General features: G+C 41.5%; 6 protein-coding genes across 9 annotated transcripts; 4 read left to right on the top strand and 2 right to left on the bottom strand.

The window, feature by feature from the left end:
• Nucleotides 1-12,455: 12,455 nt before the first annotated feature.
• On the top strand, nt 12,456-16,179 carry LOC133009491 (receptor-interacting serine/threonine-protein kinase 3-like). Its single transcript, XM_061077005.1, has 12 exons — nt 12,456-12,514; nt 12,989-13,163; nt 13,269-13,611; nt 13,697-13,845; nt 13,920-13,969; nt 14,200-14,355; nt 14,586-14,668; nt 14,821-14,887; nt 14,977-15,032; nt 15,168-15,213; nt 15,362-15,604; nt 15,689-16,179. The coding sequence occupies exons 2-12, from the start codon at nt 13,009-13,011 to the stop codon at nt 15,700-15,702; spliced, it is 1,362 nt and encodes a 453-aa protein (XP_060932988.1). The 5' UTR covers nt 12,456-12,514; nt 12,989-13,008; the 3' UTR covers nt 15,703-16,179.
• Nucleotides 16,180-17,721: 1,542 nt separating this feature from the next.
• Nucleotides 17,722-24,188, top strand: impdh1a (IMP (inosine 5'-monophosphate) dehydrogenase 1a). Its single transcript, XM_061076806.1, has 15 exons — nt 17,722-17,957; nt 18,612-18,710; nt 19,389-19,437; nt 20,166-20,267; nt 20,430-20,504; nt 20,722-20,928; nt 21,029-21,116; nt 21,226-21,425; nt 21,554-21,644; nt 21,755-21,850; nt 22,268-22,411; nt 22,917-23,058; nt 23,161-23,304; nt 23,644-23,727; nt 24,167-24,188. The coding sequence occupies exons 1-15, from the start codon at nt 17,722-17,724 to the stop codon at nt 24,186-24,188; spliced, it is 1,779 nt and encodes a 592-aa protein (XP_060932789.1).
• Nucleotides 24,189-26,312: 2,124 nt separating this feature from the next.
• Nucleotides 26,313-30,739, bottom strand: prrt4a (proline rich transmembrane protein 4a). The gene is made up of 2 exons (XM_061076546.1): nt 29,989-30,739; nt 26,313-28,381 (listed from the first exon to the last, which is right to left on the bottom strand). The coding sequence occupies exons 1-2, from the start codon at nt 30,737-30,739 to the stop codon at nt 26,313-26,315; spliced, it is 2,820 nt and encodes a 939-aa protein (XP_060932529.1).
• A 3,076-nt stretch (nt 30,740-33,815) lies between these two features.
• si:dkey-5i3.5 (uncharacterized protein LOC565091 homolog) lies at nt 33,816-39,229 on the top strand. 3 transcript variants are annotated; one of them, XM_061077158.1, is made up of 4 exons: nt 33,816-34,008; nt 36,449-36,732; nt 36,941-37,187; nt 37,321-39,229. In XM_061077158.1, exons 2-4 carry the CDS (start codon nt 36,496-36,498, stop codon nt 37,680-37,682), a joined length of 846 nt encoding a protein of 281 aa, XP_060933141.1. In that variant the 5' UTR covers nt 33,816-34,008; nt 36,449-36,495; the 3' UTR covers nt 37,683-39,229. The 3 variants fall into 3 exon arrangements, with proteins under 3 accessions (XP_060933141.1, XP_060933142.1, XP_060933140.1); XM_061077159.1 differs by lacking the exon at nt 33,816-34,008 and adding an exon at nt 34,015-34,359; XM_061077157.1 differs by lacking the exon at nt 33,816-34,008 and having other exon boundaries at nt 34,371-36,732.
• A 946-nt stretch (nt 39,230-40,175) lies between these two features.
• On the top strand, nt 40,176-46,654 carry rbm28 (RNA binding motif protein 28). 2 transcript variants are annotated; one of them, XM_061076055.1, is made up of 20 exons: nt 40,176-40,512; nt 40,702-40,848; nt 40,938-41,251; nt 41,376-41,451; nt 41,541-41,633; nt 41,717-41,791; nt 41,923-42,046; nt 42,158-42,447; nt 42,547-42,613; nt 42,760-42,869; nt 42,961-43,034; nt 43,156-43,291; nt 43,608-43,672; nt 43,786-43,944; nt 44,132-44,281; nt 44,391-44,465; nt 44,554-44,674; nt 44,920-45,058; nt 45,487-45,613; nt 46,146-46,654. In XM_061076055.1, the coding sequence occupies exons 1-20, from the start codon at nt 40,392-40,394 to the stop codon at nt 46,278-46,280; spliced, it is 2,598 nt and encodes an 865-aa protein (XP_060932038.1). In that variant the 5' UTR covers nt 40,176-40,391; the 3' UTR covers nt 46,281-46,654. The 2 variants fall into 2 exon arrangements, with proteins under 2 accessions (XP_060932038.1, XP_060932037.1); XM_061076054.1 differs by having other exon boundaries at nt 44,551-44,674.
• Nucleotides 46,655-46,858: 204 nt separating this feature from the next.
• Nucleotides 46,859-48,822, bottom strand: LOC133009233 (leptin-like). Its single transcript, XM_061076669.1, has 3 exons — nt 48,763-48,822; nt 48,057-48,259; nt 46,859-47,751 (listed from the first exon to the last, which is right to left on the bottom strand). Exons 2-3 carry the CDS (start codon nt 48,204-48,206, stop codon nt 47,431-47,433), a joined length of 471 nt encoding a protein of 156 aa, XP_060932652.1. The 5' UTR covers nt 48,207-48,259; nt 48,763-48,822; the 3' UTR covers nt 46,859-47,430.
• Nucleotides 48,823-70,816: the final 21,994 nt, after the last annotated feature.

The raw sequence follows: 70,816 nt of genomic DNA, 5'->3' as shown, positions 1-70,816 counted from the left end.
GTTTGCCAGAAACAAATAAGAAATGTCCTGTTTTTTTCACAATATGTTCTGACTTCCTGTGTATTACATCAGAAAGTAAAAGACATATTAAATGCTGTAAATTCATACGGTGTGCCCTGGTTCTTCCTCTTTTCCAATCTGTGTGCACACTGCTCACTCAGAAAAGAGGAATCAGTAGAACCCGCTCAGTGTTATAAATATGCACATAGTCATGTCACAGGTTTGAGTGCACTGAACGTGAGCTGAATGTCCTTTTGCCTGAGTGCAGCTGCGACATTTGAAATTTTAACAAGCAATTGTTCGTGACTCTCTGCTAATCCTGATGGACAGTAAAATCCCAGAGGGAGAAGTGAAAGGTGGATTAGAGCAAAGCCGTTCTCTGTATTTGAAATCAGGTGATGGATCTAACTCCAAACATCTCACCGATGAACCTGCATCATGTGGTTCATGTGCAGCGTGACTCCCCCGTCACATTGACACTCTCTGTTTATGCTGCTAACAAGACAGCTCTTCATTATGACCAGGACCTGCTCTCTGTTAACTCACTCCATATGGAAGACAATCAGCCCCACTGGGACCTGTGTCAACCAGAGTGTGAAACGTCAGGAGAAGAGTGCACACACACACCGCAGTGCACGCACGGAAATATACACACACACACACAAGCAATTACATTCACAGCAACGGACAGACACACAAAGGGAGAGAAAGTGAACTTGGAGGAAAATAGAGAGCGGTCTTCCCACTCAGACATCTGTTCGGTCCCAGAGACAGATGGCGAGCCAATCAGACCGCCTGGTGCCTCTGTTACCCCCCCGCCCCCCTTCCATGCCACCCGGCAGCCCCTCCCAAAAACCTGCATCCTGGCACATATGACAAGTGGCGCCTTGCGAATGTGTCACCGCTATTGTCCTGGAATATAAATTACGTATTCATTACATTAAGACTTGAATGCAGCAGATAAAAAAAACATGAACCCGACCCAAATGTATTCACCGACAGTTCACACAGATCAAGGTTGGACATGACAATAACAAAAAAGAGAAGACAAACACTTATTGACCTCCTCCTCTGCTGATAAAAGCAGAGCATCTACCACATAGCCAGAGGCCCGTCTCAGATTCTACCATGATTGATTAAACTGGAATACACAAAGCTTATTGTGTTCTGATGCTGCCACACCGAGCAGAAAACCCTCATTTATCTACCCTGAAAAATGCATTTCCACGGCAGCTTGACCTTCTAAGGGGACAGCCGTCAGATAAATGTCTTTCACAGGTTTTTGCTCTGGGCAAGATCCTGGAAGACGACTGCAAACAGGGAAAAAGAATCGCTTCAAGCTGCTGCAAGAATTTTATCTCAACATGTTGTTTGTTCTGAAAGCATTGATTCACTGCAGCATAGTGCAGGTCATGTGGGTACAAGTTGTGTGCAAATGTGGGAGTGTGTGTGTGTGTGTGTGTGTGTGTGTGTGTGTGTGTGTGTGTGTGTGTGTGTGTGTGTGTGTGTGTGTGTGTGTGTGTGTGTGTGTGTGTGTGTGTGTGTGTGTGTGTGTGTGTGTGTGTGTGTGTGTGTGTGTGTGTGTGTGTGTGTGTGTGGGATGTAAGAAAAGAAAGCTGCAGTTCTTCCTCATGCTGCCGTTCAATCAATGAAAAGGCCGGTACCTTACAGTGAATGCAAATGCTCCTCTCAGCCCATGTTCATGCACGGATTCATGAGCTGCATCGACCCGAGAATCTCACAATTAGCGAGCCACGTTTCATCTGAGCAATATTCATGGAACGTCTGTGCACCTGAGCAGATCCTGGGAGCTGTGGTAAACATCAGGATGGAGGCAGAGAGAGCAGGAGCACAGGGAAGCTCGGGCAGACTTTGATGAGCGTCTGCCGGGGGGAACGCTGCTCGTTAAAGGCTTTTTCATTAACCCCTTCCTCACATCAGCTACATGAGCTAGGCCGAGCTGAAAGTGGCTCAAAGCCGGGCGGCCATTAGACACACAACGGCCCATGTCACACTCCACTGCAAAGCCTGCCACGCATTAACATGCAGGAGGGGATGCACAATACACACACACACACACACACTGCAAACACATATTCACACCTGAGACCTTCTAACAAATGACCACAGCTGAGGGAGCAGATACTGCGGTGAAGTCAATTAGAATTGGGGCTCCCTCACCTCTGCAGCTCATCAATAGTCCTTAAACAGTATGCAGTGTAAACAGCTCAGATGATTTATTAGTATGCGGTTGTCTGTCACACTCACGCACACACACACACACACACACACACACACACGCACACACACACACACACACACACACACACACACACACACACACACACACACACACAGGGATATACATATACGTTCCCATGTAGGCTTTCTGGACGGTGTTTGGAGTATTGGCAACTGAAAACTAACCAGTTAGCCAGCCTATGCAAGTGCTAATAAGGTTAATAAAGTACAACCAACAGCTGCAATCAAGTAACAGCGTATTTTCAGAACTAACCTGATTGTCCAACGGTTCTGTTGACCTTTCTCCAACTCGACTCTGTTCTCTTTGTTCTGTCTGTACAGAAAATCCAGCCCACACACCGTGACATGAAGTTTATCTTCCGTTTGTGATTCTTGGTTCATCAAGAGAATCTCAATGCTGATTGGAACACATGAAAACTTACATTCGCTTTCCTGGAGCTGCGAGATACAACTGTCCAGAACGAAAAAGAATGGGCTTGGAGAAAAGTCAATGAAACAGTACGACTACCAGGTAAGTTCGGAAAATCGATATGATTCCAGTTACGACTATCTTAGTTAGCACAAGCAATAGCTTTCTTCAGTTAGTCGGTTCCTAAGTTATTTTTAAAAAAGTGCACTGACCAATCTTTAAAATGCTCTCCACCACCATTTATTCATGTGGTGACAGGTGAGAACCATTTCTCCTGCTAGAACTTCCTCTGTGTAAATAGTATTTGCCCTCATTTATTCACTGTATCATCTATTCATTCTGAAGGTTTAAAACAGGCACAAAATAACATCTGTAATTGTATTTCTTGACAATGCACGTTTGATCTGAGACCGGCCGATCAATACTGTGATCATTGACAATTCCCAAAGCCACAGGATCAAAGCTCCAATCGAGCTGTGCCAGTGACTCTGAGGACTCAGCAATAAGATTTTACATTCAACCTTGAAGAGGCTGATTAGGCAATAACATCTAGATAACAACTTTAGCTTATCTAATATATGTAACGTAGCATAGGAGTAAATGAGACACACTCAGTTACACCCTGAGCAATGAAAGAAACCAACATCCATTACAACACACATTTTTACACACGTTTTGATGTGTACTGAAATTACTGAGATGGGGATAATGTTATGTTTACTGTCGGGAGCTTGTGACATGTGTCACACAAGGATCATCTGTTAACTACTGAACACAAATCAGGATTGTTGGAAAAAAAACAAGAATGTCTATGAATTACGTAAAAAACATTGAATGCACGTTTACGTATGTATTTTTCAATATCCCTAAATTGTGATGGATTGGTAACCTTAGCTGGGTATGTGCCTAAAATTACTATTAATTCCATTGTCAATAGTATACTGAGCACAACTGACATAGTGAGGTGTGTTTTCCTGCTGTGCTTCTTTCTCTCTGCAGCAACTCCGCAGCTTCAGTTTGCCGACATCAGCAGAACCAGCTTCTAACATCAGTCAAGCATGACTGTTCTGCAGTCAGGCTGCAGTATTAGGGAAATTATGAAGTGTTAAATTAATTTATATTGTTATTATAGGGAAACTGGCAGTGTATAGATAAGCAACAAATGAAGTAGTGAGGAAGAGGAATTGCAACATTACTAGAACAAGAGGATTGTGTGACAATAGTAAAATATAGGAGTGATGAAATGCCTGTTCCTCTAATTCATTATACTCACAGGTAGAAATCTGCGTAACTGGTCCAGAGGGAGAAATTTGAAATGACAGTTTGTTGAACGAAACCTGTTGTGTTTGTGTTGTATTTTCATATATTGGATTGGATTATTGAGTTATTGAAAAGTAATGATATGTGAATTGCGGCTGGTTGATTTCCACTGCTGCATCAAGGTATACCAGATGTAGAAAAACACAAACACACACACACACACAGAGGGTTATCGGCCTCTCCCCGTGCGCCATTGCTACTGGACATTAATCAATTATCTCAGTATGATGTCATCCTGCTAACCCTCCCCCACAGTGTTTAGCTATCCTCCATTTGTAAACTGGCTGCTCCATTGTGGTGTGCATCAGATCACGGACTAAGATAGAACTAATATTCTATAAATCCAGTGAAAAAATCTCGAACATTGATAATTCCGATTTTTCTTGTTTTACAGGGACAAGCAAAAGGCAATGCACATCGCAATTAAGACACATGCACGTGGACAACATCCAGTGCATCACGTCATAGAAGCGGTGATTTGATTAGCGTTGAATGAAACCTCTGTTTTGCTCACACTGAGTCATCTGGTCTCCGTCCCTCGCTGCCATGATAATTGAATGAGGGACAATGAAGACACATGGACGCCAACATGAAGGGCAACGCGAGGTCTTTGTCTCGGGAGTTTCTGTGCAGTTATGGGTTTGTTGTTGGACGCTTGCCCGAGTATAAACAACACTTCAATCATGAGGTTATCACCACGTCTACACACGCGCGGCAAAGTGCAAGCAACACACTTACGGCTTTACAGACACCATGATTGGAATGTTATAGGTGTGGGATGATGTCATCTACAGAGAAAAGACCTTGAACGTGGGCCGCACTGAGGAACACGACATTAGCGAGCCACTGTTCTCTCACTGTTTTCCGAGCAGAACCCTCCAGCAATTTAAAGATAATCCACTTAGCTTGTGTGTGTGTGTGTGTCGAGATACCAACTTGCCCTGCTTTCCCTCAGCTGTATTTTCAGAGCCAAGTGTAACAGATAGCGAAATGCATGTTGATCAGCTTCCCCCAAACCACAGCTCTGTCAGAATAGTGAGATAAACTGCGTTCCCGTTTTTGACAGCCTCATTCCCTTCCTTAATGGTAATTCCATGAGACGTTTTATCAGCGTGTGTACAATTTATAATGAAATTTGGATAAGCTGCGTCAAAAAGCTAAACCATCTGACTGGAGCCTGTGAAATTTAAACTGTAATTATTGCGGTTATTTACCTTCTACAGCTAAAAAATCACAGCCGCTCTTTATACAAACCCAGAGGTAATTTTCTTTTGTTGGTATTGGATTCTGCACTTCAAATACCACACACACCAAATATCCATGTTGGAGAAAGCTGCTCTTCTCTGAGCTCTAATCAGGTCATCATGTACGTGGTGGCAAGAGAGAGCGGCTCCAGTTCTAAAAAACCCTGCAATCGAGGGCACACACATTAGTTTAAACCATTAAAAAAAAAAAAAAATTTAATGGAATAACACAAGTCCAGGATGGATGCTTAATTCCAGTTCCGGTGAAGGAAGAAGGTCAGAGATCTCAGCGGCAGAACCAATGAAATAGCTCCATGGAAGTAAAATGATAACATCTAGTTTGTGATCTGTTCCAATGTCAGATGACATCCTGTGTCTGTGTGTCTAAGCTGGTTCTCGAGACTTGTTATTGATCTGTGCATCCGTCTCCATCAGACCAGGCAGTGAGAGAAAGGCTCGTCCATGTGGATTCCATTGGCGTAAAATTCTAACATGTATAAAATCTGCCTGTATTAAATGAATCAAAGAAAATGAAATGCTTCTAAAACACAACTGGGATTCCCCTGAGACTCATTTATCAGTTTCTCCTCCCAGTTACACCATTCATGACAATATGAGGAAACAGGCCATAATTCTCATAAAATAGTCTCAGCAGTCCCACTTGACCCAGAGTCTGTGACAGTCATGAGACCAGTCAATAGCATTAAGATAGAGTAAGTCTCAGCCAATCACATTAGCTCCAGACCAGCGGAGCCCGGAGGAGAAATAAAACACAATTTACTGCTTTCATTTACTTAACATCAGGAGAAAACAAGACAGAAAACTAGAAAAAAGAAAATCAATCTTTCTGTCATCCATCCATCCTTTCATCCATCCATCCATCTATCTATGCATAGATAGATGATGATTATTTGTTTTGCTGTTAGAGTAAACTGAAGCAGCTACCGTAATTACTGCAGGCGATAATCACTTATACACCTGAAATATTAATACACACAGAGGCAGGAGGCATGATCAATATTAATCTTGGCTCACACGCATACACATGTGCAAACACACTCACACGCACAAAACACACATGCACCTGTGCTTCACAAATTCCCATTAATAATTAAAATAGGTTCAAGCCCTGAACACAATGCCGGGGATTTTGTGAACAAATCGTTGAGCTTTGAAATGAGTTATCCGATGTCAATCTTGTTCGGCGCGGATGTAAAGACAAATCCACCACGGAACAGATTTAATTCATGTTATTCCTCAGCCTCTGTGAGCTTAACGGACGTAAATACATCATACATGCCAGAGACAACACCGAAAGAGCCAATGACGTCCACACCGCATGTACACTGTCTCGCTCGCAGCCAACTGGCAGAGGCTGAAGTGGCTTTGAATGGTGAGGAAAATTGGGGATGGGGGGGTTCTAATCGTATACGTACATGGAACAGTGACAGTAAAAAGTCGTGACAGTGAGCTGGTGCTCCTGTGCGAGCTGGGGTGACAGAAGGAAAAGAAATCTAGGGTGACAGCGAGGCATTCCAAGGCTGTCAGCTCTGACAGTAGGAGCGCTTGTAAAGGAACACCCTCTATGCTAATGCTAACCCATGCAAATGAGCATGTGCAAAATTAAATCATGGGGCACCAACTGTCTGCAATATGAGACAATGTTAGGGTGGTATGGCAAACCATTCAGCAGAGGGCAGAACCCACGCCAAGGCCCGACAGCCCCCCCACAAACTGCACCAAATTGCACACATTTTTTTCATTGAGATCCATGAATTATTCTCTGGGGAAAAAAGCAAAAAATGTTGAGCCACAGAAAAAGAGAAATAAATTGTCTGGATCTGTCAACTTATTCGGATCCATTCCAAAATTGAATGGGCGCTTTCCTGACCCATACCGCATCATTACACCAAGTTTCGTTGACATCTGTTGTGTGATTTTTGTGTTATTTTGCTCACAAACAAACAAACAGACTGGTGAAAACATAGTCCCTTTGGTGTAAATAATAAATTTACCTATTAACCTCTCTGTGCCATACAAAGACCATATCCCTTAAGGCCAAGTGTGTTTTGGTGGGAACAATCCTGAAGGTGACAGAAAAATAAATAAAAAATACACATTTTACTTTCTTTATTTCTAATTTATTCCATTTTTCCATTCCTGCCTCTATCACTTACAGTTCTCTTCCTCTTCTTCTCTCAGCCCTGTCCATCATCCCTTCCACTCTTCTCCCTCACTGACACTTTTACTGCTGCTTCCCCCCCCCCCAAGTGGAGTGCATGGCCTATTGCCATAGTAACAGACAGCCATGACAGGTGGAGATAGCAGGTAGTGCGGCGATGCATGACTCCCCCTGGGACTGCAGAATGCCAAAACTATAGAATGGGAACAAGTAGAACATGCCCTCTTATACAGAATCACCTGTGTACATTGAATTCATGGAGTGGGGGGTCCCTGCCTTATCTGTATTCTCCACATGCAGCTCAGCCACACTGCCATTGTTTCACTCTGCAGCGGGACGGATGAGAACGAGGAGCTCAGTGTATTCAAGCTTGTATGTGCTTCTATTTCACCACTCTCTATGGTCAGACCTGACCCAGGAGTTGCCAAGTCAATCTGTTCCACGTCAATGAAGGGACTGGATTCTGTGCTAACAAGAGCCTGCAAATCCTCTGCAGCAAAACCGTCCTCTCTAAAAAAAAAGTACAATGAAATTTATTCGGTCTCGGAGACGGTAAATGATCCCGTGCGGATTCCTCTTGCACACAGGCACACACGGGTCCCAGCCTTTTTGCAACTTGCTCACATGCACTGCAGAGACATGTCACTTTGCTCACACGTCCACACACAATGAGATACATGTATCCATCTGCAACGTGCACTGACACCATGATCAGCTCCCATGTCTGCAACACTCTCTGAGGTATTTCTCCAGCACTTGACCACTGCGGTAGTAGAACACGTGGGGGGGTTGGACAAAAGCGAAGTGTTTTTTCTGAGCCGAAATCAAAAGAACACATGTTTCTTTTTCTAGAGAAAGCTGCAACTGATCCTCACTGGGAAGTTACTAGATGATTTTCAAACTGATAAATCTGGTAGTAAAGGGGAGGAGCAAAAAAGCCTTCTAATGAATTGACAGCTCTCCTCCTGCTTTAGCGGCTACATGGGCTATCTGCCATGGGGAGAGAGTGATGTTCGAAAGGCAGAGACAGACAGAAAGAAAGAAACACAGCTTTAGTAGACTGCCGAGGCAATACTACACCCCCCCGAGACTCACCATGAGCAAACACACTGCAGATTCAGGCATGTGTTGGACAGCCATGATGGGATCCTCTTATAGATTCTAGTAAAAAAAAAAGAAAGAAGGAAAGTGGCCAATTTCCTGGAGGGAGACTCTTCGTTATCCTCTTCTTCCTCCCTCTTCTTCCGAGTCGTCAGTCAGGACGCGGTCTCACCTCTGTCCAGATGAAGGCTCCTCTGTGTCCTCACCCACCTCCCTCTGCTTCTCAGTCAGTGCACCAGACACCCTCAGGTCTCTGGTTGTAATGTCTCTGAGGAGCCTGCGACTCCCTATAGCAATCTTCCCTCTTCCAGTTCTTTGATCTCGGAGCACAGCCGAACCCTCCCCACTCCTCTTTCACTTTTCAAACACTCCCTGCAGACCCCATTCCCACCTCCCCCTAACCCCTGTGACTCTGGTGCTTCTCGCTAAAAAGCTCTTCTTCCCTCAGTTGCTGCCTCTTGCCTCCCGACACAAAGCCCATCCAGACGCGCACGTGAGTCTCTCTGCTTCCTCCTCAGGCTGTCCCGTCGCCACTGGAGAGGATGCAACCTGCACCAGTGATGCTCCCCAGTCTGAAGCACTCCTCCACTGTGGTGGGGAAAGACAGACGCTCACCTCACCTCTCCATCCGCTCAGAGATCCAACGTAGAGACAGATCCCCTGTCTCATATATCATGAGCACGAGACAAGGGCAGAGACATAGAGGCAAAGGAAAGAGAGTGTGATGAACCGCTTCAGAAGGACAGAGAATGAGGCAGAGGAAGCCACGAGCAGAGATGTTGTGCAGACAGCAGCCGCCGGTATGAGAGCTCCACACTGTGCTGAGCGTTAATGAAGGTGGGTGGAGAAGAGGGAGGGGTGAGAGCAATAGAAATGCAGGCGGTAAGAGCAGACCGCGCCTCGATGTCGGCTCCAACAGCAAGGCAGCATGGGATATGAGTAAGTACACCTCACGCCTCAATGAGAGGGGTGTGCATGTGCGATTGTGCACATAAGATTTGGAGAGTAGCAGACGCATCCACAGGAACACGTGCTGCAGACTGTGATTCTTTTTTCCAGATCAGTGTTTGGCATTAATAATTTAGACACTAAACAGTCGATGTGGATATGGTCTTGCATATGCATGAGGGAGCCCCACAGAGCAGAGAGACGGAGGAAAAGACAAATAATGAGAAAGAGATGATTGGAAGCAGAATGATATAGAAACAAAAGCAAGACTCAGCAGTCGCTTAAATGTTGAGAACGTGAGTGGTGTCATGTATATGTGTGAACTTGTGTACTAGTTGTAGATGTGTGATTTTCTTTTTATTTCTCAATTAAAGAAGCAATATAGGTGGATGCTTCCTTGCAGAACCTAAAACGCTTCTCCTATGACATCACAGCGAAGAACCACTTTTTGTTCTAACTCAAACCTTTACTTTGAAGGGTGAGAAAGTACTTCCATTCTGTAAAAAATTTGTACTTAATCTAGTGTGCTTTTATCTCACTAAATCTGGCACACGCCACTCAGCTGCTCATTGACTGCTCACTTTACAAACACCTTTTGCTCCTTCTCAGCTCCTTTTACCTAGGACTGCTTCTGGCACTGCCATCCCTGCATACAAGCCAATCACATTCCAGCAGTTTTTTGTGGGGGAGCAAACTCTCCAGCCCGATTGCAGCAACTTCTTTAAAGCCTATGAGATCACCTTCTCTACTATTATCACCCTAACATGCCTAACGAGCATTCATTATTCAGTTTCTGTGCACTATGTCATCTGATCACAATGTCTTACTGTAGTGATTTAGCGCTTAAGAGCTTGTAAATGGAAAGGTTGTATTTGCAAGACATCCATGTTACAAAGTGGCTCCAAAACCAGCAGCAAGCACTACTGAACAAAGTCATCCTGAAAGAGGAACAAACACAATCCCGTTAGTTTCCGTGTCAACTGATAAAATGGATCTGTCCTGTCCATACGTGATATTTCATCCATGGGTTGGAGCTCTTATCGGTGTCGGTGCCTCTGTGTGAAATTCTCCGATTAATAAAACTTATTTTTGGGGGCTGCACTTACTCTTGAATGTATGGTCACTGGCGGCTAGTTAGCATGGCTGGAAATAGGGTTGGGCAATATGGCCAGAAGGAATATTGCGATAGTTTAAGGCTATATCACGATACACTATATATATATTGTTATTTTGAAATCCCTTCTACATCACTGTACAAGTTTTAAATTCAACCCTTTGAAGCACAAATTTCGCCAGTATGGTGATTCAAGGAGACCGTTCTATTCTTCTTTTTTTTTAAATTGCATGCAAAAAGGGGAAAATCACAATCAAGTTACATTTAGCAAACTTTTTATGTGGAACCAGGCAGCTGCACTTGTAAGCTATTAACCAAATCCTTGAGGAAGAGATTTCAAAACCGTATCAATTAACGTGCACTTTTACTGTTTGATCATGTTTGTAACCGATCATTTTACAAACTGAAAATTAGAGACCATAAAATATATTAAAAAAGTCTCAGTTTTAGTTTTGTACAAAATAAGAACACATTATTACTTACCTGCTTCACGTGCACGATCCTGTGATCTCACCATGTAGCCTACCTGTGAGTTAGTGGGGGCGGAGCCACGGGTCCTGTGTGTGTGTGAACTACAACTACCTCAGCACACACACACACACACACACACGCACACACGTTCACGTCATCATTTGTAAACTGTTTTGTTCAGTTCAGTGTTCACATTAAATATGAACAACACTGTCAATAACCCTCTATGAACTCTGGTAAATCGCCTTTTCTCTCTTCACTTTCTTTTTCCTCTCTCCACGCTCTCTTCCCTCCTCTCCTGACGCATGCGTCCTGACGCATTTTCTCTGGAGGGGGGGGGGGGGGGGGGCAGTCTGCTGTGAGATGGGCATGAGAAGAGAGAAGCGAGACTCAAAGAGAATTTCATGCTGACGGCTCAAAATATCCAATGGACAATTTGTACTCGATGGTCGCGTTATAGTCATTTAATACATATATATCGAGTATATTCGGTATATACTATCTTTGATACGGGTGCTACCATTCTGAGCTTTTGACACAATTGAAGCCAGAGTCTGCACAGTGATCATAGTGTGGAGCCGCAACGTCTCAGCTTTAAATCATGAGGTTTCACCTTATTTTTCATAGCATCAAATAATTAAAATCCCACTATATGGAAAAATGTGTGCTTGGACATACACCAATGTGACGAGAGGTACCTACCTTTTTAGTTTGGTCCATTTCTCATCTACTAACATGGAGGAGGTGGGGTTTATGACCCATATTGCAGCCAGCCACCAACCTTTCGGAGCTGTAATATTGACTTCACTCTCTAATCATCCTACTACATCTTTACATAAAACATAGATGTTGATTGTAATAGGGTTACAATGTTGAGAGGCTTTTTCAGTGACTGCAGACTGTCACACATTCCTAGATGACACCGAAAGATACACAGATTTTGACTGTGAAATGACACCAGCATAAATCAGATCTGAAAAGAGGAAACTTCCTCTTTCCTATTTTGTTATTACACCCAAGAAGTTTAAAATGCTTTGGAAACAGCATTGCATTGGAAAGATTGTGACAACAAAGGAAAATATTCTAGTTTGATAATGCATTTAAGGAAAATCATAAGTATGTTTAATTCTGTTGTAGGTGTGCAAGAACTTTGTTGACAATTGCAATCCAGCTGCTTAGATTAAGTTTTTTTTAATTCCCTTTTTTCTCCTCAGTTGAACTTATTATTCCTTCTCCAAATAACAAGTGACTCTCTGCCAGCAGGATATGTGACACACGCTATTTCCAAATATCAGCAGTTCATATGCTCTCTCCACAGAACATTTTAAACCCTGCCCCTTCCTCAGCGACTGCTTCACACTGCTTAGCGAGCGGGGACAGGAAACTGCAGCTTATACCGTCTTCTTCTGTCAGCTTGGGTAAATCTTGGATATTTAGGTGGACAACAAATGAAGGGATATATGGTGAGTATAACCCATCAACTTGTGCTATTGTTCTGGTTTACACAAAAGGGGCAATGAGCAGAAGACAGTAGCAGACACCAAACAAGGTTTTAAGGTATTTGTCAGCTTGTGGATATGAAAGTGAATCAGGTAATTTGAAGAAGTCAAGTATTACTTTACAAGTAAGGGTTCCGATTTTAGAGTTTCGCTGTCCAAATCCATAGGGGGGTAAATCACAATGGTAATGTGTGCTCAATTTCTAATCTGCTTGAGAGAAGGTCAAGTTTGAGATAACAGATCAATCCTAACCCAATCAGATCACTGCCAGCAACCTACACAATCCTGACAGGGATAAATTATTTCACAGGAGAGTTGCAACAAATATAGACCATAATAACTTCATATTCATTCAAATGTAAGATTGAACGATTGACTTCATCAGACATGAACTTTTCTCCTCGCCTCATGATTTGTTCCTTTTTTTTATTTTTATAGATCTATTTTTTCAGCTGAAGATGGCGCTGCTGAGCCACACGGCTGAGCGGGTTGGCAGCGACAGCTTGAAGAAGTGGGAGTTAGTTGGCTCTGGGGGGTTTGGTCATGTCTATAAAGCCAGGCACAAGGACTGGGGGTTTGATGTGGCCATTAAGCTACTTCGAGATGGTGTTGGGTAAATTAATGAATATCTATTTATAGATATTTTGAATGAGTAATGTGTGCACATCCTTGTATGTTATAGTTTAAGTTGTTTTCTCTCTACTCCTACCACAATAAGGTGTTATTCCAGTCCCATGTTGTCAAAGGAGAAAGCACTGTCTGAAGAAGTTAATCACATGGATAAGGCTTCCTGTGAGTTTGTGCTGAGGGTTTATGGAATTTATGAGGGAAATACACCATGTGGAGGCCTCTCCATGCAAACGGGAATAGTTATGGAGTTCATGAGCAGAGGATCAGTACAGGACCTGCTGAAGGAGCTGTGTGCTCCTCCACCGTGGCCCCTGGCCTTCCGCTTGGCCCATCAAGTGGCTCTCGGCATGAACTTCCTCCATTCAAGGAACCTTATGCACCACGACTTGAAACCAAGTAATGTCCTGCTGAATGATGACCTGAACGCCAAGGTAGAGTGAATCAAACTGAACTCTTGGCTTTATATTCATTGTAAAGGTTATTTAATAGTTTAACGTGTCCTTTGCTGCTCAGTAGCTTGCAGACTTTGGTCTGTCCAGGGTTTCCACCAGTGCCTTGAACAGCAGCGAGAAAATGACAGGAGAGGTCGGAGGCACATACAAGTACATGCCTCCTGAGGCTTTCGATGCATCATATGAACCTGTCCGTGCTTTTGACAGATACAGGTAATCATTTAAAAGAACACCTTTAAATTGTAATACTGTTTGGATACTCACTATTAAGTCTCTTTCTTTGTGAGCTATGGCATCCTTCTCTGGTGTATTGTTACTGGGAAAGAGCCATATCCAAGTACGTACAGTTCCTTTTATTGTCTTAAAAATGTGTTTGTTTTTTTTCAAATTCAAGCTTCAGATCTTTTATTTAGCAAAGTTACATCCTGCCATTTTTCTTAAATTCGCTTGATTATCACTTCAAAAACAAACTAAGGATAGTGAATGTTAATTACACACATATGTACACACGATCAGTTGTGTTTGCATGTTTTAATGTATATTTTGGTTATATCACACAAACTACAGTGGCTGGTTATAGCCTTGTTGCACTGAGGATCCCTAAAGGGGACAGACCTTCCTGTGAGAAAATTAACCAGAGGGAGGTAGAAGGGTTGGAGGAGCTGGTCGACCTCATGAAGATGTGCTGGGACGAGAATCCTGCCAAGAGGCCTGCCTTTAAAGGTGTGTATCAGTTATGGATCACGATGACCACATTCCAACATGGAAAATGTCTGGATCAGGAGTTTGTCTTTTGTATTAAAACCAACTAAAGCTATAACCTTGAATTGAATGGGCTTGAGGGCCTTTTGTCCATTAAAACCTACAGCTGCGCATCACCACTGTTCATTCACACACAGAATATGATTTACAAACCCTTTATGTCCTAAAACATTTTATGATTTATGTTTCAGAGTGCCTTGAAGTCACTGAGGAGGGTTTCTCAAAGCACAAGAAGGAAATTCATGTTGCAGTTCATCATGTATTGACAAGACTGGTAAAACTCATGAATTTATGAATAATATTATATATTTGTATATATATGAAATATATGAATGAAATATAGTGCTGATTCATGATGTTTTATAATGTAAAGGAAAAGTGTCTAATTTGTTTATTTCTCCCTCTCATATTTACCTCCTGTTATAGGAGTCACATACCAGTAATCAATGTTCAAACAGAAGTGTGCCGCTCAGTTTTTCACCTCAGACACCAGGTAAATGAATCAGTTGAATTTAATCTGATTAATGAGTCTTTACTTTCCATAATGAAACATGTGGATGTTTCTTTCTCTTCTTTTTTCAGAACAGTCAAAGTCACATGATGAGAAGGATCCTGTCAGAGTTACACAGACTGAAAAGGTATGTCATATACATCTGCAGTCAATTTTTTTAATCTATTTATTTTCTTTTAACTTCTCTACAGTGCATGTGCTGGTTACATCATGGGGAACTTACACAGTATTGACTAAAATCAAGTTTTACTTTTGTCAACAGAAGTCCATCAGTGATTCTGGAAAAACATTGAGTGATACAGATAAAGGTGAATGCTTTTTCTCAATGAAAATGAAAATCAATTAAAGTTCTTTTTTGTTGAGCTCAATCAAATAAATGTGACACTGGCATTTATGAAAAGTCACATTTATTATATAATTTTAAAAAAGGTTTTAACTGTGTTCATTTTCAAATAGCAAAGTTCATTGACGACAACAGGGCGGTGTTAATTCAAGACATTTCCGAAGTAATGGCAATCGTAGACGAGCTCGGGGACATGGTCCATAGCGAAACATACTCAGTGATCGACACTAAACAGACCAGCCAGGACAAGATGAGAGTGCTTTTTCTGAGGACGTTTCGTTCAGGAGGGGTCACCGTCAAAGCCGCATTCTACACTGTCCTCAAAAGACATCAGCCCAAACTAGTCGAGAGGCTCAGTACGATTTTTTCCTTTTTCTTTTGAAGCAATCGAACATGTTAAAATTTGTTCAAGTTATTGATAACATTTTCTTTTCTCTCAGGTGGAATATACTGAAACATATGTGGCCGACCTAAATATTCTAAAGTGTTGAGGACTTTAAGGTTCTCATCCAACATTTTCAATTTCAAAATGTTCTACATCCATCCGTCAATGTAACCATTATCTATACCCCTTATCCTTGAGGGTCATGGGGGTGGGCTGGAGACAATCCTAGCCGACATACCCTGAGGGGCGGGGTACACCCTGGACAGGTCCGCAACGTATCCCAGTACCACCAACCATCCATGCCCATATTCACAGTGGGTCCCCATGATAACCAAACCCCAATCTCTATATCTTTGGCCTGTGGGAGGAAGCAAGAGTACCAAGTATTCAAAACAAGTACCCTCTTGCTGTGAGGCAACAGTGCTACCCACTGTAACACCGGTCCACCCTTGTATGTTACATCAATTTTTTGTAATTGTATATGTAACATAGCTGTTACAACAAATCATGTGTATAATTTCTTAAATAAAGGCCTCTGTCATGTTTCTGATTGGTCATGTAGTAACATGGTGTTTTGAGTTTTCCATTGTTGAATATGAGTGTGTGTGGGGCTGTTTGTGTACGGGGGGTGTAGGTGTGCTTCTTCCACAGGGTTTGCGATAGAGAGAGAGAGAGAGAGAGAGAGAAAAGAGAGAGAGAGAGAGAAATAGGCAGAGAGAGCGAGAGAGAGATAGATAAATAGGCAGAGAGAGAGAGAGGGAGAGAGATAGGCAGAGAGGGAGAGAGAGAGAGAGACTGGGTAAGAGGCTTTTCTGGTTCAATCCCTCAGTAACTGTCACAAGCAGTCAGTCAGTCAGTCACCTGCAGATGAAGGTGTCGAGGGCAACCTAGGCAACAAAGTTATTCCCCTGCCTCAGTCTAATGCACAGGTCTGTTGTTCACAACTCTTCACTAAGTGTTAGACTTGATAATAAAAAACCTTTGGTAAAAAGTATAAAACAGAATCCTCAGAATGAGTGTTTGTTTACACTGCTTTAGTTTCAATGTGTTGGCTGTATAGGGTTGATCTTCTTTCACACAAACACAGACACATATATGTGTGGTCCTCTCTGTCCGTTTCAAAGGAGCAGAATTTGTGTGCTTGGATTAAACCTTTGCTTCGTTCATTGCTCTGCAAAACACACACACACACACACACACACGTTTACATCATGGTAAGTCTCCAGGGGGAAGGTGCGTTTTAAGTGTCATCTTGACCTACCCTTCTCTTCCACAGTCCTACTCCACCCTAAACACCCATCTCACCCCACCCCATCCTGTATTAATGCTTCCAATCCTCTTTGTGGGAGAGTGACGTCTGCTACTGTCAGAAACAGAGTTAAGCTCGGCAAGCACCAGGAGAACAGAGTGGAGCTCCCAGCCTCAGGGATAACTAAGCATTCTGCTCCTCCAGAGGGACGACTCTCTGCAACCGAGCAGAACCCGACTCTCTTCCCCAGCGACTGCTCCTGCTTGCCTCCAGCTGGGGAACATACAGGGAAAACAATATTACATTTGATGTGTGACGATTCCTCGACTGCTGTCCTGACTGAGGGCCCTGATGGCCTCCAAGGATGTGCGCTGAAAAGCTGGAATACAAACTCTCCCCTGGGAAAACATCTCTGATTTAGGAGATAAGTTTTCACCTGTTTTTTACAGGGGATCATCAGCTGTGTGCAAACTGCAGCAAAACTTCGTGAAGTCTTGAATTTTGGGCCATTTTGATTAATCTGCTGCTTTGAATGCTGGCAACAAAACAGATGGCAGTACAGCTTCCTCCCATGTCAGGTGTGTCTGAAAGGTGTTTGCGTGAACATGCACTCAAAGCACTGGGTGTTTATGAGAGCTTATAATTGAACAGCAAACTGCGTGTGTTGGTGTGTGTCTGTTGGGAGCTACTCAGGCCACTGTTTACTTGGGGTGTGGGTGTGATTTTGTTCATGTGTATGATACAAGTCAGAAGTGCTTAAAGTGTGTGTGTGAGTGTGTCTGTGTGTGTGAGTGAGTTGGTGGGGGCCTGTGGAGGTTGTAGCCCTGGATTTCCTAGAGATGGAAGGTCATTGTTATGACCGGTTTGGAAATGGAGAGAGGGACAACTACCAGATTGATTATCGAAGGATTGTCGGGGACATGGAACCAGCACGGCCACGCAACTCAAACAGAGATGGGGACCAACCTCCCCCCTTTGGGGCATTTGCCCACCCAGCGCCACATGGACATGGGCATGAGACCGCGGCCCAGCGATACAGCGCTACACGGATCCAGGCTGGATATGAACCAGAAAGGTCAGACTCACTCTCACCATTCACCATCGCCTGTAAGTTCGTGACCCCAACGTCATTTCTAACTGTCTCTAATTTGTAGAAGCGACTTTTTGAAACCTTGTAACTAAGTGGGATGTTCTCTGATGTTTGTCTACTAACGTTGGCTGGGTGCTTTTATCCATTTATCAGCTACCTGGGAAGGCAAATCCTCTTACCTGCTGTACTGCCGTCGTTCCGTTGACAAGGACGGATTCTTTTTTTGGTAGCATTTCCTGTCTGGCCTATGTCTGTGTACAAAACAGAGGTCAGGAGAGAGATGAGCAAAACAACATCTTTTTAACAGAAGATAAATATATTTAGAAATGGCTGAATGAAGATCTTATTTATTGTTTTAGTGACAATTGACTTTACCATATTTATGCCCACCGCTTGACATTACGTGAAATATTTGATAAATAAGATCAGCAAAATGTTAAAAACTAACAAAAGTACAATAAAAACGATTGAAATCTAGAATTGATGTTAAGAAGCTGTAAAATTGAACACGATAGAAAATTAATTGGATATAAATATGAGTATGATTATATATATATATATATATTTGATATTCAGACTTGGCATTGTGGGCAATAAGCGTTTAATATTTTTGCATTTGTGTGTTTTCAAATATTTCAGCATGGCAGACTACTTGATCAGCGGCGGCACCGGTTATGTTCCTGAAGATGGATTAACAGCACAACAGCTCTTTTCTATCGGTGATGGACTTACATACAAGTAAGAAATGCACAACACAGAACACATTGATAACACACTGACACCGATGCATGTGCAAAAAAGGACACATATGCACACGCACGTGGAATTATGCAACATGTTCCATTACATGTTTAGTAATAAGAGGGATGACACATCTGCTTGTTTTTTTATGGGGAGGATTATAATAAATAATACGACTTTCAAGGACTCAGAGTGGTGTCACAGACATTAAAAGCAGTGTCTGTGCAAGGGTGTGTGTGTGTGTGTGTGTGTGTGTGTGTGTGTATGTGTGTGTGTGTGTGTGTGTGTGTGTGTGTGTGTGTGTGTGTGTGTGTGTGTGTGTGTGTGTGTGTGTGAGTGACTGAGTGTGCATCAAGTGCACTAATGAGTGATGAGTGTAGTTTCCTTAATGGAGGCTATATGCAGGATTTATCAGTGTTCGGAGGATAAATGCAGAAGGTTGCGGTGGGCTGAGAGGCTGACGGATTACATTATGTCTCCTCCCTATCAGCCAAGTTTGAAATAACTGCTGCTCTGGGGAAATGATACTGTTCAAGTACACCATGAAAGCTATATGTTTTGTTAATAGGAGTAACTGACACAAGTAGTGGTGATTAATTTAATTTATATAACAGTTTTCCACTTCCAAACTAAAGCGTTCTAATGCTCTGACCCTGTGTCTTTCTCTCCTCTCAGTGACTTTTTGATCCTCCCTGGTTTCATAGATTTTACCTCAGATGAGGTGGTAAGTACCATCACACTGTGCAGCAACACAGGCACACATACAGTGCACTGTTTCCTATGTGCATATTTTCTTGACATGTACATTTTTTGAAGCTAAAGAGGTCAAAGTTTGGTTTCTACATCTAATGGGTCTCTGCTGCTGTTCTGATTCCATTTGGCTACGAACAACTTCTTGTCCTTGACCTTATTCATAAAATGCTTGCTGAGATTTCATATTCCTCACAAGCACAGTCAGTTTTATTTTGTCTATAATTAATCCCTAATTATTTAGCTATGTTCTTTAGTTAAGGGTGCTTGAGCACATGGATGTTTATTTGACTGGCTTTGTTTTTGTCTTTGCCTGCTCTGTTGGGACATTTAATTAATTTCATGCCTCAGTCTCACGGCTTACGGCTGGAAATAGTTGTTCCAAACAACCACACACCTGCGTCAGTAGGTGATTTCATAGTCGGTCTCTAATGTGCTCAAATTGTTTTTTAAGATCACTGCATGGCAAAATAAACACAAACGTTATGTTGCCTTTGTGCTGCAGCTGCTACGTTATAGCACCATTGTTTGCAACAAGAAAAACCATGTTGATTCATCTTCCAGCATCAATAAACACCCCTCTGGAGTCATTAAGAAAATGTTGCAGAACATTATATTTTAGACTCACTTTGCTATATGGGATTAACAGTGTTACAAGACCACAACACGATGTTTCAGTTTCTAAATGCACCACATTTCTAGGATCTTACCTCTGCACTGACGAGGAAGATAACCCTGAAGACTCCTCTCATTTCATCTCCCATGGATACAGTCACCGAGTCCTCGATGGCCATCGCCATGGCAGTGAGTACACAGCCCAACCTCACACACAGCATATAACGAAGTGTTCACTCAGCTTAACAACCTCCTGTTTCACAGTATTTTGCATGTACAATAAAATCATCCACCTTTTAATGATATTTAACATGTTTGTTTTGTCTTCTGTCTCTGATTGGCTGGTTTCAGCTGATGGGTGGGATTGGCATAATTCATCATAACTGTACTGCTGAGTTTCAGGCCAATGAGGTTCGCAAAGTTAAGGTAAGACGGACCAGGTCACAGTTCGGTAAAAGTTAGATACAGTAGCGCCAACAACAGCCATCTTTTAGAAAGTTAATTTCAAACACTACACACTGAAAACTACAAAACAATATGGCTGCCACCCCAGACAAGGACAAATCTATCACAGTGAAATTATGACATGAAAATGTTATTATTATATTGTTATTTGTTAACACATATTTTTCGTTCCTGTCAGAAATTTGAACAGGGCTTTATCACCGATCCGGTCGTAATGAGCCCCCGACACACGGTGGGGGATGTGTTCGAGGCCAAGATACGTCACGGTTTCTCTGGGATCCCTGTCACAGAAACCGGCAAGATGGGCAGCAAGCTGGTTGGCATCGTCACCTCCAGAGATATAGACTTTCTGTCTGAGAAGGACCATGACAAACCCCTGGAAGAGGTCAGTGTTTGATATGCATGTGTAGGGGAACACTTAAACAAGTGGGTTGTATAATGATATACTTTTCAAATTTTGATAATTTATCCTCTTTTTGATTCAGGCAATGACAAAAAGAGAAGATTTAGTCGTTGCACCAGCTGGAGTCACACTAAATGAAGCTAATGATATTCTCCAACGAAGCAAAAAAGGTCAGCATGTCAGAGAAATTGTACAAATATAGATTAATAAAGTGATCAAGTCTTGGACCATTTTCTTACTTGCACTAATGCACTCATTTTACACTCTTGACTATTTTAGGTAAACTCCCAATTGTGAATGACAGTGATGAGCTGGTTGCCATCATTGCCAGGACTGATTTGAAGAAGAACAGAGATTTTCCACTGGCTTCCAAGGACTCCCGCAAACAGCTTCTGTGTGGAGCGGCCATCGGTACCATGGAGGATGATAAATACCGACTGGACCTTCTGATGCAGGCTGGGGTGGATGTGGTTGTCCTGGTAGGTCGTAACTATAGAACTGCTTACTTTGATGAATTTATCATGCAATACCACAATAACAATAAAATGTATTGTTTTAATTTACATTTAAAAATATTATTGAATGTATTACAACTATTTATCGACAGGACTCTTCCCAAGGAAACTCTGTGTATCAAATCAACATGATAAACTACATCAAACAGAAATATCCTGAGCTGCAGGTGGTTGGAGGAAATGGTGAACTAATCTTCTTTTCTCTGAGCTCTTTAAAGTAAAAAAAAAATTAAAAAATCGGTGTTATCACCATCTCTTATTCTGCTCTTTTCTGTGCCTCTGTCTCTCTCTAGTGGTGACAGCTGCTCAGGCTAAAAACCTCATAGACGCGGGTGTGGATGCTCTGAGGGTGGGCATGGGTTGTGGCTCTATCTGCATCACCCAGGAAGGTATGATGTAGAGTCCAGTATTGTTAACACCTGCTGTTTTCAGATTTATAATTTTTTTTATAAAATATTATTTCTATATAAATTTCACAAAACTAGATGTAGAAATTATTATCCGATTGAGTATCACAGCAGAGGTCAACACCAGTGCACAATTCCATAAAATAAACAAGATGCAATGATGAATACAGGACATAGGCATATGATACATAGACAAACAATAAGAGTAAATACAATATAAAAACTCTAAAAGTCTATTTATCCTCACTGAAAGCTCTGCAAACTATATTTTACCTAGCAAATTCTAGGATATGAAGTGAAAGGAAAAAGAAAGACGAAAAAACAAACAACTAAACTTAGAAAAATGTACGTATTATGTTTACTTTTGCCAACACTTAATATTTCACCCCTTTCCCCTAGTGATGGCATGTGGACGACCCCAAGGAACGTCCGTGTACAAGGTGGCAGAGTACGCCCGTCGTTTTGGAGTCCCAGTAATCGCTGACGGTGGAATTCAGACTGTGGGACATGTGGTGAAGGCGCTGGCCCTGGGAGCATCTACAGGTGGAAACATGCAATATTTCCCTGGCTCCTCTAGTCTTACATTATATTATCATACATTTGGAACCGTTTGTGGCCGGTAAAAATAGAACAAAAAAATCATCAAGGGTCAAAAGTGACAGGACTCTGTCTTCAGATGAGATATTATTATAAATATATTCCGATATATATATTATAATATATTATTAATATATAGGCAGTAGAGTCAATATGCAAATGTCCTTTTGTTTGCCTATATCCCCGAAGATTTAGGACAGAGTGACTTGATTTTTCTCTTTTTATTCATATACTTCAATGCAGTGACTCACAAAGATGCGCTCTGGGGGACACATGGCTGTTGAATTTAACTTCTACAAAAACATTTCTATTTTCAGCATACAAGTGTTTTTTGCCAAATAAAAAAAACCTTATTGTTGAGAGTGTTGCCGATGTCAGTTGTATGTGCGTTGTCCTCTGCAACCATCATTTAATCCCATTTTGTTTTGTCCCTTCATATTTCCACCTCCAGTGATGATGGGCTCTTTGCTCGCTGCAACCACTGAAGCTCCAGGAGAATATTTCTTCTCTGATGGTGTTCGTCTGAAGAAGTACAGAGGGATGGGCTCCCTGGATGCCATGGAGAAAGATAACAGTCAGAAACGCTACTTCAGGTGGTGTCACGGACGCCCTTGCTCTTTTAACATTTGTTCTAGGAAAATCCACAGTCGGAGGACGAAAGTGTGACACATTTATCTCTTCCTCTTTGTGTCCAGTGAGGGAGATAAGGTGAAGGTGGCTCAAGGTGTCTCAGGCTCAGTACAAGATAAAGGCTCCATCCATAAATTTGCTCCTTACCTAATTGCTGGGATCCAACATGGCTGCCAGGACATAGGAGCCAAGAGTTTGTCCATTTTACGGTTAGTGTGTGTGAACTTGTATTTATATCTTTGTGAGGACCGTGGCAAAGCATCTACGGAGTGAGGACATTTTGGGAAAGTGGGGACCTTTTGTTCTGGTCCTCACTTTTTCAAAGGGCTGTTTGACTTGCTTTTAGGGTCAAGGTTATTAGGCGTAGGTAATGGATTAGCATAAGGGTTACACTTTTAGTTGTGATGGTTGAGGTTAGGGTAAAGGTAAGGGGCTAGTGTTATCACCAAGATAGAAGTACAAAAACATTCATGTGTGTGTTTGTGTCCTTATTGTACGTTGTTGTGTCTGTGCTTTTGGCTACTATGAGCTGTTTCTCTCTGCCCCAGGTCAATGATGTACTCTGGAGAGCTGAAGTTTGAGAGGAGAACCATGTCTGCTCAGATGGAGGGAGGAGTTCACGGCCTTCACTCGTAAGTCTGACCTCTGACCCCAGTGACCTTTAACACTCCTCCACAACTTCCTCTCACTCCAAGTGTCAAGTTTTTTTAATCCTTACATCCTCTTGTGATACTTATCCTTATGTCTCATGTCTTTGGTGTAGTCTGTATTTCCTCTTGTCGTCTAAGCCTCAATCGTATTCAGTCCCTGTGTCAAAAAACGTTTATTCTCAAATTCAATGTGTGTTTCCTTTGGTTAGAAGCATCAAACTGTCTTCTCTTTTCCTCTTTTTTTATCCATGCGATCATATTAGATATTCTTTTGTGCCATGTAAGTACAACCATGCGTTTATCCCACCTCCATCTTTGTCTTTTGTTCATTCATCTCCATTCAAGACTGCTTTTGTGGTGGTGAAATGTTATGACAACATAGAAAGTGCTGACACTTTACTTTTTTCTACTCCACACAAAGTTATGAGAAGCGGCTTTACTGAGGGGGGAGCAAAAGGAAATGCTCGATCAGGACCTAACGTCCCGTCTCCAGCAGCTATAAGCAGATGCACCGGGCACATGTGACCAACACTTCAATACACCAAAATGTGACACTACTTGTTTGTGTCCTTTTCTCTTCGTCCTGTTTGTCCCAGCTTTGGCCCCTTTAAGGTTGGGCAAAACAACACATCAACCGGACTCTAAAGGTCAATGGAGAGTCAAAGAGTCACGCTTGTTGATGGACACACCTGTATATGAACCCCTGAGCCAAGGTATATAGAACCTTATCTAATTAACTACTCTACTGATCCTTTTCAACAAGCCAATGCACGTCATTACCACTTTAGGACAAGCTTACTGTTGCAGACGTTAGGACATGATGTCTGAATTCCACCCTGATACAGGAAAGTATTAAGTAAACCTTGAAGAGTTGCAGCCTAATATTTCCATGCTCATTAAATATATCACACAGAGCAATTCAGGATTTGCAAGAAAATCTGAAAGTCATTTATTTTATTTACAGACAAAAGTACATTACGAAAAAAAGTTGTCTTTGACACATTGTTATAAATAATTTACTTAAATTAAAGAACACTTACTTTATTATTGGGAAAAGAAACACAAAAGTTAAACAGATTCAGAACAGCTCTACTGATGCTAAGAGCAAACTCCAGAAGTCTAAAATAATTGTGAATGTATTCAGCCATGGTCATATGTTCTAGCATACAGTACACAGAGTAGTACACACAGTAGTATACACAAGTTAGTATGTTTCGATCATCTTACTGCACTGGTTTGTTGAAGCTAATTCAATTTCTTTCATTGTAAATTTGGCTGTAACATGGTAAACCCTCTGCTGTGATCATCTGCATGTAAAAGGATGTTAGGCTTTAGCCTCAATTCACCAATACACATTTGTGAGCACCTTTGAGGAGCAACCACATGTCATCTCACTTTAGATTTTCCTTTATTCATCTTGTTGGGAGTTGAAATTATTGTATAAAAAACTGTCTTAGAGACAAGACAGAAGAGAATCCATGATTAGCGTTTGATCATCATTCAGCACAATATCCCCATTTTTTTATACTCATTATAAAAATGAGTCGTAGTCTTGAAACACATTGTTAATTATATGGCTATTGACTGTACATACTACATTATACAGATAGTAATGTATATTTTTTTAGGCTTAGTATTTTTAAACATGAGTCAGACTGGATTCCAAACCAATCACTCAGGTTAGATTTATTTCTGATTAGAATAAGAGACAAAAATATGGTTTTGAGTTTTTAACATCATTTCTTATTTTTGTGTAAGGTACTCACCATCTTTGGTATTGAATATATAATAACTGGCAACCAAGTGAGGATTACAGATATACAGAAAATATGATTGTATTATTGTTTCATCCACACAAAGGCTTCAGAATGATATTTACTGTATATAGTGTTGCATCAATAAAGGTCATTTTGACAAGAGAAATTTGTTTTAATATTTGTGTCATACCAAAACTAGGGAAATCATGTTGCTCATCTCTTTGAGTTTTATATGGGTGATTTTTATGATCACCACTAGAGGGCAATATAGTAAAAATTGTTTGTAAATCAAATAGAAATGTCAAAGATATCACAAAAATGTTGGTAGGCAAGCAATACAAACCCAACCTTTGTATATATCGTGCTCTTTGAACTTCCATCATTTCTGCACCACACAGAGAAAAGGGAGCTTTAGCTCCCTCTGGCAAGTGTTTTTAATATTGCCAGTTATTGTTAACCTATGTGGATGAAATTGTGTTCAATATCGGCAATACTGTCCTATACGGGAAAGGGTTTAATGATGAAGACACAGCAGTGTTAAACGAAACAGTTTTTGACTCTATATTGTTTGTCCACTCAATACTGAAGACAATTATCTTATATTCTATCATATACTCTTGGTGTCTCTTTTTCCAGGATAGTTTCAATGTCCAAAAGCTGGGTCAGCATAATGTATCAGAAATAGTAATAATGATAATAAATTATGTCCCTTACTCTTTCATTAGGTTATGTAATTACAGTATTTTTATCTGTATGTATTTCTCTACAATGTCAAGTGCATTTCATTCCCAGCTGGACTTTAACAACATCCTACAATTCAATGGTGTCGCTGCAAACACTTAGATCATCAATTTGTCTGCACACGTTGACAAATTCTGCCTGTACAGCAAGATCCCATTCCAGCTGTTTGCTTTCACTCAGTTTTTTAGTCCCTGCCAGTCGGCCAGAGCCCTGGATTTCCTGGGAGGCCAAGCTCAAGGTACGGTAACGCCTGTGGTAAGACAGGTTGGGAATTGCTCGTGGAAGGCTGTGCTGAGCAAAGTTTTGCCCTCTGTTGGCCCAGGAATGTGAGCGCAGTTTTCCTGGCTCCTTGGGATTGCAGCACAGACCCTGGGTTGAGCCAGAGTCGCTCCCTTTCCAATCCCATTGCTCCAGTGTCCTGCTTTGAGATGTCAAAGAACTTTGAGGATGGGAGCATCTTGAACTGGCCAGTGTTTGCTCTTGATCCACATCTCCACAGGAAGAAGTTCTGTATAAGGCCATTTCTACAGAACTGGGCCCATGCTTTGATGTACCCTGGCTTGGAGAGCTCAAAGAATGACTTGAAGAAGCATGGAACAGTTTTGGAAAACCAAAGATACTGTGGGAGAATAGGGAATCACTGAACAGAGCCTGGTCAATGCTGCGAGACAAGTCTATGGGAGATGGGGGCCGCAGGTCCACAGTAGAGTCAGTCTCTAATCCTAAACTATCCAGTGATGACAGCTGAGAGTCTACTGCATTCATATTCTTGTGAGGTGGGACTGGGGGTGTAGGTAGAGGCAATAGTGTCATCTTTGTTTGGCTGGATTTTGGCAGACAATCAAGCCCATTTCCAGGATGATCCACCATAGAGCGAAGAGGAAAAGCCTCTGATGGTCCCTTACTAATCACATTACAGACCACAAGCTTTTCTTGGTTGCCTTGGGAGCAGGAATTATGTGAGGAGAGGACAGGAGAATTTGTACATTCATTAAAGGGCGGGGTTAGCCCACCCGGAGGGGAGTTGCAGGAGAGGCGAGACCAAGAGCCTGGTCGAGGGTCAGTTATGGTCTTGATGGAGGAGTTTTGACAAAATAGAGGGTGTGTGCCAATGAGAGACAAACCGAGACACACCCCAACCTCACAGAGTCTGCAGCCTACCTGATAGCCCCACCAGGACCAAGGCTGAAACCCATAGCCCTCAACCCCACCTAAACCAAGGGCATGCAGAATCCCATAAAGCTGTAGGCCACCACACCCCAACATACACAACGCAGCTCCTACTCCAGCTCCTGCTGCCCTATGCCAGTCCTCCACTTTGGCAAAGGGGCAACTCGCAGATCGTATCACTTGAGGAGATCCTCCACTCTCTCCATTGTCATTCAGTCTGTAGATGTGTTTAGTGTCAACTCGAATTAAGCAGTAGAAGATGAGATAGGAAAATGACAGAAAGATGGTGAGACATACAAACAGACCATGTGGGAATAGCAGGATCATGGTGGGGAGGACTTGGAAGAGCTGGAGCATGCCAACACAGCCTAGAGAAACTCCAAAATACAGCAGAGACACACACAGTAACAGGCGAGGTTTGGGCAAGACTGAAAATGAGGTTGAAATAGCGAGTGGGAGTGAAAGACGCATGCGAGAGCGCAATGAAAGAATGAGGAAGGCCAAGGAGAAAGCTGAGACTAAACAGGGGAAGGGCAACTCAGAGAGCAGCAGAGAGCCTATAGGGGGCAGACGATCTTGGTGACTGTAAGCATCGTACAGCAAACAGAAAGCTTGGATCCCTGCAAATGCTAACAGGAACAAATGCAGGAGAGTGAAGTAGGGGCATCCTGGCGGGCACCGCAGGGGAAGGCCTAACAGGCAGACAACAGAGATAAGGCCAAACACAGTGAAGACAGATCCCAAGCCATAGATGTGAGCTTCCCAAGCAAATCCCCATGTGGCAAGGGCAGAGTTCCAGTCCGAATACAGAGGGACATAAAGGGCAGGGCTGAGACCCAGAGAGGGGTGCAGGGACTCATTGGGAGTAAAGTCGTCTGGGTAGGTGGGAGTCGTGGACTGGTTTGTTGTTTTGCAGGGTGTGGCAGATGTGTTCATGTTGCCGTCCAGGCCTCTGTTCCCGGAGTCATCTGTAAAATGAGTACAAAACAATGCATTAGCTGTTGTGTCGACGTAAGCTAACTTTAAGATAAGAACAAAGCCAGCAAATGGAGCTAGCACACTCAAATAAGATAGGGGAATATAATCAAAAATTACCTGCAGATAATTATCTTGTTAGCCTTGTCATTATAAGCATGTTAGCATGTTGACATTGTTAGCATTTCGCTTGGATAACTGTTGTGTTCAAAATGCAGTCTTGTTTTGATTAGTGTAGCAGTGGACTCTTGTTATTGTATTTTTTGTCTCAAGTTATTGAATAGGATTTCATAAAAACTACATAAATTTACATTTTAAAACAACATAACTTACAAGCCAAGGTAAAGGCACATTGTCAGTCTTCATTAGCCCAAAAACGCATGGTGGAATCTGCCGTGTGTGAAAGTAATCTATAATAAAACAGAGCAGGCTCAGAGCTGGGAATCTCTAACTGGGTCACAGAGAGAGTGGAGCATGGGCAAGTAGATTCTATGTGTTAGTGTGTGTCTGTGTGTGTGTGTGTGTGTGTGTGTGTGTGTGTGTGTGTGTGTTTGTGTGAGTGTGTGTGTGTGTGTGTGTAAAAGAAGGGTGAGTTGATTAGCCAGTGCTGACCAATTGCTGCTCTCATTTTTATCACAGAGCATGATCAAGAGGTGCTTTGCTTTCCTTAACGTTACATCCTTGCATCAAGAAACTGCGGGTGATGAACTTTTATATCTGTCGTGTTACCAATAAATAATGTAAGAACCTCATTCTCTGAGGGAAATAGCATCAACAGTAAACTGCGTGAAGGATGAGGGTACCCACTGGTTATAAATAGACTGTGTCCTATTTCTGGGCCTTCATTAGTTGTGAAGTGACTTTTTTAATACAGAAGCAGCAAACAACCAGCGAGAGAATTTCTAAGAGAGGGATTTTCTGTGTTCACTTCAAAGTCAGAAAAAAACCATCTTCGCCAGTGGATGCTGTGACACAAGCACAAATTAATTCTGGTCATATTTAATAGTTTTTAAAAAAAACTGTTATCAAATGTGTTTGCATAATGCGGAAGAGTTCTCACATACCTCTGTGAAAGCCCTTCTCTGCCTTTGTTTGTGGACACAACAAAACATCATTTACTTTAGCAAGTGAGTGACGTGTGTGTGTGTGCATGTGTGAGTGGTAAACACTGCATGTGGATGTGCGCTCCATATTATGCACTAATCATTGAATATGGGTAATCGACACTGATGGCAGTGTGAATGAAATGTTTCAGCATTAACAAGAGAGTGGAGGACAGAGTGGGAAGGACTGTGATACAAGTATTGACAGCACAAGACAAGAGAGAGAGGGTGGGGGGGGGAGGTTTTTTGTTTTGGAGGAGTGAAATCTTGGGGGAGCGAAGAGATGAAAATCCTTCTGTGAATGTAAAACAACTGTGTCTGCCAGCAGAATGCACAAACACTGCTGTCGCATCAACTTGGAGGATTTTATTTGAGGTATTGTAGTTTAATGCAGCAATGCTATAAATCCTACCTTTCATTATAAGCCATAAGTCACAAGCGTTAACTATGATTGATGTCAGCTTCTGTAAATAATGGATTCATGACAGGACTCTTACCATTTTCTGCCACCATGCCGACAGCTCCTCTGCGGTTTGTAATATCAACCAATCCATTTCCAGTCTTTTTCATCGGGACAGTACCCTCCAGTGGACTGTCAGTGACTACAGGTGGAGTAGTTCCGTCAGAGGTGGACCCTGAAGTTGAGTCCTGGCTTTGTGTGTCTGATGGAAGTGAGCCAGACAGAAGAATAGGTAAGTGGCCATCCGTAGTCTCATTGTGCAAGGACGGTAAAGTTAGTTGATTCTCTCCAGTTGGTGTAGAATGCAATATAGAGCCAGTGCTGGTCTCAGTTGGTTGATACCCTAATGTTTGTGCCTTGGTAGTCTGAGGTGGTGGTACTGCTCCTGATAAAGACCTTTCAGGCTGTGTAGATGTAACATCTTCTGTTGCACTTTCTGTGGATCTGAAAAGTTCGTTATCATTAGGATACAAAAGAGATGTCTCTGTGCCCTCCTGTAAATCAGTGTATTCACCAATCACACCTTGTCTATCTGATTCCTCAGATGACGATAAGGCCAAACTCAACGGTAGACCCTGGAAGTCAACGTCGACGGGCTCAAACAGGGGCTTCTCCGTTTCAAAACTAGATCCAGGAAGTCTTGGAGAGGGCTGCGGGAGATGCTGCACTGCTGCGTCCACGTCTAGCTGTTGTGTTTCCTTGACGTTTTCTCCAGTTGAGGCTACAGCATGAAGCGAGTGAGGCAAGGAGAGGGGGAGGAGGAGATACAGATTCCACAGAGAGAGCATGGTGAGGGTCCGCAAACTCCACCGAAACATCACATGCTGCAGGTGCTTGTGGGTTATTGTCCAATCAGGTTTGACAGATCTCGAAAGTCAGGTCTCCATGGATCTCGTGCTAATCACACTTGAGGATGAGAGAGAGATAAATCACATTCACACAATCAGTGAAAAAATTAACTCGCATTGTAAAGAAATCTCTGCAGGTTGGGGTTAGAGCTAAAATACAAATAATGAAAAGCATTCCAATGAAGTCTGTGAAAATAATCTGTTCCCCAATAAGCACTGTGACATACACCCATTCACAATAAAAGAACATGTACAGACATTAAACACACAATTGCTCTTTTTCTTATTGCCAGTCGAGTTTTTGCATTCTTACCTCATCAACAGCCCGCTCTGCTGCAGCCTCTTTAAACATATATGCTGCTCTGTGTTGCTGCATGCCTGCGGTCTCTCTCTGCGTAGCACTCTGTGTCCTTTCATACTCACTGTGCCGTGCCTCTCTGCTCTCCATCAGACAGTCGACACATGGGACAGACCCCACCTCCTTCCAACAACCCCCCGCTGTCCCACTGCCGCTGCACCGATCCCAATGTGGGTTTGACTGTTTGCACGAATCCTGTCCTCCTAAATCCGACACACCACACCGAGAATCGTCTATTTCACGGTTGCCTCGGATCCTCACTACAGTCTCCACATGCACTCAAACAGAAGAAAAGAGAAGAGAAGAGAAGAGAAAGAAAAGTAGAGAAATGTGTCACAGGGGCATTGGAGGGATCATCAACCAACAGGCACTGAACTAAACAGTGCTAGAGATCAATACATGCTGCCACTGAGTGTAATTTACAACTGATGATGTGTCCTCCCTTCCAGAGCAGCCATCACATCAGCAGCTCTGTTTGCAACATGTCACAGCAGATGATAATGCAGAATACTCTCTTTTAATAGCATTCATGGATAATGCATGATGGTGGTAACTTGTGTACGTATGAACATACAGCACCTCTAAACATATAGCACACGCACTTTTTTAGCAAGAAACTGCTAAACTGTGACCTGGTTTCCAAGTCAGTTATTGGGGCAAATGTTGCCACCAGCGATCTCTGTCTGATGAGGACATGTTACTCACTTTCTTTATTTTCCACCTTCCAATGTTATCAGACTTGTTCACACTGTTTTCACCCAATAGGGGAAATCTAGTAGCCTCATGGCCCAATTCAATTCCCAGGGATGGTTCTAAAATAGACGCTGATCTACATACCTTTGGATGCATTTAGTGAAGGAGTTTGAAGCACAGTCACACATTGTGTTGTAAGGAACTATAAAGTAAAGTTTAGCCGGAACTATTTTGATTCAATTCTGCCAAAAGCATACTGATTATTTTTCTATCAAAAAAGTATTGAATTGACTGCATCCTACACAAATTGTTATTGTAAAACTCACATCATAAAGGCTTGTTCTGAATACATAGAATATTGGTTATGACAGCAAATAAAAAGTCATTTATAACACTGTGATTCCCATAGTCTGAAAGTCAATGCTATTTCAGATCAGTCAGTGGTGAAGACAGCAACTTCCAGCGGGGGGTGAACAACCTGATGTCTGATGAGGACACAGGAAAGCATCAACCGAGCCGTAACTAAAGGGACTGGAAAGGAACAATGACAGGCCAAACATATGAGCTCAGAGGGCGAAGTGGCCAAATTATTGCCGCCTCACACTCGCTATCCTAACTCATTGGGCAACTGGTCTCTGTTTAGACAAGTCATCCTCCAACAAGACAAAGTCAGCAGGGACCGGGGTCCAGCTGGGAATGTAGATAATCAGGACAAGACACAGAAACAAAGCTGCACAAGCAAAGAGGGGGATAAAAGCAAGCCATGACCCTGGTTAGGATCCGGGATGTTGAGTCCTGAGGTGCAGAGCTCAACACTCAGGCCTCAAGAAGGTTCTGGCCTCCAACCTGTGTGCTGAGGCCTTTATGTGTTCATTTTGCAAGTTCAAATCTAAATTGCCCATAGATGGGATCGTGAGCATGAGTTTCAGTCAATGTAAAATTAGTTAGTTAGTTAGCAGTTGACACAAACAAATATAACATTTGACACCAAACTATAAAATATTCATTTACATACAATCCAAATTCTTATTATCCAATTAAGAGGAAAAAATATAATCATTAGCACAGGATGATATTTTATTCTTGAAAACATACTGGCACTCTAATATTGAAAGAGAAGTATACAACATAATTATGGTTCTTTTATCATTTTTATTGCGGGTATAAAATGCTATGTGTTATATCTTTATGTGATCGGCTCCATCTTGAACAAATTCTGCGCACAGGGTTTTCAATGAGAAATAGGAAGAGATCACATTACTCTGGCTTTAGCTTCTTTGAACTGGCTTCCAGTATCACTGAGGATTGATTTGAAAATTAATTGTACATGTTTTTAAGTGTTTAATGGTATAGCACCTTCATAGATCTCTGATTGTTTGTCAGTGTGTATGTTTCTAACCATTCCCTAAGGTCTTCTACAGCGGGCTCAATCAATATCCCCAAAACAAACAACAAAAAGTTTGGGGAAGCAGCTTTCTGTTGCTATGTACCAATGGTTTGGAAGAAACTCCCACCTTACATCATACAAGCTACTTCTGTTGATAGTTATAAAAAACAACTCAAGACATATTTCTGGGAAATTGCTTTTGATGTATCTTCTTTTTTAACACTATGATCTTTATTCATTTTTGTATACCTTTTGCAAGCTTTATCTTAAACTTTTTTAATCTTAAGTCTCTGCTTTATTGCTTTCTGATTACTATTGACCTATCAATTAAATGTAAATGTATTATTATTAAGGCACAAACTGCATTAATTAAGTAAATATATATATTCACAATATGTCACTGTGGTATGTTTACTTTTTTACTAGACAAGACACCTGATTATTGTGGTGAGTGTTGAGCTTACATAACATGTATGACTTGAGGGAGAGTGTGTTTATCTCTCTCTGTGTTTGTGTGTGTGTCTGTGTCTCTCTCTCTATGTGTGCTGTGCTTGTGTGTTTACGATGGTACATCGCGTACAGTCCACATTAGCTTGTCAGTGGGTCGGTTTCTCCGAAAGAAGGCAGCAGTACACTTCCGATCATTTAAGGACAACTGAGACACACACACACACTCATTCGATGAAGACGGAGACAAAGAGGAAGCAGCAGCAGCAGCGGGGACGAGTCAGAGACACAACTTCAGCAGACACAGCAACAGGGAGCTGGGAGGTGAGCTAACACACGTCACACCGCTGCTAACCACGTGTTCGAGACAAGGACAGATGTTATAGAACATCACCGGCACCGATCTGAGACCAGGTCAGTCCCCGGCACCGATCTGAGACCAGGTCAGTCCCCGGCACCGATCTCAGACCAGGTCAGTCCCCGGCCCCGATCTGAGACCAGGTCAGTCCCCGGCACCGATCTGAGACCAGGTCAGTCCCCGGCAACGATCTGAGACCAGGTCAGTCCCCGGCACCGATCTGAGACCAGGTCAGTCCCCGGCACCGATCTGAGACCAGGTCAGTCCCCGGCACCGATCTGAGACCAGGTCAGTCCCCGGCACCGATCTGAGACCAGGTCAGTTCCCTCACCCGCCAGCTGAGTGGTTTAATAACTTCACGCTGGAGTTACGGACGGTTTTCACTCGGTTTTCAAAGTTGACGAAACGATATTTAAAGACGGGCCATCTTTAATCACACAGCTGCCGCTTCTCATTCTTCTTTAGAACGAGCTCATGCTCATTATTCACAGAAGTGAGTTTATTCTGAGCACGTTAATTCACCGTGGTTTATTGTGAGCACATTGGATAACAACACGGAGGGGACACACTCGTAATGTGTAAACACTCAGGAACACTATGGAGCGAGAGGAGGGTCAAAAAGGGTCGTGTCCTCAGCGCTGCCGGGCGTTCATTTTTAAAAGCCCACAGTATGGTTACAACTATATTTCGTTTCAGGACATAAGGCTGGTAAATCATTTAAAAAACAAGATAAGATAAGATAATCCATATTACCTAAGGAAACGTGCTGTGTAACAATAACAAGGTTACTCAAAGGTTAACTAGTAAGCAACATGCGATACTTGTATGTGTAAGGAAACATGAAAAACAAATATAAATGGACTAAAAACTAATATATATAAAGTGTAACAGAATATGTAGATCGCATGACAAACCATTAAAACTAAACTGATGTGATCTTCTGTGCGGAAGTCTCATTGTAATATGAGTTGATCCCTATAATTAGAGGACAAGTACCGGTGAATACAGGACTAACCTGTTCTGACTCACACCATCTGACCTTTTCCTGTTGAAGCTAGAGAGTCACACGCTTCTGAATCAGAGGTTAATGGAAACGTCTTATGAAGCTCAAACAGTAATTTTATCATAACAATACAATTCAGTAAATAATTCTCTGTTAGAGCCTTAGCTCGTTTCAAAACTTTAGACCTCAACCTTCATTATATTCATGAGAAGGAAACAGGAGCTTATGTCATTATCTTTCCGTAACTTAAAACCAACCAAGTATGAGCACGTCGAAACTTGAAGAACGAGTATAACACCGTTTCAGGGGATGTAGACCCACCTATCTTGTTCTTGTGTTCATTCTTTCCCTCCTTACTTTCATTGTTCCCTTTTCATTGAACTTCACGCCCCTGCAGCATATGAACAACAGTGATATACATGCTCCTACACCAGTAGATGGCGCTAACTCAATACAAATGGCCTTCACAGCACCTTTTGGATTTCAAATCAACCTCATTCACTCACAGTCTTCGGGTTTCTACTATAACAAGGTTTGATATAGTGTTGGTCAGTAGATGGCACATAACCACGAGAGTGATGTTTAGACTGAAGTTTCAAATCATTGAGAGCATCCTTCAAGTTGAAGTTTTTATTTATTTTATACATATAAAGTATAGTGACAGACTTCCATCGTCCCGCCTGTCCTCGCCACTCTGATTATATCTCAGGATCATTATGAGGCACTAAGGTTGGTACAAAGGCACAATCAGATAAGATGGTGAAGAAGGCAAAGTTCACATTTGCCGTGATTTTACCAAACATGTTTTTTGGCTATTTGAACATCTCAATATTTGCTTTGAGGGATTTCCAAGGGAGGGAGTTTTGGCACAAACATTTACTTGGATTCAAAGTCTCTCTTTTGTCTTAAGAGGGAAAAGTACAATAGTTTTGGTAATTAAACAGTTACTCTAGAATAAATATTTTTACACGCTTTTTTTTTTTTTCTTGCTACTGGTTTGTTGATCTGTGGCAGAGTCGGTAACTCATGTTGACTTAGAGTCTTTTGAGGGATATTTGAGTATTACTCTAGTTCTCATGGGATTTCTTTGATGTATTTTGATGCCTTTAATGTTTAATAAAACAAGGCAGTTTTAGTTTTCTTGAGAATGTTCGAGAATGCTATCCTTTAAGTTGATCAGTATCTGACACTGATGTTACTCGCTACAAAAACTATGATTTATATAAGGTAATATCAGATTTTCATACAGTTTGCTTTTGATGAAATTCCGTCTGTAATAAAAATGTTTCTGAGGGGCTTTAATTCCCAATGGCCACTTACGGACCCTTTCTACATATCTCACACTGCTGTAGGTGTTTTTTGCTTTTCAGAAAGAACAACTATAACTCTTTATTTCCCCGCAGACTCTCCAGTCACCTTTAATGCAGTCGGGATCCTGACAGCAGCAGCTATGTTGGCGAGGACCACCCTGAGCAGAGGAATTACTGCACTCCGCCTCAGTAAGAATGCGACTCTGTACGTGAATGAAGTAGCATCTCCTGCCTCAGGAAGCCAGACCCTGGCATCTGAAGAGCACAAACCCCTCATGCTGATGCTACCGTGGATGGGTTCGCGACCCCAAGCTGTGGCCAAGTATTGTGACATCTACTTCCGCACCGGCTTGGATGTGCTCGTAGTGGAGAGTGAGGTAGGGACATTATCCATCAGTGATGAAATAAACATGTACATATCTTACTAGGGTGCGATTACATTTTCTAAATAGTCACAAAAGCAATTTTTCAGTTTTGTGTTTTTACTATTATTTCTTAAATAATTAAATACACTTGTCTACACATCCATTAATGTTGATAATAAAATGAGGGGTCCTTTAACTTTCTGTTTGTTTCACACTCAAGGTGAGACACTTCCTGTGGCCTCGCTGGGGTCTGGATCATGGAAAGAATTTGATCGAGTTGCTCCAGAGCGAACGCTTTGTGTCCCGCCCACTCCTCGTCCATGCCTTCTCTATCGGAGGCTACACGTTTACCCAGCTGCTGGTTCATGTGTCCCAGGACATGCAGAAATATCAGTCGCTCACAAAGAGGATCAAAGGTCAAGTCTTTGATAGCTTGGTGGTGGGCTCTGTGGAGATGATGGCCTCAGGTATTAACATGATTTAACTTTGTAATTTCTTGTGATTATTAGTAGTCACACATGCAAATGATGTGTATATGCATGGGAGTGAATGTTTTCAGTGCAAATGACTGCAGTGTTTTTTTTTCTCCTCTCTGCACAGGTCTAGGAAAAACCGTGTTTCCTCGTTTGGAGTCACTGGTAAAAAAGGCGAGCATGCTTTACTTTGGCATGTTCGAAAAGCAAACGGTGGACTACTACAACAGAAGCATCGATGTGTTTTGGAACACACCAATCCCCGCCCCCTCACTGTTCCTCTTCTGCGAGAACGATCTGTTAAGCGACGCGCAGACTACGGTGGAATTGATCGACTTCTGGCGAAAGCGCGGGATGAACATCACCGCAAAGAAGTGGGCGGACTCAACACACGCAGGTCACCTGAAGAGACACCCACAGGAGTATGTGGCCACACTGGAATTATTCCTCCATTCACTCAACATCGCTCCGCTGAAGGCCAAGATGTAAGATGGTGTCACTCGAACTTGATTCTACATCAGGTTGACTGTTCCTGTTTTCTTTGTTTCCCCTAAATGTTTGTGGTCTTTTTGTGTGTGTTGCAGTAACATTAAGAAAGCGCTTTGATTAATGCTTGCAGCTATATTTAAATTATACTGTAGTTCAGTTTGGATTACAAAGCTTGTAGAAGATAATTATAGACAGAGTTAATGGGACAACTTGAACAGAGAAGGCCACAAGCACATTTTCTGTATGGATCATTTCATTACAGATTAACTCAACGTACTTTACATTAAAGTGCAGACAAGAAGTTACATGATATTGTATTAAATAACTTAGGCTTGTTTTACCGACTGTTTGAGTTTAAAATGCTTCGTTTGGAGTGAAGATTTGCTGACGTCAACAGAAGCAGAAACAACTGGAGTTCCTGGTAAACTTAGAAATCAGTGTGTGAGCACTAAGACACACACAGACTCATTAGCTGCTCCCACACATGAATATTCTATGGGAGAACGCAAATGTCTAAGTTACTTTCTCTGAATATTTATTGCCAATGCCCTAGTAAATTAACTGAGTGAGCCCATGTGAGAAAACAGCCTTGACCCAATTTATCGGACATTTTCTGAAGTTCCTGTCTGAAAACTGCTATTGTTTCGTAATTGCTTAAAGTTTGATAAACCGTTCCAGTGTTCAAACACCCATTACTTAATGTTCAATAACGTTTATGTTTGCATACTCAACTGATCAGCTCCAGTTCATACTGAGATTATTTTTTATTGCTAAAGAAATGCAAAATGTACTTTCTATTGCTTCAATTCCTGATTATTATCAACACACTTTATATGTTTGCAATATATTAGATGCTATATTTATGATAGATTTTACAATTACTGGTACCGTATCTGTGTCTTTTCAGGGACTCTATTGTGTTACACAGGAAGTGCTGCAGTGTTGTGTCTGGCAGTAGAAGAATTGCACTAATAGCATTAATATAGATGGAAGACTTATAGAAACTTCATATTCGTAAACATCATGAATAGAAACTTAAACTATAACATATATAAAATATAACCAGTGCCTTAAAGAATATGTAATCATTTAATAGAAATTCCACCATGTAGGTTTTTGTTGAACTGGATGAAACCCAGATAATAACATCTTGATATATGCAGGAGTTCATGTGACTGTTCTTTACTAAACAAGTTGCACTACACAGAGCTTGTGGTATGGGTTACTTGGGCGTTTTTTCCATGTTGTGAGATCTTTACAACTGTTTATCTGTCTCCATTCTTTCTATCAATATTGTTTTTCCTCACGAAGTTGCAATTAACAACTGAACACTTGAAAACCTCCGGAGATTTTTCGAACCGTTGTCTCGCATAACTTGAACATCTCCTACATTTCTGAAGTGTACTTATATTCCAGACTTGTATTTATTTATCTTTGCTCTTGTTGGTGGTCGAGAAATAAATATGTGAGCACCTTATCTGAGGTGTGATGGAATTTTTTGTTCAGACTAATTGCTAATAAAAACATTTTTTTAACTAACTGTAGAATATTTATAATTTCCGTGTTTAAGTGCCATTATTGTTTATTCTCCCCATCATCCTCCACCTTGAAGGTACTAAGGGAAAACCGGACACAGAACAGGTATATATGGTTCTTCTGTATGGACACGGAACTCATTTGACTGTGAAGCCTCACCGCTCTCTCAGTTTTGTTCTGGATAAGCATTTAATTATACTTAAGGATGCAGAGTGTAGAATTTAGTGACATCTAGAGGTGACGTGTCATGTTCCAATCATGACAGCGAACCTGTGGTAGCCCTCAGTTTTCATAAAACCTCAAAGGGTGTTTAGTTTGTCCAGTTTGGGCTACTACAAAAAAAACATGGCAGCCTCCTTGGAGAGTACCCGCTCCTGTTGTAAATATAAAGTCATTAAATATAAAGAGCCTATTCTAGGGTAAACAAAAACAACAATTTGTACAATTTAGATGAAACACATTAGTGAGAACAACACTGGGATTATTTTATATTCAATGGATTCCTTTCCCATAAATCTTACACACTGAACCAATAATGTAAATTATTGATATGTCTAACATATATATAATGCACGAATGATATGTTTGTTTTCAGGGAAATTTCTGCCCCTTGAGGTTACTGTGAAGATATTTATTCATTTATTTGCAGCTGAATCTCTGCAACATGACATAGTTACACCTCTTGGCCTGATGGTGGCGCCACAGTCCTTATTTCTGCTGCTAAACACTATGAGTATATTGCAGCTTCTATACTATTACCACTGAATATTCAGTACATAGCAACAGGTATGTTAAAGGTACAAAATGAAACAACATTTTAAAGACTAAATATTTACTAAATGCATCTATTTTATTTAGTTGTGACAACTCCGGGCCAGCAGGAGGCGCCACGCTCCAGATTCCCACTGCTAAACTCGAATAGTGACAGTTTCCGCTCACTTTCTAAGATGTCTGCCCACATATGTAAACATGCGACAAATCCTGGCAGCTAATCGCGACCAAGCTAAACGGCTCCGTGACATGTGTTAAATCTCACGGTGACTCTTTCTTCTGAATAGTTTGATATTACGCTCCAGTGTTGGAGTGTTAGCAGGTCAAACCGCAGTTTGTGAGTTATCACCGAGCCGGGGAGGCTAACTCCATCGTGCTAACGCTAGCTAGCAGCAGAGAGCCATGCCTGCTCCTCAGACCATATTCGTCGCCTCTCTTCCAGCCTCGGCCTCGAACCAGCGGCTTGAGGAAATCTTCTCAGAGGTCGGTCCGGTGAAGCAGTGCTTCGTGGTCAGAGAGAAAGGTGATGTTGTCATTTACTTTGCGTCTTTTTACGTTAATAATTAGTTAATAAGGAAAATTATCAATTAAATCCCAGTGTAGAGTAACTCATGACAATGTTAAAAAGACTTTATTAACTAGGAGCAGTGAGGTTTAAATAAAAATAACAACACCAGCAACTAACCTATTCGGTACCTTTTTTTTAAACCAGGTACAGAAACATGTCGGGGCTTTGGGTATGTCACATACGCTTTGGAGGAGGATTCCCAGCAAGCTATGAAAACAATAAAAGACTACGACGGACAGAGGATCTCTCTTTCGGTGGCCAAGCAGAAAATAAAAGACAAAAAGAAAACAGGTGTGTATGAGGACACATGTCCAGAAGCAGCAGTTTTCTGCTTTTACTTTTCCTTCCTCATAACCTTGTTCATGTCTCTCATTCTGCAGCTAAACCACCGGCTACAGAACCAGGTAAAGAACCAGCTAAAGAACCAGCTAAAGAACCAGCTAAAGAACCAGCTAAAGTACCAGAAAAAGTACCAGAAAAAGTACCAGCTAAAGTACCAGCTAAAGTACCAGCTAAAGTACCAGCAAAAGTACCAGCTAAAGTACCAGTTAAAGTAACAGCTAAAGTACCAGCTGAAGTACCAGGTAAAGAACCAGCTAAAGCTCCGGCTCCTAAAGTGAACGAGGAGGGATCTAAAGGCTTCAGGAAGTCACTACTGAAAGCAAAGCTCATCATCAGGAACCTCAGTTTCAAGGTACAGTGAACAACATTGATGTGGAACAAAATAACGTGAAAAATCGCACTTTGATCCACTAACATGTACTTGTTGAGAAGATGTGTGGCTTGAGCTGCAGGGTGATCCGTGTCTTGTGTTGTAGTGTTCAGAAGATGACCTGAAGCAGGTGTTTTCCAAGTTCGGATCAGTTCTTGAGTCCAAAATTCCCCTAAAACCTGGTAACATTTGTTTAAAATCTTATATCTATTTCAAACATTGTTTTTGAATTGCTGTGCGCTTCCCGTATTTACTTTGTCTTTTTGTATAGATGGGAAGATGCGAGGATTTGCATTCGTCTTGTTTAAAAACGTGTCTCAGGCAGCAAAAGCTCTTCAGAGCATGAACCTCAAGGAGATAAAAGGTCAGTGACTGAGACAACTGCAAACTTGTATCTAGGTTAAATAGTGTGACTGCATTTTCTAAACATTATTGTTCTTTCCACAGGGAGGCAGGTAGCAGTTGACTGGGCTATACCTAAGGACAAATACCTTGCCACACTGCCACAATCCTCCAGTGCAGGTACATTTTCTAGAAAAACATTTCCTCTTTTCAATATCTACAACAGAATTTAATGAAAAGAGCACACTAACAGTCATCGGAGTATGTCAGTCAGTATCCAAATAAAGTTTTGTATTTGTTCTACCTCACAGGAAATAAAACTACAGAGGCAGCAACTGTAAAACCTTCAGACCCAGAAAGTGAACCTGAAGATGATGATGAGGAGGAGGAGGAAGAGGAGGAGGAAACAAAACCAGCTCCACCATCAAAGAAAAAGTGTGAACCACAGATAAAAGCATTCTGTCCATTTGCTGTCACATTTTTACACTCAGTTAAATGTAAATTTAACTGGTTGACTTTTTTTGTCAATTGTGTGATTTTCTACAGAGTCGCCTCTAAACCAGCTGTGCAGCAGGTAGAGGAATCCCAATCAGAGGATGATGATGATGATGAGGAACAAGACAGTGAAGAGGAGCATGAGGAGGATGATGATGATGATGATGATGATGATGATGATGATGATGATGATGATGATGACAAAGATAATGATGATGATGACAAAGATAATGATGATGATGATGATGATGATGAAGAGGATGATCATGATGATGGCAGTAGTCTCGATTCAAATGAGAGTCAAGATGAAGAAGACGAGGAGTCTGAAGGAGAGAAAGCAGGTATACATTCTCAGCTTATCTTAAATTTGTATGTCTGTTATACAAATGTTTTATTTGATTGTTACAACTTTTTTTGTTGTTTTGTGCTTTTTCCTGTAGCCAAAAGGAAAGCAAAAAATAAACTTCTCCCATCTGATGTTAAAGAGGGCAAAACAATTTTCATCAGGTATGTGACTCTTCCTACTTTCATTTATCTCCCTCTAAACCATTTAATGCATTTTTTAAGATTGTTTCATTTTCCACTTTTCTTTTACTATTATTGAGCATTTATGTTATAATCATAAATGTGCTTGTTTCTCTTGGGTCCTTCAGGAACCTGTCCTTTGACACAGAGGAAGAAGGTCTTGAGGAAGTTCTCCTGAAGTACGGAGAACTTAACTACATCAAGATAGTTCTCCACCCGGACACCGACCATTCCAAAGGTCGGTCAGCTGTGCTATAGACGGACACTATTCATTCTCTCTTGTTGCTGTTTGGCTCATTTTGTTTTTTTTTGTTGTTTTGTTTTGCTAGGTTGTGCATTTGCTCAGTTTAAGATTAAAGAGTGTGCAGACAAGTGCATAGCTGCATCAGAAGATCAGGCCGAGGTAATCTGAAAAACCCACCCTAAATATTCTCCATATCTTTTAATTTTATGTTACGGCATCATCTGTTTTTGTGTTTTGTGAATGTTGCTGCCTTGCTCCAACACTGTGTTGTTTGATGCAGAATGGCGGTGTGCGTGTGGACGGCAGAAAGCTGTTGATTGTGGCAGCAGTGACCAGAGAGGATGCTTCCAAACTGAAGGTCGATAAAGTGAAAGTAGAATCAGGCACCAGGAACCTGTACCTGGCCAGAGAGGGATGTGAGTAAACCCATTTCGTCCTCCTGTTTTCTCCTATGTTTTCTCTGGCATTTTTCTTTCTAACGGTTTCCTCTAAGAGTTATTTATTTACGTATTTCTTCGTGCTGATTTGAAGTAAGTTTCATAGACTTCCACATAAAAAAACATGAATGGGTCTGTCTCCAGGTGAGATGCAAAGTCAGCCGAGCTATGTCTGACTTGTAAGAGGTGCACGTTGAATTATTAGATCAGTTTAGTTGTCACACGCATTTGCTGAGGTTATTCTAGATCAGTTCCATGTCTTACTCTGTTCTCTTCTTCTGACTTCAACAACCAGTGATCAGAGCTGGAACCAAGGCTGCAGAGGGTGTGCCTGAAGCAGACATGATCAAAAGAACCAGAGTGAGTTTATTTTTCTTCAACATTTAACCCTTTCTTTTTTGAGAATGATTTTTTTTTGTACTTATTTTAACCCCTGAGTTGACTCATATTTTTCTCTTTGTCTCCTCTCCTAGTTTGAAGAAATAAAGAGGACCAAGCTTCGGGACATTGGTGTGTTTGTATCGAAGAATCGTCTGTGTATCCATAACCTGCCCAAGTCGGTCAACGATAAAAAACTCAGAGAGCTCTGCCTTGAAGCCATAAAGGGTGGGAAGGGGGTGCGCATCCCAGAGGTACGTTTCTTTAAATGCAGCACAATACAATACAATTTTTTTTTTTTATGGCAACTCTGTAAAACAATCCTGGAAATAGTTTTTGTGGATGTGGCAGCTATAGAATTAGTCTGTGTGCCCAGTAGGGGGTGTTGTCTTCATTTATTTTCATGCTGTGTGTGTGTGCACGTCCTGTTTCTCCTCTCAGTGTCGGGTGATGTATGATAGGAAGCCTGAGAAGGGAAAGCCGATGGGACAGTCGTTAGGTTACGGCTTTGTCCAGTTCCAGGAACATGAATATGCTCTCAAAACACTTCGTTACCTCAACAACAACCCTGATATCTTTGGGTCTCACAAGGTACACTTTACTCTGGACAACTTAAGTAGTAAAATGAATATAATTTTAATATTTAATATTTTTTTTAAAGGCAGCTTTTTGAAATTTACTTTCTTTTCTTGCTCTGCAGAGACCTGTTGTTGAGTTCTCCCTGGAGGATTCAAGGAAACTTAAAATGAAGGAATTGCGACAACAAAAGAACAAGGTTTGTCTATAAATTAGAGTTATATCCTCATCTTAGAATCTTAAAAAGTTTAATGGAAAATAATGCTTTGTGTACGTGTTTGCAGCAGTTTACCCAAAATCGTCCCAATCAAGGAGGAGCTAAACCTCAGGCAGCAGCTGGTGGACAAGGGCCGAGGGTAGGAGGAAGTAAACCACAGTCGTCATCAGAGCTGGCAGGAAAGGAGACGGGTATGAAAGGATTATGAATTTATACTTGCAGTTCACCATGCTTATATTATCTTTGCAGAAAAGTGAAAAACCTATTCTGTAACAAAACAGACAGAGAACAGCACTGAGGAGAAACCATGTTACCTTTAACCAGCTGTAGCACTGAATTGAAATGGCAAACAAGGCCTTTTCATGCCGTTACCATTTGTGTCCCTCTTACATCTTTTTATATTCTCTCTGTCCACTGTTTGTTCTGTGTTCCTCAGCTCCACCTCAAAACCAGAAGAAGGACAAACTCTTCTCCGGTTTCCAGACCAAACCTGAGGTTGAACACGTTTCTCTGGAGAATGGAAAGAAACGAAAGAAAGTCCTGAACTTACCTTCTCATCGTGGACCTAAGATCAGGTGGAGATGTTATTGCCTACTTGTATCCTGTTTTTAAAATGTTCTTACCTATCTGCTGTGCTTCAGCCGATAGATCTTCACAGCAAGATTAATAAAGATTTAAGGACAAACAAAATTTGTTTGTCTTAAAATCACGGGAGCGATCTTCTCTTACCTCAACATAATTAGTTATTGTGTAACCAAAGGAAAAAGTGACCTGCTGGATCTCTGCAACTTTTCATGCATTGCTTGCTTTGACATTACAGTGGTGGATGTTTCCCCCCTTCTGAGTTTAGTGAACCTGTCAATTAACATTATGCAGTTTCATTGCTGGCTAATAATAATACTAATTCAACATCTAGATCTATTTTATTGCAATTACCACAAATGCCAACTCATCTTTCCCATCATGTGTAACCAATATTGCCTGTTTTGTCTTTTTTTTACAGATTGCGTGATAAAGGAAAGCAGCAAGGCCCACCCCCCAAGAAAGCGAAAACTGGAGCCACCAGAAAAGAGCTTCAAAGAAAAGAGCCTCAAAGACAAATGGAAAAGCCCATGCAGTCCAGAAGCCAGGTTTTTACATATTCTGCTGTTCTTGCTTATTCGTAACCTGGTGTCATGTTCAATCAGTGAAGCCCTGAATTATTTGAAACAAGTTAAAAACAGTGGCTTTTCTGTTTTTATTTTCAAGCCCCTGAGACTTGGATTGCACAAAGAACAAGAACATTGGTTAACTAAATGCAAACAATCCTAAAACTGGCTGTTGCTGGAAATCTGCTTGGTAGATTTACAAAAGTTTTTCAGTACAACAGAACTGCCTCATTACAAACAATTACAATGGACTGGATGACATATGATCATTAACTTATGCTTACTTTTAGATTATCACAAGTGCACATGGCCAATATATATGATTAACGTCTAAAGGAACAATTTAAAGGATTTAGGTTTCTGACATTCTAAAACTGGAACAATCAGTTTGTTAACAGATCTCTGTGGCAGACGCAGATGTATCAGATTTCTAGCTTGTCAGTTTGGTGACACTTAATCAGAGTTGTCTGTGGTTTTATCGTAACACTGTCTTCATTTTGTTTTTTTCTTCAAGATTAAAGCAGCTAAAAAGCCTTTCAGGAGGGACGGGGACCGCTTCGACAGCCTGGTGGAGCAGTACAAGAAGAAGCTGATCGGCAACAGTGACAAGAACAGCAACAACAAAAGAAACAAGTGGTTTAATTGTTAATTATGTGTGTGTGAGTATGAGTGTGTGAGTGAGTGAGAGAGAAATTTCCTTGACTCTTAGAAGATGCTTTTTGAATCTACATTTTACATGTTGAGGATTTAAAGTAAATGCGGTGGTTCTTCATACATTCGTTTTGTGTCGGCTCAACCAGTTTCTCATGTGTTAAACTGAACCATCCCCTAACTTCAGTCACCCTGCTCCTGCGCGTCTGGAATACAAGTTCATGTTGTTGCATTTTTCCACTGAAACAAACAAAATTATACAAAGATGGCGTTTCTCTTTGTCCACATGTGTTTTTAAGAAAATGTACAAAACCACCCGAATGTGTGTTTTATTGTCTTTTTTTGCATTAAATCCAGATTTGTTGCAAGATTCCGGATGTGTCGGTTCCTAGTGATAGTCACTATTTTTGAATGGTAGTTCAAAGCAGAAGTTAATCATAAGCCGCTGTGGATATACACTTCCCACTCATGACCCCAGAACACCCACGACTGACACTGGTCTACGTGTCTTTTTGCACTTTATTCTCCTCTCCCTCATCTCATCTCACTATACAACAACCACACACTTTATGAACAAACTTTTTTCAAACAATTTATTCATATTTAAAACTCAATAGATACAAAAAATACTGTCAACAGTACAAAAATATACAAAATGTCAATCTATGGATTTAAATAACATGATATTGCGCTGAAGTCGAAGTTGCCCTTTACCCTTCCTGTTCTCATACAAACACACCTGTTGTTCTTGGCAACTTTCCTCGATGGCTGACATCACTTTTCGGTGTGATGCCTCCTCCACACAGTGCTGAGTCAACTTCAGGACTGGGCTAATGTGTAGATTCCTATTTTGTTGATGCAACAGTTGTGTCTTGTAATACACACCTATGAGCAGCTGAAGTGTGTGCAAAACGTGCTCAGGATTAGTTTACATTCAAACATTCCCTTGCTGCAGACACGCTGAGGAAAAAGACAATATTTGGTACAAAATACATATTTTAAGTAATCTAGATAAATAAATACATATGTATAAAAATAAGTGCATGTTCAAGAAGAAATTTCCTTCAAAACACATTGCAAAAGTTCAATATGGCCACGAGCGACATCACTGATGCCGACTTAAATATATTGCTCCTCATGTCTGTCTTTCAACAAGTGGCCAGTTGATCCAGATTCTTCAGAAGCAGATTCAGAAACTCCTTCACTCTCATCAGAGCCTCAATGCTCGCTGTGTGAATGAACTCTACTGGACTCTGCGACCGGGTCTCGGTCATCGGGGGCTTCGGCCGCCACTCGCTGCAGTGCCCCTTTCTCCACTGATCCACGTAACCCGTCAATGAGGAGATTTCTGCTTTGACCCGGGGGACCTTATGAAAGGTGTCGGAGATCAGGCTGTTGTAACCATCCAGGACCGTCACTATGGAGGATGCTCCATTCAGGTCTTCAGCAGGTGTCAGGCTGGCCGGGAACTGCAGCAAGACAGAGAGCATGAGTCAGTCGTTACAATTAGAACAAGAACCTGAGGTGAGTAGCACATACACTCATAAACTTGCCTGATTTCCTTTCAACAAGATCCACAAATTATTCTCGGAGAAATGAATTAAAATGTAAAATTGCATGACTGCAACGTTTAAGAATTTTCCCTGATCCATTCTGAATCCTTCCACCAAGTTTTATTGAAATCTTTACTGTTGCTTAAAATCAAACATACAAACTATGTCAAACTAGTTAGTAAAATAAAATAAATAATCATAAACAAAACTACAACTCGTACCTTGAAGTCTGTGTTCAGCCTGTCAACCAGCTGCTTTGCCATCCACTTAACTTTGGACTTCATCACCATTACCTCCGGCGTCACAGGAGCAGCCGAACACACACTTAAAACTTGCAGCAGGGAAAACAGGAGGGCCAGAGTGTAGTCCATGCTGTGTGCCGTATCTTTGGAGATGTGGAGGATTCAGGGTAACTCTGGTTTTCCTGGAAGAAAAAATGGAATCGGACAATCAGAGATGATGCAGGTTACTTTGCTATTTCATGTTTTTTCACCCTTGTGTCATCTCACTGAAAAGGCAGCTATGATTTCATGTCAGAAAGTCCTCTGTTTGTTCACACGCTTCTTTCCAGTGATATACTCAATATGTTTGATAGTGGCAGCAAATATTTGTGATGGTGACACCTGTGAATTTCTGGCTGTGTAACTGGTACAAAGATCACTGAGTTTTCCCAACACTTTTATCCCCAAACATCCCCAGATTATAATTTTTTTCTCAAATCTCTGCTATAGGCTTTGTGAAGAGACGCAAGAGAAAGCTCATAAAAACTTGTAACAACAAGACCCACAATCAATGACTAACAGGAACTTCTGGAAAAATGACACCTGGTGTCTTTTACGAGTAAAACCAGAGTTTCAACAAACAAAGATGAAAAGCTGAAAGTGAGAGCTGAGAGTCGGAGCGCTGGAAGAGGAGAGTTGACCTTACCTTTGCTGGTGGCTGGTGGCTGCTCGTATGCCAGTGTTGGGCTCCATCAGGACATCTTATAGTGGAGGGCTGTTGACTCATCTCTTACTCACCTCTCTCCCTGAACCCCCCCCCCCCCCTACCATCCACCCCCTCACTTACCTCTCCCCATCTCTTAGCCCCAGAATCCCCTTGTGGCTCTACACGAGAAAAAACTACTTCATCAAAGTTCTAAAAAAGCGCTTGTGAACACAGCTGATAAAGAAATTGTGGCATTGTCCCATAATTGCTAACCAAATTCTCTGGAGCACCAGGGGATGATGTGTTTTCAATGATATTTCAACAATAACCTTGATAAGTTGATTTACCGAATACGGAATTGCACAACACCTTCTTTTTTCTGTCTACTGATTCATTACAGGAAGGAGAAACAATAGTATTTCTAATTTTGTGGCTGTAAAAGGAAACTTCTGCACTGAACAAACTGTCAATATTACCTTATTTGTCATATCCTGTACACACTTTACTGCTCACTCTGAACATTGCATAACGTTACTGGGGTCACAATATGTTTGAACACAGCAATAGATAAACATCCTCTCTTATCTTGTTTATTATGTAAATTAGATGCAACTACAGATATTTTTATCTCATGTTTAATTTGACCATCGTAGGACTGTATCTGTTGGTTCGATTGGGTGTCAAATTTGCTATATATTTTTATTTTTGATTGTGTAATCAATACAAGTTGGTGAGTCGCAGACACATACCCAGTGTCTGACGAGTGGCACAGGGCAATTAACTACTAATATGTAATTCAGACAGACAGACAGATGACCATGTACTGTGAATGTGCACCAACCATTGATGGACACTCATATACAGGATCCATCACTGGAGCATAACATGATCTTTTCAGTCTTAGGATTCGTTTTCAAAGAATTTCTGGAGTCAAACTTTCCCTTTGTGTGACTATGACTGCGTTATCACACATCAAAATTCGGAGGAATAGAGCTGTTAGTCCTCCAGTGGTGAAACAATAGCATTGTCACGTCAGGTCATGCAATAAACGCCATGTGTTTTTAATCACAAACACGCATTTCCTTAACCTTTGAGTTGTTTTTGCTTTATTTCCTTATATGCTGTTATTAATGGCTCTTCTTGGAAATCAATGTATTTTTCACACTGAATGGTTATTTTTGGAAACACATTTGTGTTGTTGCTTCGCGTAGAAGGAGGGGAGGGGCTGTGCTGAGCAATTTTCTGTTTCTCTGAAGTAAATAGAGGTCAGAGAGTCCAAGAGCGAGGTGTGTGTGCGTGTGTGTGTGTGCGTGTGTGCGTGTGTGTGCGTGTGTGTGCGTGTGTGTGCGTGTGTGTGCGTGTGTGTGCGTGTGTGTGCGTGTGTGTGCGTGTGTGTGCGTGTGTGTGCGTGTGTGTGCGTGTGTGTGTGTGTGTGTGTGTGTGTGTGTGTCAGAGTGTGGTCTGCAGGGAACAAAACAGGACTGTGATGGTAATTTCACTTTTCTCTCAAGGTAACTTACAGTAAACTCAGCTTGCTGTTAAATACCTCATGCACATGCACAAATCTGCTGACATCGCACATGCACACACACACACAGATGCAGGAGTCACATGAAACGATTAACACATGGTCATTGCCATACTCTGAGCAGAGCAAACAGACGTGAACGGATCTGAAAATTGTTGGGAAAAAGAAACAGTACAGGACAAATTTCGGGGAAGGATAAAGTAAATGGGGGACCATGTCCGGCTTGTAGGCTCAACGGGAATAGTTTATTATTCATGAGTGAAAAGCGTGAGGGAATGAAGCGTGTGATATGATTGGATGGAAACTTTCCAAATATTGTTCAAAGTTGCTTCAGAGTTGCTCAGGAAGACGTTTCTCGCCGGCAACGCAGCTGACATCTGGAAAGAATAAAAGCTGCTTGTTGATGAAACTGTTTTTGAATCAGGATTTTTCTCGTCTGCCAGTATGTGACGTCTATGCAGTGGAAAGATTTGAAGATATTGTAGCGGTCTTTCTTGATAAAGTCATTGCTATAATTGATGCATGCTCAAAGTGCATATTTATTGCTATTTATGTTCTTTTCCACAAAAGCAAACAATCTATTTGTAATTTTCCGATGGATCTGTGGTTTCTGTGGAGTTATCAATTTGAGGGTTTCCTGCTGAGTGCTTGCTCTTTGTGGGAACTGATGGGCTTCTCCATAATTTTCTACGTCTCAACCTGACTATATAGAATGCCTTGAGATAATGCATGTTATGATTTGGGCCTATACTATTAAAATTGAATTGAATGTTTTTTGACGGTCAGTTCTCAGCACACACATTAACGACTGGGATTTTTTAAAGTTTGTGTTGATGCCTCTCACATCACAGAGAATCAATCCGATTACACCCCCCCTGGAATGTGGCAGAAGGTCGCTGCAAAGCGTCATCAATAATTCATGAGGACTTTCTACCACATGACTTATGGGAGGGTGTGAGTCACATCCTCATAAGACGTGTGTGCCGGCCTTCAATCAAACTATTCACACTTGCACACATTTGAATCCCGCGTGTGTCGTATCCATTGACCCTTTAAGGTCAGGAGAAGGGATGTGATACTTAAGCGGTAAATGACGCAGGGTAACATACAGACCTTAGGGTTAACGTAGTGCTGCAGCACTGGTTGGGCCATGTTAATAGGCCTTGTGCAGCCTCGGGTTACTTCTCCAGATGTAGCGCTGAAACCAGGAATTCCACTCAGCAGCTCCTGCCTGGATGAGTCACAGGAATGACGGGAATTTGGTTTCAGTGATCCTGGATGTGCAGCCCTGCAGGATGGTTTGTTGTTTCTACCCCCAGGCCCTTTAGTGACGTTATAAAAGTATTCTGAAAGGACCTGAATAAGCATTTCAACCGGTCTGAGCAAGCAAATCATTTCAATAAGATAACTTGTTAAGCAACAATGGAAATACAGTATTATTTTATATTTTAAACATGTGGACAGAACAAAAGTGGTCTGTTACAATGGATTCAATAAAAGGCTTTCAATACCTTAATTCATACAGACTATAGCTCGAATCAGAAAAATCTGCTTCTGATTCTCCTTCCAATGTTATAAGTCTGTCTCTCATCAGCCACTGGATCACGGAGCAATCAGATCCCTGCAACAGTGATAATGATAATGATAATGTGTGAGGAAGTGACCAGGACCGGGAAGCATGTGGATGGACGGACTGTCACTCCATGAAAACAGACATAAAACCCAGAGGAGCGCAAACACAGTGGGTGGTGAAGAAAAGAACAATAATAAAATTATATGTGAGAAATTTAGGACAATCTGCAATAAGAACAGCATTAGTGTGTCTCAGGCTTTAAACTGATCCAAAAAGAAAAATGCTAACTCAGATAAGCCATCCAGCGTATAGAAGTCACATGCAGCAAGGACAAGCCCACACGGCAATTCTTAGTATCAGGTCAATGTCAACTTTATTCATACAGCACATTTAAAACAACTTGCTTGACCAAAGTGCTTTACAAAGTAAAAGGTAACAAGAAAACAGCAATAGGTAATATATAACAATACTTCTAATAATAGAATTACATCTACTGGGATAATAATGTTCTGAACTCGAACAGAAGGCCAAAGAGAAGATATGTGCGTTTAACAATGATTTGAAGTGTGAGAGTAGGGGCAACAAAACAACAACAAATAACTAAAATAATAATTCTTAAAACACAACTAAAAAGCAGAGATTTAACTACACTACAGAAAACATTAAATGATTCAGTTCATGAGAAAATAACACCATTGGACCTTATTGGATATGTTCTCAAATTGGATGTAATACAAACACTACAGGCCAAGTGGTATGGAAATAACATGTGATGTGAGACCAGATCATACAGATGAGCAGTGTATTAGATAAGTTGGACAATATATGATTTAATGAGTTTTCTCTAAACTATTTTATATATATATAATATGTCTGCTGGTTCTCCACGTGCATGTCCATGTGCTCCAGCGTCTATCACCAGACTAACTCTCCTCCCCACAGAGTTGGGTGAGCAGGTTTACGGCTGATGACACGGTCAACAGGCAGTAGGTTTAAGAGCCTCCCCTCTATCTATTCCTTAGAATGAGATGACTCACGGCTGAGCAGGAGGTCAACTGACATGAGTGAGAGAAACAAATCTTCCTTTTGAACACCTCAGAGTGAAGTTTTTAAAGAGGGAGCTGCTGAGCTCTGACTGGACGGGTGATTATTAAACCTCAGTGATGATGAAGGGAAACCTGGCAAAGGTGACTACACTACGCTTTCTTGTAAACTGCAGATGTCGAGAAAGGAGTTCAAAAAGAAAGCTTGAACCTTTTGACCCCCTCTTAAAAAAAGGGAGACCCTCTCTATGTTTTCCCAGAGAAAAGAATATTAAAATTGTGTCCGCTGATATAAATATGTGTGTAGTGCAGGTTTCAACTTTCCTCATCACACTTTTCCCAGCTGCTTTAGTCAGTTACTGGACAACGACTGACTTCCAAAGTAGCTGTGACGTCACTATGCACGTAATGTTCATGCCTTACGGTCACCTTGCAGGTCAAAGACACATTGTCCCCCTGATGAACATGAAAATGTCTGTTCCGCTCAGTGAAAGTCAAACATCCCGATAGAATGGTACCCAGTAGAGCGCATACCTCCGTCCCTGTATGAAACCACATTTGAATAAACTAGTCCCTCAAACATGCCTCTTCCATTCAAACATATGCATTACTCCCTCAAAATAGAGCAAAAATGTAATAGGACGCACTATCCTGCAATTTTATGAAAATCAGTTTTTGTGTCATTTGGTTACAAAAAAAACAAACAACGGTGAAATCATAACTTTGTTCGTGGAGGAAGTAAGAAAAGCACATTTTTGGATGTAGACACTAGAACAAGAGTCTAAATACAAACAGACACCTGGCCTCCTTTCAAAAAGTTTGGGATTTCTGTCGGTGCAGACTCATTTAACAATGTGTTAGTGTGTGTGTCGGTGTGTGTGTGCATGATTTACTGGCAGAAATATTGCATCACCTCGAAATAGAAGGAGCCAAACTATTTCATAGGACTTGCCCCACCTTGCACAAGTCTATCAGAAGCACAGGAAATGTGCAATAAATGGGAAATGACAACTGTTTCACTATAAAGTTTATTATTAGGATTGGAAATATTCACATGAGCTAATTTCACTTCCGTCATCATGCTTGTAAAGTACTGGCAGAGACAACAGCTTCACATTCACTGTACGGACACATTTTATACGTCTGGATTATTAAAATCGTTTCAACATCTTTTATACAACCATGAGTTAAAGTACAGACATGTTACAACTGGGTCACATTTAATTATTAGAACCAAGAGTCAAAGAAAGTTAATATCAATATTATAAAATCCATTGTTATCACCATAACTGTGTCCATGGATTTGGAGTTGCGTATTTGGAAGTAGAAGTCAAATGTCATGTATTAGAAAAAATCCTGAGCAATGCTGCCACCTTGTGGACATAAATATGTGATGCATCACATGTCCTCGGGACAGAGACAGCTGTTGTCTTTCAGTCAAAATAACTCAGAGTACGTTTCATATCTCAAAAAAAGTTTAAATCAGTGAAACCAGTGATGGGGGGATGACCAAATCAGGAGCCACGGCTTTGACAACAGGTAGGATTTCCTTTTTCTTGTTTGACACAGTTTATGTTGTGTGTCGCACCAAAATACATGTGTTGCCAAAAGGCCTACTTCAACCACACACACAGTTTTTACGTTGGACGTTGGTTCTTCAGCTTTGCTTGTCGATCTCCAAAAGTCACAGGACACCACTGACACACACTCAGATGGGTGGTTGATGGACCGAGGGTTCATCCTTGTTCGGAGGGGTTTACAGTTTTTAAATTGAGCTCATGACAAGAGAGAATTTTATGTGAATGTTCCTTGACGTCAGGGTCCCTTGCAGATGCTTTTTGGGGTAAGGGCTTCCTGGATAGTCATTTGACAGCAAGCCCAGACCGCAAAAAGACCTGAAAAGAACAATGCTGCTCGGCTGAATCCACGGCCACGACCACACACGGCAGCATCTGGAACACACAGTTACAGATATATGACTCTGGATGTAAATCAAACACAAAATGACACACAACTACAAATCTTCATTTAGATTTCATATTTACTTTACACATCAACTGGACCTAAAGGCCTCAGATGACACGTATACACCATGAATCATCTATTCTATCAGTTTGATTCTATTGTCAATAAATGTTCACTAAAACCACAAATAAGATGAAAAATGGTACCACAGGTAGAATGCATTGATTTCAGTGCGACCTCATGTTCTTTTCAATTTCACTACGTATGACGTCAGAGAAAAGAAAAGAAGAGAGGATAATGATAACTACCAGCGTTGTATGTTTTGTTTTTTTACACTCCATCGGGTTGTGAAAACACTGAAAAATGCTTTAAATCCCTTTCATTGCCGTCAGTTAAGTAACACTTTGTCCATTCTGATAACAAATACATCACTGTTCATGTTCAGACTCTTTTTCCCTCTAAAAACTATAAATTTTATTCCAAAATATGTTTATAATGCTACAATATGAGGACTTATTCTTTTAGTTTAGATGAGAGGAAACACCATGTTTGAAATTAAGAAATTACACTTTAAATGCCTCCTTGTCTGTGATTCCACTGTGAGTTTGATTGATTATGTGATTTTGACTTCATAGAGAGAATACATCTGTCATGAATAATCATAGACTGATACTCTGTGAGTACTGATGATCACAGATTGATCAAATTACAGGAAAACCTTGATGAAAGATTCAATTAAAAGACGTCATTGGGAACTGTGCAGTACATCAATTCCCAACTACTAACGCATCATCATCAAGTCTATCAACTCACAAATAAACATAATTTAGCAAGGAATTATAGATTATTGATTTGTGGAATTGTTGTTTCTACTCAGCTCCCTCAACTCATTTTATTTTACTTACACTCATTACACCTTACACATCAGAAAGCCAGTAAGTGACCATGGTGTGTGATGTCAACTGGCACAATACACATTTTAAAAAGGCATTAGACAATTAGACATTTTACTATTTTTTGAACAAAGTGAATTGAAATGAAACTGGATTGATCAACACTGGAATGTCCCACTGGAGCTATGTGTGCTTTTCTAATAGAAGATAAGAATGAAAACTGTTAATTTTGCGACGAGAGGACAAAATCAAAAAGCGAGAATTCATAGGCTATCATAAATAAAACTGTGCATTTATTTATATTCAGGAAAAAGCCAAGAGAGGGAACATGTGGATCTCAGGTGATGGGACGTTCAACGTGGACACACACTTGCAGCACAGCACAAGTTGGTGTAAAGGGGAGATGGTGCATGAACACAAACGTTAAAAGATATTATTTATACAGCTAAATATCATACAAATCAGTATTATCCTGGTACGAATATATTCCTCTTAGCACACCTATTACCCAAATAGTGGTCAGTTGAGGTCATATCACACAGGTGGAAAAAACATGATGGCTGCAGGAAAAGGTAAAACATGTCACGCGTGGTAACAAATGATCAGAAGGTAAAAAAATTAATGTGTATCAGTGTTTTATGATCTTTGAACAGTGAAAGTTCTGTGTTGGATGAAGTGCTGCTGGTCAGACAGTGATGGGCCAGCCAACACAGAGGAGACAACAGTGGAGGATGTTCACGTTGAGCTGTCCATGGTTCTGAAAGCTTCACACCAGCCCTGCCGGTAAACGCCCTAAAATCCCCCCCCCCCTTCCACCTCCTCTCACGACACCGTGCATGTGTGTGAGTGTGTGTGTCTGTCTGACCGTGTCCTACAGCATGTGCGTGTGTGCGTGTGTGTGTGCGTGTGTGTGTGTGTGTGTGTGTGTCCAAGCAGGAGCATGCATGTCCTCGCTGCAACATGCATGTCTCTTGGGGTTTTTCTTGTAGCACAGGGGGGGTTGCACTGACAATCCATCCTGCCTGTATTAATAAAACCCACGTCACCTGGCACTACTTACTAAATCCTCCTCTAATCGTGGATGCGCTTTGCCACCAATGAGTGTGGATGTGTGTGTGTGTGTGTGTGTGTGTGTGTGTGTGTGTGTGTGTGTGTGTGTGTGTGTGTGTGGTGATAATAATGCGCACAGAAACGAACACTTCACCAAAACACCTTGAACTTTCACTGTCAAGAGAGAGAGAAGGCGATCCACAGGCATTTTTTTCAAAGTTCGGGAGAAAGACAAAAGAGAAAATCTCCCCCCCAACGTGTTGGCTGTGCGCGTCAGGCAGGGTCGCCGAGCTGCGAGCAACCATGACGCGCACGATCCCTCGCAGCTGAAATAACCGGTGCTCCTCTCAGCACCGGGCGAATCCTCATCAGCACATTTACAAATCTGACACACGGACACAATGATGTTCAAAAAAGACCAAACACACACAAGGAGTAAACGGTGAATGTGAGATGAAGGGTCTCGTTACCTCTGTGCGTGTCGACGCGAGCGCTTGGAACAGGTCGGGTTCGCGTAAAAGCCCTTGGGAGGAAAGCAAAGAAAGAGAAGATGCAAATAAAACAGCAGTATAACCACATGTGGCTGAAGGCGGCGAGATAGACAACACATTGCGTTACGCAGGGAGAAAACCACAACACACACACACACACACACACACACACACAAGAACAAACAGCACATCAAACCAGCAACGTTCTCGAAAAATAATGTTCCACACGCGGCTCTGGCAGGTTTTATCCCACAGATGATCTGTGGATGAGGAGGAGAGAGAGAGAGAGAAAAGAAAGCATCCATACATACACACCTCCCTTTACTACCGCTGAGGCTCGCAGGGCTGAGGAGACGTGATGCCACCGGGAGGATGTTCACTTCTGCGTTTCAATTCACCTCTGTGCTCGATGCCAATTTCTCTGTTTTTGCTCGCTGCAGGACATATTACTTCCATTTTGTTCTCGTTTCCATCCTTTCTGTAGGAAATACTGCAAAAGCCCCAAATGGAAGCCACTCAATTCCTCCAGTCTGCGATTGACCCGCATTGACGTCATTGCGTCATTAGGTCTCCCCTGGAAACACGGGGCTCCCAAAAATAGCAACACATTAATTCAGCCTGCGCTGGGGTTGGCTTGGCGGGGGTGACTATTTGTATCAATCCATAACCCCTCCTCTGATTCTCAGCAATACTACAGCCCGCTCGCTCCCTCTCTCTCTCAAGGACGAGCTGATCACGACTCACGGCTATTTTTGGAAAGAGAGAGAGAGAGAGATGGAGAGAGAGAAAGAGAGAGGTGGGTGTGATGAGAGACGCCCGCACCTCTGCTCTCTCCTCTCTCCATCTCTCCTCTCTCCTCTCTCCTCTCTCCTCTCTCCTCTCTCCTCTCTCCTCTCTCCATCTCTCCATCTCTCCTCTCTCCTCTCTCCTCTCTCCTCTTTCCTCTTTCCTCTTTCCTCTCTCCTCTCTCCATCTCTGCTGGCTGGGAAACAGAAACAGCACCGCGGGGATAAAAATAGCCAAAGAGCGGTCATCCAGCCCAGCAGGCGGTGATGGGGGTGTGGGAGGGGAGGCAAGACCCTAAACCTAGTTAACCACCATCAAACAGGCCACAGAGGACAGAGGCCTGGAGCTTTCATTCATCCATCCATCCATCCATCCATTCATGCATTCATTCATTGCCATCAAAACTGAGGCTTGCACATGTTTGACATAAAGAGGCTGATTTCCACAGAGTTGAAACCTGCATCCTCCAGTCGGTCCCTAAAAGCCAAAGCGTTGCTCACCCACAGGGCAGAGGTGCTGCATCGTGACACAACACCTCACACATGTTTTGCAACCTGGAGGATTCGTTGTTGTGTGGTTTCTATTCATTCAATTGGCTTTTTGTCTCATCTCTGTCTTGAGACAGATCCCACAGACATGTGCTGCTTTCTGATGGTTTTCAGTGCCACCGTTAGTGCATTGGTACAAATACACAATACTGATATGGTTTTACTCCTTACCTCAAATTATAAAACATCAACACAGCTGTAATAATAATAATAACAATTGTAATGACTATAATTACCCTCAACAATTGCAAGCAGGCAAATATCCTTGTTCCAGCATCTGACTTAATAAAAGATCAGTATTTACAATGGTTATTTTTAATCTAGCAGCTATTATTGCAGACTGTGTTCACAGTGGGTATTGTGAACACTGGTGTTAATCTTAGACTGCTGATGCCATCTACTGGTTATTTAAGAGACCTGCATATAGCAGAAAATCCAGTTGCATCATCCTGGAAGCAGCCGAGGTGCAGAAGTAGTGTTTGGTGTTACACTGGTGGTGGGCCATTTGTTGGGTGGAGGGACATCTGCTTCCTCCGTCACTCCTCTCTGTCTGACTTCAACTTTGAGATTTGAATTATCAACAGCGTGACCTTTTGTTTCCAATTTGCATGTATCATCCATCTGCTTCCGACAGATGAGCGTTGGATTTCCTTGGACAAGCAAAGATCTGCCGATCACACTAGAGCAGCGAGGATACTGAACCAATGGAGAACAGGCGACCACCAGGAGGCTGTGCAGTGGGCTCGGTGAACAGCAGGGGGCAGGAGCAGGCACCATAATCTCTATAGGCAGACCTGTTGCAGCACAACCATAAAGTATAGTGCAGCTTATGTAAGCCTTTTCCTCTGATGAGCTGCCAGAGCATGAAGCCTTCAAGTTGTAAATAACTGTTTGTAAATATGGAAGACTCACGGTAGCACTCATACTTTACAGCTTTACACGTCCTCATATCTCTGCTGTATATGAGCAGCCGGAGACCTTCAGGGCCAACACATGAAGACAGTTTGTTATATTCATTTCCAGTCATGCAGAGGAAATGCTAATTGTGTGTGAGATAGTGAAAGAGCGAGGGAGGCTTCCTGTTCTCATGTCCACATTTGTACGTACAGTCGAGAGCCCAGGTTACCCGGTCCCAGAGTCATCTCTCAATTCTTCCAGCTCAGCTCTTACTAATGCGCCTCAGAGTGTTTTATCTGTGGGGACTCATCCCAAGACCTGCGGTATTAGAAAAAGCACACCCCCTGTATATTACAGTTGCTTATTGAAACCAAAATTGCCTGTCTCAGTGATCAATTTCCGAGGCTTTCATTGTGTTTTTAATTGCGCCATTTTGTGGCCATATGGTTCAAATATAACACAGTAGGGTACCTTGGGAGACATCAGCAGAACCGCCTTGGGAGAAAATAACAGCAGCAATATCTATCCCCAGCCACAGAAATTAAGAGCAGACGCTGGCATCCATTACAGCTCCTGACGGTAAGCAGTTTAGCTCAGCCGGCTGTAAATCACTGCCACTGGAGACGTGAGCTCTGCTCTGGGCTTTATGTGTGGTTTTATCTGCACATATTCCTGATTTATCAGCTGTTCCTTTTTTTGGCAAAGAATAATAGTGCCCCGGCTTCACCTGGTGCAGCCCCTCTGCACGGAAACTTATCAATTCCTTCAGCAGAGCGAGCCATTCTGTGCATACGCAAGGAGGTTACTGATGTTTGTCCTGCATCTAAAGGGTGTGTGCCTCTTTAACAGCTTTGTAAAGGCACTGCAGAGAGACATAGACTAGCTCATTTTCAATTAGCCAGAGACTCGCATTCACCGATGATATTAAAGAGCAGAGTGATGCTGTCGTACAAGTCGATAGTCTGCGAAGGCTGGAATCTGCTGGGTCTGGTGTGTGTACACAATATGCACAGATGCTGTACCACAACACATACCAGCCACACACAATATGTCTGAAGCTCAAAACACCATTCCCCAATGTACGGTCAATTAGAGAGACACTCGTCATTCTATCAGATGTGGGGTTAAAATGGCTTCACAGCTGAATTCGGTGACGCATGTCTTTTTCTCTTGATTGCTCCCTATAGATTTCAGACAGCATGTTGCAGGTTCCATGGAGCAGACCATTAAAACCCAACAGCATCTGGATCAAATAGCTAAACACCTACAGCACATAGTAATTCTGTATTTAACACTGGGTGAACTGACGCTCTAAGAACATAAACGTTGGTCTAATTCACTGGATTATTAGATTTCTTAAATGTTGATTCTGATGAACAGGTTCTATTCGTTCAAACATGTTTTAAACACCTAACGTCTGTGTTGATTCCACTAGTGTTTTTCCATGTACACAAATAAAAAAGCAGTAATTTCAACCTATTCAAAATATGCTGGTGATATGACCCTTGATCATGTCCTGAAAGACCATGTCACACACGAGGAGCAACATCACCTTTTACTGGAGGGCTGGAGTCAGTAATAACATACACCTGTCAAAGTCAATATCTAGCTAGCAGCAGCAGAATAGTTTTGGTACTTGGGCCCAATCATAGACCAGTCCCTAACTTTTAATGAGAATTCAGGGAACATTTATAAGTGAGCTAATCAGCGATTGATTTTTAATTAGGAAGCTGAGGAGCTTTGGTTTTAGCCAACACGTACTTGAAATGGCATAAAAGCATCTTATCATTTAACATAAACACCCACAACCTCACTGTGAAGAGCAACAACACGCTCTCCACAATTGTTAACCTTGCAGGGAGGGTGACTGACGAATCACCGAACCGACACAGGAAGGTGAAACACATAATTGCAGATACCACACGCTCACTGCTCTCAGAGATTGAGCTTCTCCTGTCTGCATCAGAGAACAACATTTATTTGCTTCTACCTGCTCATAAGCACTTTCGGAAGTTGTCTAGTTGTATGTTTTTAATAGTGTGATGTGTATTAAATCAATCAATCAATCAACCAATCAGTCAATCAATCAACCAATCAGTCAATCAATCAATCAATCAATCAATCAATCAATCAATCAATCAATCAATCAATCAATAAATCCATCAGACCAATCAATCAAGCAATCAATAAATCTATCTATCTATCTATCTATCTATCTATCTATCTATCTATCTATCTATCTATCTATCTATCTATCTATCTATCTATCTATCTATCTATCTATCTATCTATCTATCTATCTATCTATCTATCTATCTATCTATCTATCTATCTATCTATCTATCTATCTATCTATCTATCTATCTATCTATCTATCTATCTATCTATCTATCTATCTATCTATCTATCTATCTATCTATCTATCTATCTATCTATCTATCTATCTGAATGACTAATCGATCGATCGATCAAACAATAAATCAATCAATCAATCCGACTGACCAACCAACCAACCAACCAACCAACCAATCAATCTATCTATCTATCTATCTATCTATCTATCTATCTATCTATCTATCTATCTATCTATCTATCTATCTATCTATCTATCTATCTATCTATCTATCTATCTATCTATCTATCTATCTATCTATCTATCTATCTATCTATCTATCTATCTATCTATCTATCTATCTATCTATCTATCTATCTATCTATCTATCTATCTATCTATCTATCTATCTATCTATCTATCTATCTATCTATCTATCTATCTATCTATCTATCTATCTATCTATCTATCTATCTATCTATCTATCTATCTATCTATCTATCTATCTATCTATCTATCTATCTATCAATCAAACCATCTGACCGAGTGATCAATCAATCAATCAATCTGAATATATACGCTTATATAAGAGCATCAAGTAGATTTACATGTGAAATGCTGAATACATGAATTTAATAGAACATCCTATAGAACCCAGTAATCCTCCAAGTTGATTGACAGCAGTTAGCATGTTGCTGCCCCGGAGGGAGCTGCAAGGCATGATGGGAAGTTGATGATTTAACGTGTTAACCTTCCTGACATGTCACAATGAATTTGGTGTCAATTTGATCAGTGATCTATTGATATGACTCCACACTTCACATATCTGGCATCAATTGCCACCAGCTTTATTAACAGCATCATCATTTTAAGACACATTCTTCTGAATATGCGTAGAAAGCCCAGTATATGATTCATATATCTTTAATGTATAATTCAGGTGTCTTAAATTATCCATACAATTCTATAGTCCCCTGTGGTATTCTGTTTCATGTATCATACTTGTGCACGTGTGCAACAACTGTGGTTCTCCGATGCTCCTGCAGATAGGAACGCCACTGAGCCTTATAAAGAATTAAACGCCCCTGTGGTCAAGTAAGATATGGAAACCGAGCCACCCACTGAAATGCTCTGTGTAGCGCCCCCTGAATGTCAAGAGAAGGATTGGGCTTGTGGATTTACATAAGCTTGTTTCTGATTTGAACCAGCGGCGTGGATCTGCGGATGGAAATGTCTGTCTGTGGGCTCGGATGAAACTTTGTGCAGATATCTATTTTGACTCTGAGGTTGAATCTTAATGACCTTTGTTAATCCTCTGACTTTTCCTGACACGTTCTAGGGCAGGTGAACATTTTGACTTATCTAGTGAAATATCACAACTCTGACTGTGATGGACAGTTCCCAGAGGATAGAGCCCAAACAGCCCGAACAATTGGATGGATTACAATGAAATTCACTCCATAGAGTTCCAATGAAGACAAATTATAATACATTTCAAGAAAAACTATCAAATATTATGATGTTTTTTAGTTGACTTTTAGTCCTAATAAGCCAATGTATGCTAACATGCAGTAAAGTGGTATGCAAGGTAATATGCCTTTTTAAAAGCAGCATTATCATTGTTAGCATACTGGCATTGAGATTTAACACAAGCTTCTGCCGCTGTGAATATACTTTCCGTTTTATTTTGAAATTAATTTCTTAATTTGCCCATTGATATACAATCTCAGGTCAGATGTGTTTTAAAGCTTAAGTAAAGCTGCTCTTTAGTTTGATGCAGATTACCAAACCTGGGAAGGAGCAATGACTGGGTCAGAGTAGGAGAATGTACATCGGAGCCAAGTTGCATTAATTAGCTTGAGAGAGGAGTCTAAATGGGTTGACTGTTCGGGGAGTGAATTAGCAGGAAAGCTATTGACTGGTGCAGATCGCGGACTTCTAACGGGATCATTCCAGTAATTACCAGTCTTGAGCTACAGGATGGTAAAACGGAGAGGAAGCGGCAGTCGATGTTTGTATCCAGCCTCTGAATTCTAGCTGAACGATCTGCATTTCCTACCGGCTGCGTAGGAGAGGAAGTAAAGGAATCACCGAGGGGACGCAATCCACTTCTCAGCAGAATTCCAGCGACATAATACATCATCACTTGCATAAGCATTCAGTGTCCCACTGTTTGGCAAATATTGATAAAGTTGCATCATTCAGAGGAAAAAGAATGAAGCTCTTTGTCAAGCAGCGGATCGAATGATTTTATATTCTGTCTTGTAGTATGATGGATGATGAAATGCTGGCCTAAAAAACAAAAGTGAACAAACAAAACAGCAAGCGCTGCTGGAATACCCAAAGGACAGTCACTGGAGAAGGAAGAAGGAGATTGATATTCTATCAACAATGTTTGTTTGTTTTTGCTGAAAATCTATTGAGAATATGCCCCCACATATTATTAGAAGGAAAACTCTATATGAGCAATTTTTTCTTGAAAATATCTGTCAGCAGTATTGCTCCCCAGAAACCTCCCTGTGTTTATATGAAGATGTAATATTTGCACTTATTTGGTCCCAGCTTTGGTTTTTGTAACACTTCCATCAATACTTCACATAATATACAATATATATACTCAAGTCTGTGAGGGACAGGTCCCATTTCGAATTGCAAGGCTGAGAAATAATTTCCCATCAGTTTTTGAATGAGTAAAGGATTATCTCTGCCACTTTTAACCCTCCCTCACTTTAAAATGGAGGTCAGTACGGGGATAGAGCAATGTGTTCTGTAGCCATTGATTTTTTTCAGAAAGCTTTGAAAATGTGTTCAAGACAAGTGTCATTAAATTTGTTTATGCTCTGTAGTCCATCACAGACAACGACATTTATTTGGAAAGTGATGATTTACAGAGTAATGTGCCGGAATCGTAAAAGGAGGGAAACCCACCTAATGCGTGAAGGGAAACAAATCTCTCAAACAAAAAATGGTGAGAACCTTAAACTGGGATATATATTAAAACTGGCAGCCATAGATGATTGCATAACAAGATGTGATATTTACCATCACAGTTTAACAAATTGAATGACTCTAAACACTAAATTACCTCTAGTATCAACCTTTGCAGTCATTGTGCTGGAGCCCTGTAGTTTATTCATAACACCATCCTTGCAGTTTTTATAAATGCATCTTTGCTGATCTAAAATCAATTTAAAACCAAAATGGACCCACACTGATGAATACAGGTTTACAAAGCTCGACCTCTGCTGTCAGATCCTCACTTGCACCATGGGCAGCAGAATATTAAGCTTGATGATTGCTCTGCATGTCTCCTATATCTACATGCACCGTTACTTGGTTCCTCTCCAAGAGAGTTTATGTGCAAGACCTTGTGCCGTTAACATTTTATCCGTGAACCATTCTTCTTTTTTGTCCATGGTTTACACTCATGGTTCTAGATAGTTTTATGTCCATCCAAAAGTTGAAAATACTCTCATGGCCAAACACATAATATCTGAAATAAATCTTTTCCATTTGCTGCTTCATGCTATTGAATAACTTCAACCTTTCTTTCTTTATTCCATGACTTCAGAGGACAATTCACTATCTTACTCATTTCCTGGTGACTTAGTCTAACATTTACCTTAACTACTACTTTGCGAAACCGACCATTAATCTAAACCTAACCCTTCCCAAACATTTACATACGTCTTTACATCAAATATGCATTTCTTACGTTTGGGGTAGCAGATTAAGGTCCCCAGAACATGAGTAATACCTAGACCACACACACACTCACACAATCCCACATCCCTCAGACTCCCTGCTGGGAAGGTGGAGAATGAGAGGATCACACTGACATTTTCTCTCCAGGCAGTCCCAGCCAGGTGACTGCTGGGTTGTTTTGTGCCTGTGCGTGGGTGTGTGTTTGTGTGTGTGTGTGTGTGTGTGTGTGTGTGTGTGTGTGTCTGTGTGTGTGTGTGTTTGTGAGTGAGGGGCGGGTGGGCACACATGGGTGCTTCTCTGCTCTGTGTGTCCATGCATGGCGCACGTATAAGTGAAGAAGCAGCTGGAGTCCTCCCACTGTTATCAGGCCTCCTGAGGGACGGGGAAGGACACAACAGAACTGATTCATTCTACATGCGTTAGATGAGATGGAGGACAGGAGCCCGCCTGCAGTAGCGACCTCTGTCCTGCGTGAGGCAGCAGAGATACAGCCCTTCGCTCCCGCACGACTGGCACTGCAACGGCCCTGACACGCACCCAAGTGCGCGCACACACATACGTGCACACGCCGAGACACTCATTGTGGCCAACATGCTGGACACAGATTTAGACTGGGCACAGTGGATCACTGGGTACTGAAACCTCCTCTTTCCAAACTGATACAGATTGCAATGGTTTATAAAGTATGTGGACGGGGAGGAGGAGAAGATGTTGACAGACTGGGAATAGTTATAAATCCCAGTCTTGTATGGAACAAAGAGATTTCTTGCCACACGAATGGGGAGAAGGCTGTTTGTGACACCTTTCGTAAGACAGCAGGGACAGACGTATATCTGTGTGGTTGATTGATGGTAATATTTTGCTTGGAGGATTGGAAATAGGGTTAGGAATGCATTGAGGCAAGACGGAGGGGGCATGTAACGCTTTCCTTCCTGAAACTATACGCTTAAAGGATAAATATGACTCTGTCCTTGAGGAGGAAAGGGAAAGAGCTGCAGAATGTGACAGTACTCTCATGAATGCGAAGCTGTTGGCTGGGATCATTCATACGCTGAGTAATTTGCAAGCGCTTTATCCCAGGATGATTGACTGTCCCCGAAATGTTCGTTTCATTTTAGATCCATTCTCTTTGGCCAGTCGGCGTAACGCGTGACAGGCTGCACATTGCTACCTCTTGCCCCAACAGGTGGTGCGTAATGATGTGTTCTGGCCACACTCGCACACGTGCACAAGAAAAATGGCCGCATGTGATCAAGAACACCTGCAGCCTTGACAGCTGACACTAAAATGATAAATATTAAATGGTAATTTCCAAGTGCTAAATATGCAGCATGCTAATTGACTAAGGGGGAATCGGTGCATGTTTTAACAGTGACACTTGTTGGGTTTCTGGCTTTTATTTCCCCAGGAACAAGATTCATGAGGCATTCAAGGTCAGCTGAAAAGTCGCCCAACAGCCAAGGTGGTCTGTGGGAAATCAGATATACTTAAATCTAGAATTTTTTATTTTTCTCTGCCCTTAGTTTCCTGCCACACATGCTGACTAGCTTAATGTGTTTGACGGATTTAAGGAGGGTCTTATTGGGGAGGTCAGAACTAGGAGCTGGGAACAGAACTGAACCATGTGGTGTGTTTGTGCACATGACACGCGTGTGCTTGTACATGGAAGGCTCAAGTAGCTGTGCGTGTTTATATGTGTGTGTGTGTGTGTGTGTGTTTGTGTGTAAATCCCGCAAAGCTCAATAATGATCAGCTGATTAATGACTACAATGTTTAGAGGGCATCTCGTTGTCCTGTGGCTCACTACAGCGGCTTGACCGAGCCAACACATGACATGCACACACCTTCACTCACATGTTCTCTACCATGTCCTCCCCTTGTTACTTCATTATCTCGCATTAACCCTGACTTGTTTATTAACTTACAACCTGTGAGAAAGACATTTGAACTTACGGTGCTCGAGGAAACGCACAAGTAACCTGATCTTGATTATCTGACTTGGATGATTGCAGGGAGTCAGCATGAACAACACAGGGAGTCTGAAACCAAAGCAAGACAATTCTTTCTTCTTCTGATTTTATTTATATGTGTGCTTTGCCAACTGTGACACGTGCGAATGTCTGTGGTGAAAATGGAACATTGTCCAGGAAGCAGCTGACATCAGATCATTTGAGTTCATGAAGCCTTCTCTCTTTTGTTCTGCATGAATCAAATCACTGCAACACTTCCTTCACATAAACAAGATTCCATTCAGTTTCAATAGTTTGCTCCATTACGACATATTTCCTCGTAGAGAAATCTTCGCCTACATGCTGTGACAGCCCGAAAAGTACAAAAAGGGGAAAAACAACAACATCCTGTTGGTATGTTTGATGCTGAAGTCACATGACTGTGCAATTACACTGTGGAGGTGTCAGTCTCCCAGATGGTTCGTATTTGCGTGGTTGTGTGTGTGTGTGTGTGTCTGTGAATTTGTGTGTGTGTCTTGCACTTTAAATTGGAATGTGACACCAAAGTTTGAAGGAGCTCAGCAACCAACTCTTGGAAATTTAAATGGTGAGCCACTGGCGGCCTCATGATCTGACTTGTGGGTTGAGGGAACACAAAGGGATAACATCTTCATCAAATGTAATTAACGCGATTCCTAGGCCTGCCAAGCTGGAGATAAGGGTTGTGATTAAAAAAGCTATGTCAAATGTCAAACGGATGCCTGAGCCTACAGACGGTGATAATAAGACGGTAGGCAACGCTAAGATTTCCCAAAATGATTATGTAAATATGAAGAGGAAGTTTTTGTAAATCACTTGGCTCACTGATTGTTATTGGATGCAAAAGCTCGAGTGATTCGCAGTTCAAGAAAATGTTAGCACCCACCCCAGTCTGCTCTGCTCAGCTGGCAAAGACTTAGAATAGTAAAACTTTAGCATCGCATTTTGTGATGAGATATGACAATTTACAACATGAGACAGAGTAGAATATTAAATGAAAAAGCATTAGATTACTATGCCGACTGAAGTTCTCCAAGCATGCTATCCTGGTGCTGCCTTTGCCTGAGCCCTTGAAACACTCATTAATTCACTATGATATGTTAATGTCCAAAGCTCTAATCCTCATTACACACACACACACACAGTCACATTAAGTGTCATGATTCATGTAAGGATAACTTCCCTCTTCTTCTTGTATGATATAAAGTATATGCACAGTTTAACTCAACAGTCAGTGTCATGTCTCCTTAAAAGTGAAAAACTGCCAGAGTGCTGCAGTCATTTGGCTTAAAAAAAATCCGGGATCTTTTTATACTCTGAATGGTTGACAAACTAAAAATTAATACAGCAACCAATTTGTCAGGATACTTCAGCAAAATATAAGGAACATATTGAAAAAAATCTGAAATTTCTGAATTAAGATCATAATCTATAACAATAAAGTGTTGATCTAATTAGAAAAAAATCATAATAATGATCTTCTGATATCGTCACTCTAAAAATGTTTCTGAAAATGTTTCTTGTAATATGATTACTTTATTTTTTAAATCTAGTAACCCTAATACTCCATCTTAAAATACAGTCAACATTTTTTCAAGTTTAATTTGTCAACAAGAATTTAGTTTGAAAAACCTTCCACTGACAGTCAGTTGAGCCCAGCAACTACAAACTGGTCCAGTTTGGACTATAGGAAGGGTTAAGATGATGATACTGTGAAACCTAATTGCGACCCTAACCCTAACCGCGACCCTAACCCTAATTATAACCCAAGAAAATGCCTGCTGTGTGTGGCAGGAGCATAATAATTATAGAAAGTCGTCTGGATTTTTGAGGCTAATAAAACATATCTTATGTCATTAAATAGTGTTGCTATGGGTAAATTCTTTATGGATAGATGGTTGATTTCAAAATTACAAATTGCTGCTCATTCTGTCCGTTGGCCCATTGCAAGATTGTTGCCACTGATGATAAGATTTTGTTTTCCATGCAGGTCACAAAACCAGGGGTTGATCGAGCAGGTTAGCATGTCGGTAAATAAAGTAAGTGGCTAAGTAATTATCTCATTTAAAGATAATTAAATTAAGGACCAACTCAATAATCATTCCTGATTAGTGATTGAAGTTCAGATCTGCATGCATTAAAACTCCAGGCGCTTTTCGGCTTTGTTGACAAATGTAGAATTGCTTTTTCTGTGTCGCAGTTTCAGGTAAGTGCTGCTTGTGCTTGTACAAAAAGAGGTAAGAGAGGTCAAAAACAGCCGGCTTTGTGTTCACTCTACACCGGTGACTTTAAACATGAGTGCAATCCATCATTCACTTAGGTACAGAGCAGGGAAAGTGGTCCGTGTGTGATGTGCATTTCTTTTTGTGGGATAATGATTGAGACAGACTGCTGGATGCTGTCATAGCTGGTCACTGACAAAGGACTGTGGACACACACACACACACACACACACACACACACACACACACACACACACACACACACACACACACACACACACACACACACACACACACACACACACACACACACACACACACACACACACACACACACACACACACACACGTACACTAACACACACACACACACACACACATATGCACACACAAAAATGCAAATACGTACAGTATGTACACACATACATAGAACACATAAATGCAAATACATACAGTGTGCACACACACACACTCACACACACTCAAACTCATATACACTGCACTGTCACAGCCAAGTGATCAAAAGGAAATTGCCGTGTGATTTGGGAACCCGGGTTGGGGATGAAATTAAAGAAGGTGCGACACATCCATTTACACAAAGCAAATGGCTATTACTCACGTGTACATAGACTTTAAAACTCACCACAGATTATACAGTATGAGGAACCTGGTGGGTAGAGATAGAATAGAACCTGCATATGTAAAGTGGAGCATGTAGCCCAGTACAGGTTACAGTCTATTCAGCACCAGAGTTATCGAGTAGAGTTAGAACTCTCACTTGATTAAATCCTATCCCCAGTCCGGCTGTGAAACATGCTTTCATGAAACGGGCAAATTTATATTCAGTTACTCTGCGCACACACGACTCTCTCTGCAGAACGCTCTACCGTTTCACTGTCTGCTAATGTGTTGTGATGCCGTGCATTTTCGAATGCAAATATGAATCAAAGGCAATAAGCTCCGGGGCAGGTGATGCTGAATTCTCTGTCTTTCCGCATAAGACTCCATGTGCAGAGTGGGATAGACTAAACAC

The sequence above is a fragment of the Limanda limanda genome, chromosome 8 (assembly GCF_963576545.1).
Source record: "Limanda limanda chromosome 8, fLimLim1.1, whole genome shotgun sequence".
Taxonomy (NCBI): Eukaryota; Metazoa; Chordata; class Actinopteri; order Pleuronectiformes; family Pleuronectidae; genus Limanda; species Limanda limanda.
The sequence above is the reverse complement of the archived record's forward strand: the minus strand, read 5'-3'. Positions and strand labels throughout refer to the sequence as shown.

Coding starts and splice junctions, on each gene's coding strand:
- LOC133009491 (XM_061077005.1), top strand. CDS start 13,009: ATGGCGCTGCTGAGCCACACGGCTGAGCGGGTTGGCAGCGACAGCTTG. Junction 13,612..13,696: donor ATGATGACCTGAACGCCAAG/GTAGAGTGAATC, acceptor GCTGCTCAGTAG/CTTGCAGACTTTGGTCTGTC. Junction 14,356..14,585: donor CAAGAGGCCTGCCTTTAAAG/GTGTGTATCAGT, acceptor TTTATGTTTCAG/AGTGCCTTGAAGTCACTGAG.
- impdh1a (XM_061076806.1), top strand. CDS start 17,722: ATGGAAGGTCATTGTTATGACCGGTTTGGAAATGGAGAGAGGGACAAC. Junction 17,958..18,611: donor GCTGGATATGAACCAGAAAG/GTCAGACTCACT, acceptor CAAATATTTCAG/CATGGCAGACTACTTGATCA. Junction 19,438..20,165: donor ATTTTACCTCAGATGAGGTG/GTAAGTACCATC, acceptor CCACATTTCTAG/GATCTTACCTCTGCACTGAC.
- prrt4a (XM_061076546.1), bottom strand. CDS start 30,739: ATGCTCTCTCTGTGGAATCTGTATCTCCTCCTCCCCCTCTCCTTGCCT. Junction 28,382..29,988: donor CGGCATGGTGGCAGAAAATG/GTAAGAGTCCTG, acceptor CTCATTTTACAG/ATGACTCCGGGAACAGAGGC.
- si:dkey-5i3.5 (XM_061077157.1), top strand. CDS start 36,328: ATGTTTCTGAGGGGCTTTAATTCCCAATGGCCACTTACGGACCCTTTC. Junction 36,733..36,940: donor TGCTCGTAGTGGAGAGTGAG/GTAGGGACATTA, acceptor TTCACACTCAAG/GTGAGACACTTCCTGTGGCC. Junction 37,188..37,320: donor TGTGGAGATGATGGCCTCAG/GTATTAACATGA, acceptor CTCTCTGCACAG/GTCTAGGAAAAACCGTGTTT.
- rbm28 (XM_061076054.1), top strand. CDS start 40,392: ATGCCTGCTCCTCAGACCATATTCGTCGCCTCTCTTCCAGCCTCGGCC. Junction 42,047..42,157: donor GCTCCACCATCAAAGAAAAA/GTGTGAACCACA, acceptor GATTTTCTACAG/AGTCGCCTCTAAACCAGCTG. Junction 43,945..44,131: donor AGGGGGTGCGCATCCCAGAG/GTACGTTTCTTT, acceptor TTCTCCTCTCAG/TGTCGGGTGATGTATGATAG.
- LOC133009233 (XM_061076669.1), bottom strand. CDS start 48,206: ATGGACTACACTCTGGCCCTCCTGTTTTCCCTGCTGCAAGTTTTAAGT. Junction 47,752..48,056: donor GGCTGAACACAGACTTCAAG/GTACGAGTTGTA, acceptor GTCTTGCTGCAG/TTCCCGGCCAGCCTGACACC.